Genomic DNA, 72,089 nt, shown 5'->3' with positions numbered 1-72,089 from the left:
TTTTGGGTAATTACGACCCACAAGGCACTACCTAGTGCGCACATGTATAAGTTATTCCAGGTAATTACGACCAACACTTATAACATAGGGAAACTCTTATCTCCTATACTAGAGCCAAACCCTAGCCATCACATATTTTATGTCCTCACAAACTTTCCAAAATCAACAAGTTCAAAAATCGTACACAAATAAATAATGCAAGAAACCACGTTCCATACACAAGTAAGGTTGAAGCCACACAAACCATGTCCTAAAGTTCCAAATCTAAATGGCATACGAAATGTCACAACTTCAATAAGCGATTTATACATAAAACAAGAATATCGTATAGCAACCAAATGAAGTTACCATCATAAGCCACATGTACTAAATGTACTACAATTTAGTAACAAGTTTTCAAGGTAAACATTAGTGATATTCTAAATAAACAATATACTTATACAAGATATATTTAAACAAGATATACAAGACTATGATATCATATATTATGCTAAGTTAAATTACCATTATAGGATGACACAAGTACTAATTCCACAATAAGTTAGTAACATCCTCACAAGGTAATTAAATGTATTATTTTACAAGAGATTGTCATTCCAACATGCAAAGTCTCTAAAATTAAGCAACCTAGTAAATGAAAGAATTTACTTACGATAAGATATACATGCTTGCCTTCAATTATTAAACAAGCTATATAATGCATATAAGCTACAATTCCATAAGCCACTAATTATCATGATATATCTACACAATATATATATATATATATATATATATATATATATATATATATATAATCTAGGCATGCTTTAAATCATGAAATAAGCTATACAATATACATATAAGTTACAATTTAACAAGCTATGCACATATATACACCAAACATGCTTTTAAATCATTAAACCCTAAATCATTTCAAATGTTTTCTATCTATAGACAAGACTATGATTTAACAAGCATGTAAACAATATATATTAAGCCCCAAAAACACTAAAACACTTAGAATATAAATATAAACAACCCCCTACCTTAATTTGAGATGAAATCTCAAAAGCCACCAAAACGGAACCTTTCCGAATGTGACGCCTCTTTAGGGTTTTGAGGGGGACAACGAGAAGAATAACAAACCCTTTTATGGCAACACCAAAATCTAAACTTGAATCAAATCCCGAACTCAAAAATTGGCCAAAACGGGATTCTAATCGGTTGGAATTAAAGGCCTCGTCAAGGCCAACATTTATGCCTTCATCGGTTAAGGAAGAATCCAAACCTAAAGGCTCAAAAAGAGAAAAGAAGAGAGGAGGAAGAAGAGGGCAACAAAGGCGGCAGCCATGGGAGGGGGAGAAAATTCTAATTTTTCTCTCTCCTACCCCTTATTTATAGAAATCTCAAAAAGTAACCCGAACGGGTCCCGTGCAGCCTCGAAAAGTAAAAATTGTCCAAACGCACTCAAATGGCAAAATTCTATGAATGAAAAAAGCACTGTCATGACAAAAAATGAATAACGGAAGAAACGGTGTCAAAAACTGAGTCCCGTACAAAAAGATATGCCCCAAGCAAGTTTAGTGGCAACTGGAGTCAAAAACCCGAAAACTGGTGAAAATGTAATATCCCTAATTTTAAAAGGATAGTCTCGGTATTTTTTAATTAATTATTTTATTGCATTTTTTTATTTGATTATTTGATTTTTGCTTCATTGTGTAATTATTTTTTTAATTGAATTATTTGTTGTGATTGCTTTTATTTAATTGAATTATTTGTTTCATTAATGTATGCTTATGTGGAAATTAAACTAATTGTTTTGTTTGACTAAATTGTTTAATTAATTATTATTTATTATTGATGATTATGTTAGCGTCAGTATTTAATATATATGTATTATATGGTTTAGGGTTTGATATATATATATATATATAATGAAGTCGCCGACTTATATACATATATCTATTTTGTTATATTTTCTTTTTCTTTTTCGACTTCTTATGTGAATACAATCAGGTTAGAATTAAGTTGGCCTATAAATATGCAATTATATGTTTGCATAGGGTTAAAACCTATTCACGAACAGAGAGGTCCGAGAGAAAACAGAGAGAGAGAAAAATTAAGGTTTGGCTAAGACGAAGGCTGAGCCAAGGACAAAATGAAGGGGTGTTACCCGTGGGTTGAATGAAGGGGTAACAGAGGAGTTAGAACAGTGAAGGATTGTAGGAAAAGCTAGGAAGACGACGCTGAGATTTCAAAACTGAAATCAAAGGCAAGTTCTATATCTTGCTCTTTCCCTTTGACCTGTGCTTTGTGCATGCCTAGGTAGTCTTCGGGAACTAAACGGACATTAAAATTGATTAAGTATGCATGTCTGAATTAAACTATATTATGTGTTGATTAATTGAAATTGATTTTTTGTATATATTGTTTCATATTATGCTTTAATTGTTGTTCATTATACATACTATATTTTAAAAAGTTTCTAGGATAGTTATGGAACATGGACAGACCTCTGGGAACCTAAACAAAACATTACAGAGAGGTTTAATCATTACCAGAGGCAAAGAAGATGATGGGAAGCAGGGACAGAGCTGGCACCCAAAGGGATGGAGTTGGCTCCCTTTAAATTTTAGCCCACGGCTCTTTGTGAGAGAGAGAGCCAGCTCCCTAAAGGAGGGAACCATCTCCCTAAGTGAGAGAGTTGGCTCTCCATAAGGGAGAACAAGCTCTATAAATGGGAAAGCTGGCTCCTATTAGGGAGGAGCTGGCTCCCTTGTTTAAACACACCTACGAGTGTGATTTTGGAAATTTTTAAGCTCCAGGGGCTGAAACGTGATTCTAGATTTTGATGGGGGGTTTTAAATAATTTAAACAAACATGTTAAAATCCTAGAATTTGATAGTCTATGCTATTATACATCATGAAGTTATATACTGATTTGCATGGTGTCAATGTTTATGGAGGATTTAATTGCTTATCGTTTCTACTAGCAAGTTAAGTTTAATAACATGGATATATTCTTGAATAATTTAATATAATGTGCTCAGTTTATATTTCTGATTATCATTATATCATGCTTTGGATTTTAATTGATGTCTAAATTTATCATTTATTGCATCAATTATTAGATTTGTGGATTATATGCACCGGTATGGGACGGTGGCATATTAAGTATGGATTAGATCAAAACGTTAATTCCTACCTATTCTGGATTTCAAATTGTTAAACTGTTTTATCTGTTTTATCAATTATTGAATTGTTTTATGGATTATATGTACCGGTATGGGACGGTGGCATATTAGGTACGGATTAGATCAAAGTGCTAACTCCTACCTATTCTAGAATAAAGGAATGGATTAATTATAACATTTAAATCCTACTTATATTTTGTGTCATGGCAATGAATAGTTGAGCGGCACCATTTTGGTTTTAGATGGATTTTAGATATATAATTATAGTACCGTGATATGAGCTTAAGTCTCAGAGTCAATGGTTAGGGAGCATATATGCAGTGGGATGCATAACTGGCTGTGATAGGTTAAGGTATACCCTGTTAGACTTAGGTACTTATGCCCACTTCAGGTGCGTTTTGCATGTTGCCTTATATTCAGGTTGAGACCCCCTTTGTAGTCCAGTGAGAGTCCTTTAGTGTGTATATATTTATATACTTATGGACTAGATAATTATTATTGAGTTATCTAGGATGTATCTGTATATCGGATCTCTATTTGGATTGTACTTAGAGTAGAACTTGTTCGTGGGCCTGACTCACTATTATTTTTCAGGTATCGAACGGTTCCAGTCTTGGAGCTTGTTCGTGCTGAGTAGAGACAGTCACTCACTCTTCCGACTACATAGGATTTCCCTTCATGGTTTAGCTTTGGATTTCATTTTAGTTATTTACTTTTAGTTGGGTTTTTAATAGGGGTCCACTTGATGGATTCCAGAGTTGTACTTATATTGGAAGATTATATTATTAGTATTTTGAGATTTTATTAATTAGAATTCTTTTCAGCTTAATTATTTATTCTTTATTTCATGTGTACTCATACTTGTTTAAATATTAATTGTTTGGTATCCCTCGGATCTGTGCTCGGACTTGATCACCCGTGGCTCTAGAATCGAAGGGTATCACAAAAAATGACCGGAAGACAATTCTAAGAGTACACGACTAGACGAAATGTAAAAATAAATCTCGTACAAAGATCCAAGACCAAAAGAGACACTTTACAATTAACTTTCATTAATTGCACAAAGGCCCCTACACAAATGGATAACTACACAAGTGACCCCAAATGAAAATATCTTTCAAAAGTTACTTTCTTAAAAACCTCCACAAAATATCTTCAAAGGATATTTATAAAAAATACCCCAAGAAACGAAAATGTTTCTAAAGAAACTTTTCATCCACGCCCCCATGGGAAAAAGAAACAACCAGCGAGCTTTTCTTCAAAAGTAAAGTTACGTATTTGGAGGAAACCAAGTGGAATGAAAGCACGTGAGGCCAAAAATTAACTCCGAACACGAAAAGTGAGGTTACGCGAAAGAAAATGTAATACCCCTAATTTTAAAAGGATAGTCTCGGTATTATTTTAAATATTTTAGTTGTATTTTATTTATTTATTTATTATGTGGTTATTTGATTGCATGTTTAATTGAATTATTTAACTAATATTTTATTTACTTAAATGTTTTAATTGACTTAACTAATTAATTGAAAGTATGTGCTTGAATGTTATTTGAATTAGTTGGTTTAATTGATGTGTTGTTTATTTGTAATTAATTGTAGATTAAGTAATTAAATGTTTCTTTTGTTTTATTTTATTTTTATGGTTAGTTGTAATGGACCAACCAATTAGGTTCTATGAACTACTTGGATAAGGGGTTTGATGGGTACAGATAATTACCCATGGATAGTTGTATATGTATATGTATGTATATATATATATATAAAAAGAAAGTAATTTTTTAATTAATGTTATGGTAATATTAGTATTAATAAATAATTTGATGTATGTATATTTATATATTTATATAATAAGAATATACATAGATTATACATAACATATTTTAGTTACTTTTTTAATATTTTAATTTTATTATTTTCTTTATTAAGTTGACTTGGATTGGGAAATGGAGTAGGGTTATTATTTAGCTTATAAATATATAATTGTAGGGTTGAAAAAGGGGACTAGAAATATATCACGCAATGATTTGATAAACACCCTAGCCTCCTTCTTCCTGTTTCTCTTCCTTCTTCTTCTTTCTTTCTCTCTCTCTCTCTCTTTAAAATATATTACGTAATATATTTTAAAGAGAGAGAGAGAGAAAGAAAGAAGAAGAACGAAGAGAAAGAGGAAGAAGGAGGCTGGAGTTTTTATCAAATCCCTAAAGGCAAGTTCTTGTTCTACACTTCTCCTTTGATCTGTGAATTATATATCTCTAGCATAATCGTAGGGTTGTTTAAAGAATAATTAAAACTAAAATTTATAATTTAATTGATCTAGAACATAAGTTTTATAAATTATATTCATGGTTGTTTTTGTTGTGTGAATTGATAAATTCATAAGTTAGATTTAATTTCGTTGCGGATTTCTACATGTTATAAAGATCTAATTTCATGCTTGTGTGTTGATGGGACTTAGAAACATGCCTTAGAACCCTTAAACAGTAAAGAATGGATTTACAGTAGGATTTCTGGGTTGAATCGTGTAAACAGTGTTCGATCCGCTGGTACATTACTTGAGCCTTAGAAGTAAAGCTCGAGCCATAGATGAAAAGCTCGAGCCTTGAAAGAAAAGTTCGAGCCTTAGATGCAAAGCTCGAGCTATTGATATAAAGCTCGAGCCATGGACAAGAAGCTCGAGCCATGGATAGAAAGCTCGAGCCTTACCTGGGAGTTTTCGTAAATATCGTGTAAATTGTTTTTAATTGGTTTTGAGTTGTCCTAAACATTAAGTAAGGACTAGGTATGAGTTTAAATAAATTCTAAACAGACTTAATTGTAACAATGCATACTATTTTAATTCTTTAAGGAATGAATGGATTTAATCTTTTTAATTTGTTCTAGCAATTGAGATTAAATGTGTAGAATGAATTGTATTTGGAGAATGCTTACTTGACTGTATAATAAAATATTAGCATGTTTAAGATTCAGTTTATGTAGGATATATGATGTAGGAAGCTTAAATAAATTATAAGTCATTCATATTTTGTGATAGCATGATATTCTGTTATTATGTTTATTTCTGAATTATTTGATGTACTTCTTTAATTGTTACATCAACTATTGGATTGTGTGGGTGTAATGCACCAGTATAGGATGATGGCATTCTAGGGACGGATTAACTTATCAGTTAAGTCCTACTTATTTTTGTATAAATGAACGGATTAACGAAAATATTAAGTCCTACTTATATTCGTGTCAGGTCAACTGAAAAAGTTGGATGACACATCGTGGTTTATTTTATATTGGATAGGATATATGTTATATATATATATGTGTGTGTGTGTGTGTGTGTGTGCTATGATATGAGTTTGAGCCTTAGGAACAGTGGTTAGGATGCGTATATTGCCAGGGATGTGTAGTTATATATAGTGTAGTTATGTGCCCTGGTAGGTCTAGGTACTCATGCCCACTATATGTGCATTTTGCATGTTACCTACTATTCAGGTTGAGGCAACCCTATAATCTAGTGAGGTTCCTTTAGTATGTATATGTATTTATGGACTATATATTTGTTGCATGGGTTAGCTATAGATATGTAGTTTCTCCAGTCTCTATTTGGGTTGTTATAGAAAGAACTTGTTCGTGAGCCCGACCCATTATTATTTTTCAGGTGTTTGTCAGTTTCTGACATAGAGTTTGTTTATGCTGAGCAGAGACAATCCACATCATTCTTTCGATTTTATGTAGGATTCTCTTTATGTTTTAGTTTCGGTTTATATTTCTTTTCAGTTATTTCTATTGGATTTTATTAGGGGTCCACTAGATGGATTCCTGAGTTGCAATGTTATCGGAGGTTTTGGTTATTTCATTTGGAGGATTAATTATTATTATTATTTTTTTAAGGATTTATTACTTAGTTTCTTTCCACTTATTTATTTATTCTTAATTCGTTTGGTATTCTATGTTCGATTAAATACTTTAATTTTTGGTATTCTATATTCGATTAAATACTTTAATTGTTTGATATCCCTCGGATCTGTGCTCGGACTTGATCATCCGTGGCTCTAGAATTGAGGGGTATCACAGAAAATATCAATGGAAAAAAAAAATCTGTAAAAATGAAAAAAAAGAAAAGAAAAGAAAAGGATGAAAAATGATCGGGTCATTACATTAGGATTGAGCTTAATTGTAAAATTTGATTAATTTTTTATTAAACGGAATTTTTGGATATGGCCTTGTGTTTGGTTTAATTTTATTTCGGGCTAGAATTGCTTTAGTGGGCTTCACAAATTGGGCCTTGGTTTTTTGGGTTGGAATTAATCTAGTGGGCTTAATGAATGGTTATGTCTATTCCGAACCAGTGCATCCAAGGGTTACAACTGGTGTGAACCATTGCACATGTTGCGAACCAGTGCCACTGAAGCATCACGTCCATTGCGAAAGGCACTTAGTAGCCTATAAAAACCCTGTATATCATTTGGCAAATCACACTAATTCAGAATCATCTTACAGATTTCTGAATTCTTCTTCTTCTCTCTCTCTTTAGCTGTATACATATATGTAGTGTTAGTGTGTCAATTCGAGTCTAGTTCAGAAAGTACTCAATCGAGCCGGTTCGCCCATTTCTCTGGTTTGCAGTTCTACTACCAAAGAAAAGAAATGTCATTGTATCTTGGGAAATAGACGCCACTGAGTCCGTCAGCACCATAGCGGAGCGAATCTATCTTAAAGAGATAGAATCCAATTATAGACTCGACTAATTAACAGGTTCTTTTATATAGTTTTATTTTATTTTATTATATATATATATATATATATATATATATATATAACTATATTTTATTTGAAAATTCTATATATATTATTGTTTTATAATAATAATTATATATATATATATCTACACACACATTATATTTTACATAATATTTGAATAGTAATACTATAATATATGGTACACTTAAATTATTTTTGGACAACAATCTTAAGACTGATTCTCCTTACTATAATATTGTTTTTTAATTATTATTGTTGGTATATCATATTTTGGTGAATTGAATTGTGGTTTGTATATATTTCATATATAACAAACGAATGGCAAGTATGAGTATAACTGTGCCTAATGTTCCCGTCTATCATTGGGAGAAGCTCGAAAAATTTAATGGAGTGGAGTTTAAAAAGTGGCAACAGAAAATGATGTTCTACCTTATAACTCTGAATTTGAGCAAGTTCCTAACTAAGATTGCCCCAGTGTTACAAGAGGGTGAGACTGACATTACAAAAGTAGGAGCTGTTGATGCAAGGAAGTAAGGATTTCCTATACAAGAACTACATCTTCAATGAATTGGACAACACGTTATATAACGTGTATAGTCTGATCAATACTGCTAAAGAGTTATAGGAGTCACTAGACAAGAAGTATATGACAGAGGACGCTGGTTTGAAAAAATTTGTGATCAAATGATTTATGGACTTCAAAATGGTGGACTTCAAGATTGTTATGAGCTAAGTGCAGGAGCTTTAACTGATCCTATATGAGATACATGCTGAAAATATGGCTTTAAGTGAATCTTTTCAAGTGGCTTCAATCCTTGAAAAATTGCCACCTACTTGGGAAGATTTCAAAAATTACTTGAAGCATAAGCGCAAGGAAATGGGGCTCGAAGACCTGATTGTCAGGCTAAGGATTGAAGAAGATAACCGCATATCTAAAAAGAAATTCAAGAATTCTTCAATGGAGATAGAATCCAATTCTAGACTCAACCGATTAACTCGTTCTTTTATATAGTTTTATTTTATTATATATATAGGGAGACGTATTTTATTTTATTCAACGTTTGCACTTGTGACGGCCTTGGTTTTACAAACCCAATGCGTCCTGCGATGACCCGTGAGATGACCCAAAATGGATTCGGAATGCAGAAACGAAAACAAAGTCAAGGTCTATAGAGATGTATTACATCTCTAAGACGCCAAAGCGACCTTTCACTAGGTCATGGAACTCAACGAGAACGAAAACGGAAGCAAAAGACTGAAAATAGACCAAGTGTGCCCCCAAGGGAAAAATGGTCTTTTCACACGAAAACGAAGTCTTGAGAGATGTACGACATCCCTAAGACACAAGCATGGCTTCCCATGAAGCCACAAAACTTAAAAGAAAATAAATGTGGAAGCGAAAGAGTGAAAATAGATCAAGTATACCTCCAAGGGTAAAATGGTCTTTTCATGCCAAAATAAGGTCTCAGGAGATGTACGTCATTCCCAAGATATAAGCGTGACTCCCCATGAAGTCACAGGACTCAAAGAAACAAAGTGCAGAAGCGACGTTTCAAAAAAAAAAAAATGGACAACTTTAGCCCTAGGGGAAAAATAGTAATTTTTGAAAAGATCCAAGAGCAATCGAGCACACTGTTGGATAGATGGCAAAAAAATTAACGAAGTTAGACTCAAGAATCACTTGATTCAGAGTCTTGACGGAAGAGAATGGTTGAAAACGAAATCGGGCGTCGTCAAGGCCAAAAGGGGCCAGCCAAGGCAGCCCCCATGCACGCGCGGGCGCGCCATGTGAAAACAAAATTGGGCATTGTCGTGGCCAAGAGGGGGCAGCCCCCAGGCATGCGCTGCACGTGCGGGTGTGCGGCATGCACAGGGGGTGCCTTGGTGCACGCTTGGCCGTGATGAAGCCTCATTTTGTTTTCGTTCTTTCTCCTCTATCCAGACTCCGAATCAAGTGATTATTGAGTCTAACTTCATTAATTTTTTGTTATCTATCCAATGGTGTACTTGATAGCACCCATAACTTTTTTTAAATTACAATTTTACCCCTGAGGCTAAACTTGTCCATTTTTAAAAAGCCGCTTTAACATTTTGTTGTCTTTTAAGTTCTATGACTTCATGGGAAGTAATGTTTGTATCTTAGGGATACCGATTATCCCCATAGACTTTGTGTTTTGTTTTCGCTTCCGCATTCTGGATCCGTTATCGGGTCACATTGACATATTCGGGTTTGTGAAAATTCAGAACGTCACAGCATTACAATCTTAAATGAAATGACAATTCTAACTCTAACTTTACAAGTAAATAATTATTACCTTTTAAATGACAAAACTATCATTTTAGATTTCTTCTCCTTATATCTAATCTTTATTATTTTAGGTTTCTTTTGACAAGACAAAAAAGAAATTGAATAAATTTTTTTTTTTAATAGGACCAAGAAATAAATATTTATGTTGAATAAATTGACTCTTTTGACCGGACAAAGAAAATAAAAAGTAACCATTAAAAAAATTATGTCTTTTGACATGAAAGAAAAAACCCCGAAAAAAAAATATTTATTATCAACATCCCAAAAAAAAAAATAAAAAAGTATGTAAAGAGGATTATATATTTATTTATTTATCTAAATTGAATAAATTATCTCTTTTGCTAAGACCCAAAAAAGAAAAAAGAAATTATTTCTTTTGATAGGACCCATAAAAAATTATTAAAAAAAAAAGTTACCTCTTTTGACTGGAAAAAAATTAACTTTGTTGAATAATATCCCTTTTGTACCCAAAAAAAAAAAAAAAAAAAAAAGTATGGAATAAATTATTTTCTTTGAGAGGAACTTTGGAAAAAAATAAATAGAAAGGAAAAAAAATAGTAAAGAAGGTAAAAAAATATTAAAGTTGTATAAAGGGTAATTATGACATTATAAATTAAGGGATAGTGTATTAATGAATTGAGGGCCTTCTTATCATTTCCTATATATATATATATATATATATATATATATATATATATATATAACTATATTTTATTACATAATATTTAAATAATAATACTATAGTATATGATACACTTAGATCATTTTTTAGCAACAAATCATAACAAGGAGTATACTTTAATCAATTTGTGTTAAAACTTTAAGTATTATATATATAGTATATAATATTTGTATATATATTGTATAAGTATCAAAAGTTGAAGATAATTATGAAAATATAACATTTGCTTTGTTGGACTTTTCAAATAAAACACTAATTTGAGTATTTCAAAATGAAAAAAAAAAAAAAAAAAAATAGACTACTGACACGTGAGAAGGTGAGGTGAAGTACTGCAAGACAAGAGTCAAATGAGTGTGGGACCACCAATTGAAAGGCCAAATATGAAATGGTTATGGATCAGTAAAGCTTGGTCGTCCAGTCTAATTCCCATTAAGAAAAGTGAACCCACACATATATTACAAAAAAATATATAAACATTATTTTGATTGGTTTGAACCACCTGTGCCAATAATTCATGATCTAATTATTTCTCCAATTATTATTAGTCACACAGCTAGTGAAATGAATAAATAACTAATTTCTCCAATAATTTTTGTAGTATTCTAAAAAAACAAGCGGCCTAGGCCGGGCTGGCCGGCTGGATTTGACCCTGATTATTATGGAACTAATCAAATTTACTAGACTAAATTAATTGCACGTTTCACATGCTGACGCACCACCACCTGCTCTGGGGATGTATAATTAAGTAGGTAAAAAAGTGAGAAAGGATCAGACTTTGACAAGTTTCTGATTTCGCTTTTCTATGGGTTTCTCAATTAATATTGAATGAAAAACACACACCCCATCGTGTGAAACATTGATTAAACCATCAAATAATTAGCCATAGAGTATGTCTATGGATGCTCAATTTGTGGCTTACGCCATCTGAATAGGATCTTTAATGCTCGTAATTTTTGAAACTCCAAATGAATCAAATTTACGTATTGAACTACACACACTTTTCACCATAAGAGATGGGGAGATGTTAATAACCAATAACTCTCGGTCTCAAACTCTCATTTATATATTTATATATATATAACTAGTGAAATTTTCATGAATAAAATTAACCACGAGAAGTTATATAATCGTATCAACTTGTTATAAGAGGAGACTTGTCCCACATTAAATTCGAATAGGAAAACAATTGGATATAAATAAGTATTTATGCAGCACTACCCAACAGGTTAAACTTTTAAATAAATAAACAAGTACCTATTTATTACAGTCGGTATCATAATTAGACCTAATTCTTAATTCTGTATTACGTCAAGTACCATCTAATAATTTAAATTCCGGAGCAAATGTACAACTGTTGTGCCTTAGACTACTCTACCATTCAAATGGAAAGCGGCTACTCTACCATTCAAATGGAAGGCGGCTAGAGTCAAATGGATGTGGTGTGGGACCCCTGATTCAAATGTCAATTATGATGAGGCACAACTAGCTTTAATTACGGAGCATTACAAGGAGGCGGCCTGGGTGGCTGGTTTTGACCCTGAACTAGACTAAATTAATTGCACATTTATACAGTACTTTGCAGATTCCCATGGGGAAGAGACTGACTTAATTATTTATTTCGCTTTCATCTTGAACGCCGTGGGCCAACCAAAAAACTTTCCTATGGTTTTCTGAAATAATATTGTGAAGCATGAATAATACCATAATTCTTTTCTTGTATTCTATTTTTTCCATGCTAACAATAATCTGTGATGCAGTAGAATTAGACACCATAACTGCAACTCAATCTCTTACTGATGGGCAAACCATGGTCTCTTCAGACACAACATTTGAACTGGGATTTTTCAGCCCCTCTGGTAGTACTTCCAGGAATCGATATTTGGGAATATGGTACAAAAGATCTGTTGGGACTGTGGTATGGGTTGCCAACAGAGATACTCCAATTACTGATACATCAGGAGGAGGTGTCTTAAAGCTCACTCATGGAGGAGTTCTCATGCTTGTCAATACTACAAACAGCATCTTCTGGTCTTCGTCAAATTCATCATCATCCAGTAACAACACGGTGAACCCAGTTGCACAGCTTTTGGATTCGGGTAATCTTGTTGTCAAAGATGCAAATGCTGTGAATTTCCTATGGCAGAGTTTTGATTATCCGTGTGACACTTTGTTGCCGGGCATGAAGCTTGGAAAGAACCTAGAAACCGGAATTGATCGGCGTCTATGGTCATGGAAGTCCAGTGATGACCCTTCTAAAGGTGACTTTTCTTTTGGACTTGATCTTCGTGGATTCCCAGAATTTGTCCTCATGAAAGGTCCGGTTGAGCAATACCGTTCTGGACCATGGAATGGTCTCCGCTGTAGTGGCACGATGGGTTTAACACCAAACAGCATTTACACATACCAATTTGTTTTTGATCAAAAGGAGGTATATTATGAATTTGAGCTTATTAATAGCTCAGTTTTCTCACGGTCTGTTTTGAACCAGAATGGAATTGTACAGCGCTTGACATGGAATTATAAAACACAGGATTGGACAGTTTACACGAGTATACCAGCAGATAATTGTGATTCTTATGGGCTATGTCAGGCCTATGGTAGCTGCAACATTGGTAACTCCCCGGTGTGTAGGTGTCTTGATAAATTTATGCCAAGATACCCAAAAGATTGGGAAGCAGCAGATTGGTCAGGTGGGTGTGTTCGAAGAAAGCCCTTGGATTGCCAAAATGGATCAGCAAATGGATTTCTCAAGTATTCCGGTGTTAAATTGCCTGACACGCGGAATGCCTGGTTTGATAGGAGCATGACCCTCAAGGAATGCGAGATGGTATGCTCAAAAAACTGTTCTTGTATGGCTTATGCAAATATAGATGTAACAGCAGGAGGAAGTGGTTGCTTGCTCTGGTTTGTTGACTGGATTAATATTAGGGACCTCACAGAAATTGGACAAGATATTTACATAAGAATGGCCTCCTCTGAGGTAGGTATGATATATATTCAAAAGCACGTAGATGAGTAGCTTTTACATTCTGTTTTCAACAGAAAGTAGGCATTTAGAAGCTCTCACTGAAAAGTGTCCTCTTTTACTGCTGCTTTATTTCTCAGTTTTCCTGCCTTCAAATATAGTTGCTTTACATTGTGGTAAATTTTGACCGTGCAGAAGCACAGCAGCTCCCATGTAAAGGGACGATTGAAGATTATTATCATTCCTATATTACTTGCAGCAGTGGTACTCCTAGGCCTGTTCTTTCTGTTGTATTTCTTAAGGAGGAAGCTGAAGAGAGTAGGTAAGATATCTAGAACACTGAAATTACTTCCCTTTCCTATTTAGCAAAGAAAACTACAAATTCTTACCCCATTTTTAGTTAGATTCCAAGTTCCCATTTTATGTCTTTCTCATGTCTTGTCGGCATCAAATGTCAAGATTTTCAAATTTATTTCCCTTGCCACTTTATCTTGGTTGTGTGTGTGTGTGTGTGGCTTAATCATAATACTTTCCCTTGGGCTTACCTGAATGTGTGTGTGCGGGGCTTAATCATAATACTTTCCCTTGGGCTTACCTGAATTTTTTAGGATGACTATAGAGAAATAGAGAAGTTGTTTGTCATGAAGGTGTGTAGTTGTCTGTTTTGAAAACATTTGTTGAACACCACCTAACCTTCACCTAATTTAAAAGTTTGAGCTGCTAGAAAGGGTAAAAGTTGAATATTTAGATGTTGGTTTTTGCTCTGATACAACTTTCTGACTTTGCTGTGATACCACTTTGTTGAAAATAGTGGGCTATACAAACAAATACAACTATATAATTTGAGAGAGAAATGGAGGAAGAAATATATTATCACTTATTCCTTAATAAAATTGCTAGAGTACATGATTATAGACCTTGAGAACACATATCTATGAATTACGTATAAATTAATGCCCATAACTCTCATTTCTCCCACTAACATAATCTTCAATAGGCATAACTCTCACTAATATAGTATTTATTAGGCTCAACTCTCATGACTTTTGATTTTACATAACCTTAACTCCCACTAAGACAATTTACTACCCACTAACATATATGCTAAATTCACACATACATCATAAAGATATAAAAATACTTGAAAATACTAAATACTAAAATACTAAAATCAAATACTTAACAACATTAAAATGATTTATTAAAATAAAAAAACATGGATGTACTTGGCAACATCAAAATCTACAAAGATCATAAAGCATGGATATACTTAACAACATCAAAATCGCCGATAACCAAAACCACAAGTCACAATATAAACATGATTGCTAACTTGGAATTGAATGCGAAAATAAATAATAGAAAACTTGGACATCTAGACTCGGAATTCTGCCGAGATCAATGGTTGTTCCGGGCACTAACCCGCCGGGAAAACCACCCTAAGTGCGTACTATCTCAATTGGAGAGAACTCATACTTCCCGCACTAAAGTCGAACTTTAGCCATATCATACTAACCATGTCCCAAGTGACTCCAAAATAAATAAATTAACAACTAATATATATATGAAACCCCATCCCATGCACAAGTAGTTTGTAACCACACAATACATGCTCCAAATCCACAACTACTATAGGATGACAAATGTCGAATCTTCAGAGCACAATGCGTTACGCACTATAATAACATCACATGTCGAATCTTCAGTGTGCGATTCGTTACACGCTATAACAAGATAATCCAATATTGGAACGTAATCTCATAAATTCATTTCAAGTCTAAAATCATGCTTTAGATATACAATCAACATCAAACACATGATTTAAATCCATAATGCAATAGAAACGGAATTTAATCAAGTAAACTAATTAATTCCTCTAAGTTGCAATTCTCAACCAAATGGCCTCAAATTACACATGTTAGCAACATAGCATGGTCATTGCATATACAAATTCCAAAACTTGATTAGGCCAACTGAATAACAAAATGGAATTTAATTAAATCATGATAATCAAATGCCTAAATTCTAAAACAACATAAAATGGTCCCATATTAACATATACTAGTATACAAGTCCTACTCATCTCAAATATCAAGTCAAAACTTAATTAAGCTAAAGGAACATTAAATAGATTTTAATTAATCATTTTAATTAAAGTCTCTAGATTTTCAAATTTATCCAAATGCTCTCAAATTTAAGTATGTTAAACAACATGCCTAGACTTAATTTAAAAGCATGCTACAAGTCAATTTCATGCAAGGTACATCCATGTAAATTTAATCTTGTACAAAGAATTAAATATTATTAATTTTCTAGATTTGATACAAGTCATGCAATCAAGTTGTATAATCATGGAAAACACCCCATACAACACATACAAAATCCTAAAACATCCCATACCTCAATTGGAATGAAAATCCCAATTACCACCGAAGTGAAATCGCCCCAAATTTTTGGTCCGCAAGACAGATATTTCAGCTTGTTACCTTCAACTTGGGAAAATTCATAAAAAATTCAATTATAATACAAATTGAATAAATCCAAAGCCCAATGAAAGCTTAAACACTGTAATTTGATAATATCAATTTATTTTAACAAAATATTTTCCCAATTAAAATAGTTTTGACCCACAACTTTGAAACAAATTCTGCAAAGAAAACACATTTTCAGCCTGTAGCTTCCAACTTTGAAAATTCATGAAAAATTAATTTGACATCCAAATTGGGTAAACCTAATTTATTTTAAAAGTAAACATATGAGAGTGTAAAAATAAAAATTTAAGCCATGATACAATGTGAAAAGGTTAGTGAAATAAATCATCTAAAAATATGTTTTCCAGCTACAACAAAAACATGGATAGCAGATAGTCTCGGATTTTTTTAAAAAATTTAGAAATGCTCTAAAATCGTGAAATTTTTTTGAGTAATGTAAAATCCATGGAGAAAATTCCAGTAAAAATTTCAAGGTAATTGAAACACCAGAGCTCCATATAAAAATTCGTTTCCAGACCGGATAAGAAAAGATTTAAATTTCCAGCAACTAGCTTGCAACTTCAAAATTTCATAACTAATTCATTTTAAATCCAAATTACATGAAACCAAAACTAAATGGAAGCTAATTGATTATATTTTCATGTTCTATATTTAATTTGACAAGATTTATTTCAAGTTAAAACAGTTTAAGGGCATAATACAAGTCCTTCTCTTCTATGCATGTAAAACACTCAATAATGACATAAAAATACTTCAAAATAATAGATCAATACCTCACTAGAGAATTGAATCTCTAGATACCAAAGCAAAACTAGGAGTTAGACTAGATCCTTCAAGGGTTTTGAAGAGGAGGATGAAGGGAATAAAACTATTCCAAGCTTTATGGTCTAAAGTAAGTGGAAGGGCCTCAAAGATTAAGGTCAATGCCTAAAGCTTCAAGCTTCATCTATGGAGGTTAGGGTTTTGTGGTGAGAAAGAAAGAGATGAAATGTGAAAATGTGTGAGTGGAGGAAATAGAAATCCTCCACTCACTATGTGATCCTACACCATGGTCAACACACACATCTATGGTCAATTGCACAAAAACCCTCCTTTAAAACCATAATCCCAAAGTGGCCCAAAGATATTTGCAAGACTAAATTGTGAACCTACACTTGTCACCAATCCATGGCTCCTTTCTAGGTTTAATCCCACACCTACACTTGTCAACCATCCTTGCCAACAAGTGCACCAATCCTAGGCCAACAAGTGGGTAAATTCTCACCCCTCCAAATGTCATCATCCAATGCATTAAAGTATTTCCACACAAATGTCAACAAGTGGACCAATGAGAGTGACACTTGTCATACTTTTCAAAAATTACAAAATGGTCCTTTTTGAAAATATCTTCCAAATTTAATTACAAAATAGTCCCCAAGATGAAAAATAATTATTTTATTTAATTACACTAAAACCCCACAAGTTAAGAAGAATTACACTAAAGTATGCATTAATGCCCATTTATAAAGGAAGTAAGCAATCAACATTCTTTTCTAGAAAGATAAAAATACCACTATCATGGAAATCAAATATCATGAATGCATGCAAGACCGGAATCAAATCCGAGCACAAAAAGTGAGGTTGTGAAAGGAAAAAGGATAAACGAGAAAAAGACAAAATGTGAATAGTGTTCGGAAAAATAAAATATGGAAATGACACAATCCCCAAAGGAAGTTGTCAATCCAAGGAAAAGAGTCTCGGAAATCATTCCAGAGCACTCGAGACAACATCAAGTGATAAAAAACCGAGCCCAAAAAGGAAAAGACAACGGGAAAAAAAAGATATCCGTTAAAATCTAAGAAAAAGAAAAGGAAGAAAAATGATCGGGTCATTACAACCTTCCTACCTTAAAGGGATTTCGTCCCCGAAATCCAGCCCCACCAAAAGAAAAAGACGAAACCAGGATAACTACGGAGTACATCTCTGAGTATCCCTCACAACATGCTACGAAAGTAATCACAAAACTGAAGACAACATACAACCCCATGTCATTCGCATCCACGTGCTCACGACAGGACAACCCCTTAGAAGAAAAGTGATCGCATGGCCACACCACAAGTCGAAACTCACACACAGAACTTAAAGCCAGACGAGGGAACGGAAGACAACAATCAAAAGCACCCCTCCTGACGAACCATCATAAGGAACCAAAAACAACCACCAACAGAACTCCAAGATATCCATGAATCAAATCAAAGTGCTAAACAAAGATGACATGGCAGTACGAATAGTGACCAGAACCTGCCCACGATGTACTCAAATGTGTGGTAGCAAAGACAATTCCTAGTGCCCGCCCACACTTACTCATCAGTAAGGTAGCATCGATGGCAACTAGCACCTGCCCATAGCACACAACTTATACGGTAGCATGACAGTATAAGGCACCAATTCATAACCTGCCCCCACTAGGTCTACCCATGAAACCTCTCGATACAAATGACGTCAATGTCAAAAATGATCATTACCAAAAGCACTACGGAAACCAACATTTTGTGAGAGTTGAGATATAGTCCAAAGATGTCCGGCCGGACCATCTTGGCCAATCCCAAAACTCTGACAATAATACCATAGGTACCGCTACGCTTAAGGCCTTAAATCCTCAATACAATAAGACCAACAATTTTAACATCTTAAAACACTACTATCAACAACATCAATTACGAATCCAAAGTCTGACAAGCAAAACAGCATCTCCAAAATCCCAGATATCATCCTAAAATAGATCAACTATAAGACTACTCACCGTACTCAAACATCGGATCAAAATCCCTATAACGGATAACTAGATCCTCGAAATACAAGTCCACGAAATGGCACACACACCCAAATCTTGACAACCAAGGTTATCAGCTAACAGTGGACATCAGACAGGCCAAGGGTGAGAAGCGGGGTGATAAAGACTCTGCTAATCAGTCAGTTGAAAAGGGAAATGGAAATGATCATCGACAGAATGACAAGGGCAAGTTCCAGGGACAGCAGCCTTAGAAGAAACACAAGAGTGGTTCAGATGATAACAGGGATGTGTCACCTATTCATGGGCAGCAGAATGGGGGACCACAGACTGGACAAGGTCAGCCACAGGCTAACAGACAGAGGAGGCCATTTGGTACTTTCCAGGGTAGTTGCTACACTTGTGGAGAGTATGGTCATACCTCCAGGTAGTGTCCTAAAACAGGACCGGGACAGGGGCAGCATGTGCAGCAGGGGCAGAGGGCGCCAGTACCTTTACCCGCTCCACAGGTACCCTGGATTCAGGGACAGACTTATCCGGTTTTACCGGCACCGCCGCAGCCTCAGGGACAGGCACCGTAGCAGTTGCACTATGGCAGGGTGTACAACCCCATGCCACAGGATAGGCAGGCACCTCAGGCTAGTGAGGGTAAGTTTCCTATTCATGATTACTAGGACGTGTTTTGTGGAGTGCCACACACTCGTTATATTTCAGTCTTTATATTTTTTTTTATCTAGGATAAGGACGAGGGTATTAGTATATCAAAGTTGGGGAATTTAAGTTGCAGCCGGATGCGACTTATTTTGAAGTCACCGAATAGTAATTAAATCCTTCGTAATAAGGTTTTTCTTTGATGCGTGTTGAGTAAAGTCATTACAATGAGGCTGAGTCCACTGGAGAATAGGAGGTTGGAATCGCTCGTAGTTTCCTAAATTATAGAAGAATGTAAGAGCGAATTCCGAGGACGGAATTCCTTTTTTTAGGGGGGGAGAATGTAATACCCCTAATTTTAAAAAGGCTATTTATGGTATTTAATTTATGATTTTTATTACATTTTTTATATTTAATGGGTTACTTGAATTAATTGACTTATTTGCTTTAATTAATTATTTGCATTATTTGCATTAATTGTGATTAATTGTGATTAATTGTTTTAATTATTTATTTGGCTTTAATTTTCATTAAATTGTATTATTTGATTTAATTACCTCATAAAATTGTTATTAATTAATTGTTTTTTTTTTTTTTTTTTTTTTTTTTTTGAATTTACTTACTTATCGTAAGTTAGGTTTACAAGTTTAGGTTTAGATTTACATGGGTAGCCGACGTTGATTATAACCTAGGTTTATCTATGGGCCGAGTTATATCTTTATGGACTTAGGGTTTCTGTAGTGTTTATATATATGTGTGTATACGTTGGTTTAGGGTTACAAATAAAACCATATTCACCATAGTCACGTATACAGTGAGATAGGGGGAAAACAGAGCGAAAGATTGAAGGGAAACACAGAGTGAACTTGGGTGGTTAGCAAAGCATCTCAAGGAGGAAGGAGCGGGGTAGCGTGGAACTACAGGGTAGGACACGAACATATCACACAGAGACGGTGAATTAGAATTTCAAATCTGAAATTCAAAGGCAAGTTCTGTTCTTCTCTCTCCCATTAATTCGTGTTCTGTGCATGACTAGTTGGACTCCAGGGGTTAAATAAAGGTTAAAACAGATTTAAACCAACATAGTAACATGTTTTATGCATACATGAATTTAGTTTAATCTTTGAATTAACATCGTGAATTATCTGCTTTGAATAATTTTTGATGTTCTGCTATTTGTATCATGTATGGTGGATGTTTCAGTTTTGTTACGGTTGGGATTAGTGATGTGATTAGATGTCTTGTAATCACTCTAAGACTGAGTTTGAACTCTAGAACAAGTGCTTAGAATAATATTCAATTGCACTAAATTAAACTGAAGTAAATTCAGTTGGAACTTGCTTAAAATTGGACAACAGAGGTTCTGTAATCATAGCTTTTAAGCTTGTGTTCCATGCATGTTTTAGTTGAATATCAGTGGTTTAATACATGCCTAGGACTGAGTTTGAACTTGAACAAAGATTTAAAAACATCTCAGAGACTCTGTAATCACCGGAGTTAGAGCAGACGAAGCTGGATCAAGCAACGGTTGCAAAGGGGAAAGGAGCAGGCTCTAAATTACCAATAGAGCCGGCTCAAAGTAGATGGAGCCCGCTCTATAAAGGACTTGGAGCCGGCTCAATGTTGAAGGAGCCGGCTCTAAGTGAATTTTAGAGCAGTCTCAATGTTTTTGTTGAGCCTGCTCTATTCTTGCCTCGCACAGTAGTGTTTTAAGGGGCTGTTTGGGTTTTCTGGGTTCTGCACTTCATTTAAATTATTTTAAGTGATGTATGGGACTGTATAAAACTGGTATTACGATGGAAAAATATAAATTCATAATTGGATTGAAGGATAGAATAAGGAGAACCTAAGAGGAAACTAGTAGCTTGCACACTGTCTAGTTGGTTTTAATTACTGTAACTTGGCAAAGATATTTTATATAATTTAATTATATATAATCATATATTTTTACAGTGTTATGAGTATGGTAAATTAATTACATTTAACTATACTTAGCTTGGATTTAAATTGGTATTTAATTTGTATCAATTTATTGGCTATTTTGGAGGATTTAAATGCTATGTCTTATTCTAGTTATTTAAATGATTGGAGCATGATATTTAGGTTCTGTAATGAATACCTAATGTTGGTATATGTATGAATTTATACAAATGCATATACTGGAGGATGGTTGTTGATTATATAGTGTTATTTTAATAACTATGTTATAATGGAGGATTGTGTGTACCGGTATGGGACGGTGACATACTAGGTTTGGATTAGTTAAACACTAAATCCTACCTAATTTGGATTAAGGTATGGATTAACCCTATGAGTTAAGTCCATCACCTACTTGTGTCATATCAATCAAATAATTGAATGACTTAATATGGTTTCAAGATGGATTTGCTTTACATTTATCAAACCACTTTTCAGATGGTTGATATTTTGTAATAGGAGGACACGGACTTTATATATTTATTATATGTGCCATGGTATGAGCTTGAGTCTCAAGACCATGGTTAGGGTGCATATACTGCCTAGGATGGATAGCTCGACAAAGGTATTGTTCCCTGGTAGGTCTAGATACACATGACCACAGTATGTGCGATTTGGATGGTATCTCTATTCAGGTTGAGACAGACCTTTTTGGACTAGTGAGTGTCCTATAGTATGTACTTATACATATATGGACTACTCTAGGTATTGTTGAGTCTTTCTAGTATGTATCTGCGTATCAGATTCCTGTTTGGATTGTAGTAGATCAGGACTTGCATGTGGGCCTGACCCACCCTTATATTTTTTAGGTACTCGTCAGTTCCAGGGTTAGAGTTTGATCGTGCAGAGCAGATACGGACTTCTATTCTACCGACAACGTAGGACTTCTTTCCAGATATTAGATTTGGATTTTATCTTCAGTTTTCTTCCATGCAGTTTGGGATTTTATTAGGGGTCCACTAGAGATGGATTCCCGAGTTGTTAAACTTATAGAGTTTGGATTGTCAAGATTTAAATATTTATATTTGAGGATTTATTTTAGTTTCTTTCCTCTCATTATATTATTTCTTTAATCACTTTGTATTCCGTGTTCGTTTTTAAAATATTAATTGTCTGATATCCCTCGGATTTGGGCTTGGGCCTGATCAACCTGTGTCTTGGATCCGAGGGGTATCACAGTTGGTATCAGAGCACTCCAGGTTCAAATGTCTCTAGGATTTTATCGTATAAGACTTCCGCGTAGCGTTATCTCTTTATTAGAGCTTAAATTTAGGATTCGTTGTATTCTTTATGGTCCTAGTATATCGTACTGATGTCTGATTTTATATGTTAATAGCATGGTTAAAGCAAGAACCAGACGTAACAATCATCGTCAAAGGGAGGAGGCACGTAGGCAGCAAGATTTCTTACGACGTCAGCAAATGGAGGAAGAGCAGCGAATGCCTGGGTTTCAGGATGTTGAAGGTCAGTTTCGTAATGAGCAGGAGGAAGTTCAGCAGACTCTGGGTCAGGTCAGAGATCCAGAGATTCCTCCTCACCTCAATGACCTTGTTGCTCGGGCTATAGAGGCTGGGGTAACAGCTGCACTTCGGAATCAACCAACGGTTCAGCAGGCACCTATACCAGCACCGGTTGTTTAGACTAATACTTGGGAGACGGTTAAGAGTTCTTTCACAAAGGGGAGTCCACCTGTGTTCTCAGGCTCCACCGATGCGAAAGCAGCTTACCAGTGGAAACGGGACATTGAGCGTCATCTTCGCTTGGTTCAGTGCACGGAGGTTCAGAAGCAGATGCTTGCTACCTTCAAGCTGGTTGGGGATGCACTATAGTGGTGGGAGTCCGTTACCACTATAAAGGAGAGGATGACATTGAGTTATGATCAATTCAGTACTCGCTTTGATGAGAAATATTTTCCCTATGCAGTCAGGGCAGCTATGAAGACTGAGTTTCTAAATCTGCAGCAGGGGAACATGACGGTGGCAGAGTATGAGCAGCAGTTCACACGCTTATCTCTGTTTGCTCCGGAGGAGCTGGATACGGAAGAAAAAAAGCGTAATAGTTTTGTGAAGGGACTGATGTGGTCGATTAAGCAAGCTATTATAGGCAGTCCAGCTTACATTACCTATGCTCAGGTGGTAGACGCCGCTTTGCATTAGTATCAGCTGACAGTAGACATCAGACAAGCCAAGGATGAGAAGCGGGGTGATAAAGACGCTGCTAATCAGTCAGTTGAGAAGGGAAATGGAAATGATCATCGACAGAATGACAAGGGCAAGTTCCAGGAACAGCAGCCTTGGAAGAAACACAAGAGTGGTTCAGATGATAACAGGGATGTGTCACCTATTCATGGGCAGCAGAATGGGGGACCACAGACTGGACAAGGTCAGCCACAGGCTAACAGATAGAGGAGGCCATTTGGTACTTTCCAGGGTAGTTGCTACACTTGTAGAGAGTATGGTCATACCTCCAGGCAGTGTCCTAAAGCAGGACAGGGATAGGGGCAGCATGTGCAGCAGGGGCAGAGGGCGCCAGTACCTTTACCCGCTCCACAGGTACCCCGGATTCAGGGACAGACTTATCCGGCTTTACCGGCACCGCCGCAGCCTCAGGGACAGGCACCGCAGCAGTTGCACTATGGCAGGGTGTACAACCCCATGCCACAGGATAGGCAGGCACCTCAGGCTAGTGAGGGTAAGTTTCCTATTCATGATTACTAGGACGTGTTTTGTGGAGTGCCACACACTCGTTATATTTCAGTCTTTATATTTTTTTTTTATCTGGGATGAGGACGAGGGTATTAGTATATCGAAGTTGGGGAATTTAAGTTGCAGCCGGATGCGACTTATTTTGAAGTCACCGAATAGTAATTAAATCCTTCGTAAAAAGGTTTTTCTTTGATGCGTGTTGAGTAAAGTCATTACAATGAGGCTGAGTCCACTGGAGAATAGGAGGTTGGAGTCGCTCGTAGTTTCCTAAATTATAGAAGAAGGTAAGAGCGAATTTCGAGGACGGAATTCCTTTTGTTAGGGGGGGAGAATGTAATACCCCTAATTTTAAAAAAGCTATTTTTGGTATTTAATTTATGATTTTTATTACATTTTTTATTTATTTAATGGATTACTTGAATTAATTGACTTATTTGCTTTAATTAATTATTTGCATTATTTGCATTAATTGTGATTAATTGAGTTAATTGTTTTAATTATTTATTTGGCTTTAATTTTCATTAAATTGTATTATTTGATTTAATTACCTGATAAAATTGTTATTAATTAATTGTTTTTTTTTTTTTTTTGAATTTACTTACTTATCGTAAGTTAGGTTTACAAGTTTAGGTTTAAATTTACATGGGTAGCCGACGTTGATTATAACCTAGGTTTATCTATGGGCCGAGTTATATCTTTATGGACTTAGGGTTTCTGTAGTGTTTATATATATGTGTGTATACGTTGGTTTAGGGTTACAAATAAAACCCTATTCACCATAGTCACGTATACAGTGAGATAGGGGGAAAACAGAGCGAAAGATTGAAGGGAAACACAAAGTGAACTTGGGTGGTTAGCAAAGCATCTCAAGGAGGAAGGAGCGGGGTAGGGTGGAACTACAGGGTAGGACATGAACATATCACATAGAGACGGTGAATTAGAATTTCAAATATGAAATTCAAAGGCAAGTTCTGTTCTTCTCTTTCCCGTTAATTCGTGTTCTGTGCATGACTAGTTGGACTCCAGGGGTTAAATAAAGGTTAAAACAGATTTAAACCAACATAGTAACATGTTTTATACATACATGAATTTAGTTTAATCTTTGAATTAACATCGTGAATTATCTGCTTTGAATAATTTTTGATGTTCTGCTATTTGTATCATGTATGGTGGATGTTTCAGTTTTGTTGCGGTTGGGATTAGTGATGTGATTAAATGTCTTGTAATCACTCTAAGACTGAGTTTGAACTCTAGAACAAGTGCTTAGAACAATATTCAATTGCACTAAATTAAACTGAAGTAAATTCTGTTGGAACTTGCTTAAAATTGGACAACAGAGGTTCTGTAATCATAGCTTTTAAGCTTGTGTTCCATGCATGTTTTAGTTGAATATCAGTGGTTTAATATATGCCTAGGACTGAGTTTGAAGTTGAACAAAGATTTTAAAACATCTCAGAGACTCTGTAATCACCGGAGTTGGAGCAGACGAAGCTGGATCAGGCAACGGTTGCAAAGGGGAAAGGAGCAGGCTCTAAATTACCAATAGAGCCGGCTCAAAGTGGATGGAGCCGGCTCTATAAAGGACTTGGAGCCGGCTCAATGTTGAAGGAGCCGGCTTTAAGTGAATTTTAGAGCAGGCTCAATGTTTTTGTTGAGCCTGCTCTATTCTTGCCTCGCACAGTAGTATTTTAAGGGGCTGTTTGGGTTTTCTGGGTTCTGCACTTCATTTAAATTGTTTTAAGTGATGTATGGGACTGTATAAGGCTGGTATTACAATGAAAAAATATAAATTCATAATTGGATTGAAGGATAAAGCAAGGAGAACCTAAAAGGAAACGGGTAGCTTGCACACTGTCTAGTTGGTTTTAATTACTGTAACTTGGCAAAGATATTTTATATAATTTAATTATATATAATCATATATTTTTACAGTGTTATGAGTACGGTACATTAATTACATTTAACTATACTTAGCTTGGATTTAAATTGATATTTAATTTGTATCAATTTATTGGCTGTTTTGGAAGATTTAAATGCTATGTCTTATTCTAGCTATTTAAATGATTGGAGCATGATATTTAGGTTCTGTAGTGAATACCTAATGTTGGTATATGTATGAGTTTATACAAATGCATATACTGGAGGATGGTTGTTGATTATATAGTGTTATTTTAATAACTATGTTATAATGAAGGATTGTGTGTACCGGTATGGGACGGTGACAACTAAGTATGGATTAGTCAAACACTAAATCCTACCTAATTTGGATTAAGGTATGGATTAACCCTATGAGTTAAGTCCATCACCTACTTGTGTCATATCAATCAAATAATTGAATGACTTAATATGGTTTCAGGATGGATTTGCTTTACATTTATCAAACCACTTTTCAGATGGTTGATATTTTGTAATAGGAGGACACGGACTTTATATATTTATTATATGTGCCATGGTATGAGCTTGAGTCTCAGGACCATGGTTAGGGTGCGTATACTGCCTAGGATGGATAGCTGGACAGAGGTGTTGTTCCCTGGTAGGTCTAGATACACATGACCACAGTATGTGCGATTTGCATGGTATCTCTATTCAGGCTGAGACAGACCTTTTTGGACTAGTGAGCGTCCTATAGTGTGTACTTATACATATATGGACTACTCTAGATATTGTTGAGTCTTTCTAGTATGTATCTGCGTATCGGATTCCTGTTTGGATTGTAGTAGATCAGGACTTGCATGTGGGCCTGACCCACCTTTATATTTTTCAGGTACTCGTCAGTTCCAGGGTTAGAGTTTGATCGTGCAGAGCAGATACAGACTTCTATTCTACCAACAACATAGGACTTCTTTCCAGATATTAGATTTGGATTTTATCTTCAGTTTTCTTTCATGCAGTTTGGGATTTTATTAGGGGTTCACTAGAGATGGATTCCCGAGTTGTTAAACTTATGGAGTTTGGATTGTCAAGATTTAAATATTTATATTTGAGGATTTATTTTAGTTTCTTTCCGCTCATTATATTATTTCTTTAATCACTTTGTATTCCGTGTTCGTTTTTAAAATATTAATTGTCTAATATCCCTCGGATTTGGCCTTGGGCCTGATCAACCCGTGTCTCGGATCCGAGGGGTATCACACTGACTCCAAAAATCAATGCAATAACAACATGTCTCAAAACAAACGTGAGCCCTTACCACAATGGTAAGACTCTTACAATCCATCTCTGAAACTAAGGATGACACTACAAGTGACACTAACAATGCAATGCTCTTTCTACCTGAAGCATCTATTAATCGACTTGATCCCAAAAGCGTCATCGCGCAAGGAGAACTCAAAGAAAATGGCAATTATAGCCATACCAACAACAACCAAATCAATCACCACGAATGATCTCCAAAACAACCATCATCATCACCAATCAAAGGACAACGCCTATCAAAACAAAACTAACACTGATTCCATCAGAACTGCGCTTGTTGCTAGCCAGCACGGTAGCATGACAGTGCTATGCACCTGCCCACAAACGTATCCGCCCATGAAAAATGCAAGTTCTACAGGAATATTCCTGGACAATCAAGGATCCTAAGAGGTTTATAACCTCATAATGGCCCAAAACCAACAAATCCACCACTACGGTAACGCCAAATGACTCATTTCACAAGAGCCTAAACAAAAGGTGACCATCCACCTACCTTAAAACCAATACTAGGTCGATAACAACCTATACTACCACGAAACTGTGACTACAATCACTATCAACCTCAACTCGTGCCTCAATGACCAATCCCATGTCATGCCAAATATGCAACACAATTATGCATATACAATTCTAATCTAGCATACGTCACATGTCATGCTATTTACATTAGAATAAAACAATGCTAAACAAACAACATACAACATGTAGCACGTAAGCACATAGACATGTTATCAACCAAAACATGTATCATAAAGCATATAAACACATAGAGCATGGCAACAAAAACATGATATGCACCCAAAACCCGTCGTCCTAAGGTTTTCGAACCTAAGAGCTCTGATACCACCTGTGACGACCCTAGATTTTTTAACCCAGTGTCCTGTGATGAACCAAAAGAATGACCTAATAACGGATCCGAAATGTGGAAACGAAGGAAACTAAGTGGCCACTAGAGATGTACGTCATCCCTAAGGCATCAAAATGACTCCCCATGGCATGATCAAATTGCATTATATGCTATTGTGTGATGATGTGAACATACACGCAAGTGTAAAATGGTATTTTAAACATGCTACAATGGCCCATGGCCTTATTACAACTCATTTACAACATTTGACATGTTAGACCTCCAAGTTAGAAAAATCACATTTCATAGACAAATCATAAACATGCTAACACTTGCATGTGAACAAGAATGCTTCTAAAGAAGCTCAACTCAGCAAATCACCCAAGCAATTGCAATCTCCAATCTTGTATCCTGTACCTGAAATATGCCCTAGTATCGTAGGGGTGAGTAACATAAAGCTACTCGTAGAAAATAAGCATGCATCGACCTACGTTTTACAAGTGTACATGATTTAATCATTGTGGTTCATTCCACCTAACGTCTATGTCAATGGTGAGACTCAGGGAGCATCCTAGCTACCTAAGATCATTTCTAGCATAAAACACATCATTTATGCAATTTCAACAACACAAGAGCATGCGACACATAGCAACAAGATATAACATGCTTACACAAAGCAACTAGTTAGAAACATGCTTACCCAAAGCAACCAGATAGAAACATGCTTACACAAAACAACTAGATATAGATTCTCAAACTCATCAATTTGAAATCTAAAGAACGAAAATGACATAAGTGATCATGCTATCTAACGTCTATGTTCCAAATGAATTTATAGGATCATTCCTATTTTACATTTGAACAACACAACATGAATGTACTTAACAACATCAAAAACTTATAATGATTTATTAAAAACTATGAACATGAATGTACTTAACAATATTAAAATGATTTATTAAAATCATAAAATATGGATGTACTTGGCAACATCAAAATCTACAAAGATCATAAAGCATGGATGTACTTAACAACATCAAAATCGCCGATAACCAAAACCACAAGTCACAATATAAACATGATTGCTAACTTGGAATTGAATGGGAAAATAAATAATAGAAGACTTGGACATCTAGACTCGGAATTCTGCTGAGATCAATGGTTGTTCCGGGCACTAACTCGCAGGGAAAACCACCCTAAGTGCGCACTATCTCAATTGGAGAGAACTCATACCTCCCGCACTAAAGCCGAACTTTAGCCATATTATAGTAACCATGTCCCAAGTGACTCCAAAATAAATAAGTTAACAACTTATGTATATACGAAACAACATCCCATGCACAAGTAGTTTGTAACCACACAATACATGCTCCAAATCCACAACTACTATAGGATGACAAATGTCGAATCTTCAGAGCGCGATTCGTTACGCGCTATAATAACATCACATGTCGAATCTTTAGTGTGCGATACGTTACACGCTATAACAAGATAATCCAATATTGGAACATAATCTCATAAATTCATTTCAAGTCTAAAATCATGCTTTAGATATACAATCAACGTCAGACACATGATTTAAATCCATAATGCAATAGAAATGGAATTTAATCAAGTAAACTAATTAATTCCTCTAAGTTGCAATTCTCAACCAAATGGCCTCAAATTACACATGTTAGCAACATAGCATAGTCATTGCATATACCAATTCCAAAACTTGATTAGGCCAATTGAATAACAAAATGGAATTTAATTAAATCATGATAATCAAATCCCTAAATTCTAAAATAACATAAAATGGTCCCATATTAACATATACTAGTATACAAGTCCTAGTCATCTCAAATATCAAGTCAAAACTTAATTAAGCTAAAGGAACCATTAAATAGATTTTAATTAAAGTTTCTAGATTTTCTTACTTATGTAAATGCTCTTAAATTTAAGTATGTTAAATAACATGCCTAGACTTGATTTAAAAGCATGCTACAAGTCAATTTCATGCAAGGTACATCCATGTAAATTTAATCTTGTACAAAGAATTAAATATTACTAATTTTCTAGATTTGATACAAGTCATGCAATCAAGTTGTATAATCATGGAAAATACCCCATACCCCATATACAAAATCCTAAAACATCCCCTACCTCAATTGGAATGAAAATCCCAATTACCACCGAAGTGAAATCGCCCCAAATTTTTGGTCCGCAAGACAGATATTTCAGCTTGTTACCTTTAACTTAGGAAAATTCATAAAAAATTCAATTCTAATCCAAATTGAATGAATCCAAAGCCCAATGAAAGCTTAAACACTGTAATTTGATAATATCAATTTAGTTTAACAAAATATTTTCCCAATTGAAACCGTTTTGACCCATAACTTTGAAACAAATTCTGCCCAGAAAACACATTTTCAGCCAGTAGCTTCCAACTTTGAAAATTCATGAAAAATTAATTTAACATCCAAATTGGGCAAACCTAATTTATTTTAGAAATAAACATATGAGAGTATAAAGCTGGAAATTTAAGCCATGATCCAATGTCAAAAGGTTAGTGAAATAAATCATCTAAAAATATGTTTTCCAGCTGCAACAAAAACATGGACAGCAGATAGTCTCGGACTTTTTAAAAAAATTTAGAAATGCTCTAAAATCGTAAAAAAATTCTGAGTAGTGTAAAATCCATGGGGAAAGTTCCAGTAAAAATTTCAAGGTAATTGAAGCACCACAACTCCATATAAAAATTCGTTTCCGGACAGGATAAGAAAATATTTAAATTTCCAACAACTAGCTTGCAATTTCAAAAATTCATAACTAATTCATTTTAAATCCAAATTACATGAAACCAAAAACTAAATGGAAGCTAATTTATTATATTTTTATGTTATATATTTAATTTGACAAGATTTATTTCAAGTTAAAACAATTTAAGGGCATAATACAAGTCCTTCTCTTCATGCATGTAAAACACTCAATAATGATATAAAAATACTTCAAAATAATAGATCAATACCTCACTAGAGAATTGAATCTCTAGATACCAAAGCAAAACTAGGAGTTAGGCTAGATCCTTCAAGGGTTTTGAAGGGGAGGATGAGGGGAACAAAAGTATCCAAGCTTTATGGTCTAAAGTAAGTGGAAGGGCCTCAAAGATCAAGGTCAATGCCTAAAGCTTCAAGCTTCAAGCTTTATCTATGGAGGCTAGGGTTTTGTGGTGAGGAAAAAAGAGATGAAATGTGAAAATGTGTGAGTGAAGGAAATAGAAATCCTCCACTCACTATGTGATCCTACAACATGGTCAACACACATATCTATGGTCAATTGCACAAAAACCTCCTTTAAAACCATAATCCCAAAGTGGCCCAAAGATATTTGCAAGACTAAATTGTGAACCTACACTTGTCACCAATCCATGGCTCCTTCCTAGGCTTAATCTCACACCTACACTTGTCAACCATCCAAGCTAACAAGTGCACCAATCCTAGGCCAACAAGTGGGTGAATCCTCACCCTCTAAATGTCATCATCCAATGCATCAATGTGTTTCCACACAAATGTCAACAAGTGGACCAATGAGAGTGTGACACTTGTCACACTTTTTTAAAATTGCAAAAAGGTCATTTTTGAAAATATCTTCCAAATTTAATTGCAAAATGGTCCCCAAGATGAAAAATATTTACTTTATTTAATTACACTAAAACCCCACAAGTTAAGAAGAATTACACTAAAGTATGCATTAATGCCCCTTTATGAAGGAAGTATGCAATCAACATGCTTTTCTAGAAAGGTAAAAATACCACTATCATGGAAATCAAATATCATAAATGCATGTAAAACCGGAATCAAATCCGAGCACAAAAAATGAGGTTGTGAAAGGAAAAAGACAAAATGTGAATAGTGTTCGGAAAAATAAAATATGGAAATGACACAATCCCCAAAGGAAGTTGTCAATCAAAGGAAAAGAGTCTCGAAAATCATTCTAGAGCACTCGAGACGACATCAAGTGATGAAAAACTGAACCCAAAAAGGAAAAGACAACGGGAAAAAAAAATATCCGTTAAAATCTAAGAAAAAGAAAAGGAAGAAAAATGACTGGATCATTATAATATTAAATACTAAAATACTAAAATCAAGTTTATTTTTGAACATTAGATTCTTCAACACGCCCACACAGGTGACCTTCTTTTGGTCCAATTGATGTTTTAATTTTAATTATTAGGGATGTAACGACCCTAAATTGATACCAATTAAAAAAAAAAAAAAAAAAAATTCAGGATGACCTCTGCTAAAAAGGGGCCTTTCAAGACTTATCCAACTTGTCCCAACACACAATACAAAAAAAAAAAAAAAAAAAAAAAAAAAAAAAAAAAAAAAAAAAAAAAAAAAAGAAGAAGAAGAAGAAGAAGAAGAAGATAACATAATACATTTCCCAAAACAATAAAATCAATAACCTCCTCAAGTTGGCCTTTCATCATCATCCCATTCAAAACAATTTATTTACATAGTCTCGCTTCCCTTTAAAATACCAACAAGAGTTATATTTTACAATACATGACCATGGCTTGCAAAATGTTTACACTTCACTATGGTTTTTGAGACTTTACAAAAGTGTAACAAATATACAAAAGAGAGCAAAAAAAATATTCCTAGTCCTCCTTAAGTTTGTGAAGGGTCTGCGTCTCCTACTTCCTTCCTGAATCTTGAAAAAAATGTTAAATGAAATGGGGTGAACAATTTGCTCAGTAGGTGGTGCCTAAGACACACCTCTTGTAACCCTATGAATCCAAATAATGAATAGAAATAGAGAATAGGGGTCATGCTATGCCAGGAGAGAAGACAACTTCACTTCCAATTTCAAAATAAACAATGCCATGCCATGATATGCGATGCCATATATGTCACTCCCCATTTTTAAAATTCTAAATCCATCACTTTTCAAATTGTTAATATTACCCGCCCTTTGGTGACTCCGCAGCAACATGAGAGAATGATTAGCTACTATCCCTAACCCTTGGTACGCCTGCGACGTCATTTGGGGCCCAGCTTACTCAACCACGCTAGGGCGATCTCCCTAGTTCCCTTTAGGTTATATTAACCGGGTTTTCTCAAAAAAGCATTTTATCCAAATTCTTCCCAAAAAAAAAAAAAAAAAAAAAAACCCTTTCTATTTCATTTTAAATAATTTGCCCTTTTTCATGCCCAAGGTTATGAATGTATGTCACATGCTTTGCCATTTGCAAGGAAATAAAAATTTCTACAACATAATTTAGCAAGCATTCTCATAATCATTTCTATCAAAATAATAAACAATAGGCATGAAAATTAACACTTAGGCATGCTTTTTTTTTTTCATATAATTCCATCAACACATATAAGCATAAATTTCAATTACAAACAATTATATTATTTTTAAGGCAATCAAATTCAAAAAGAGCATGTTTTCCATGTAAATCAACAAATACACATAATTAAATGCTTCATAAACACAATTAAATCATTTAAGAAATAATCAATTCAAATTAATCATGCTTAACAACAATTAAAGTTGAAAAACTCACAAAGGAACAAGAAAGTGAGGATTAGAGACCCTTACCTCAAGATTATGCAAAACCCCCAAATTTATGCCCTAGATTTCGAATTTCCTATAGTGCACCAACCAAGGAATTGCTCCTATCAACTTGTAGGTCTCGCCGTGAGCTTCAATTTGCCACAAACGGCATTCAAAAATACCAAGTATTGAAGGAGAAATAAAAAAAATTGAAGCCTTGAAGTGAAAAAAAAAAAAAAAAAAAAACTGAGAGGAAGACAGAGACCAGCGGGAGAGAGGATGAGAGAACAGAGAGCAAAATGTTCGCAAAACGGTAAAAGATGAAAATGCCTTTGCAACGACAAAATTTCAGAAAAATAAAAAATGGAGAAAATTGGAAACATCACAAGGGTAGAAGAGCTCTCTGATTAGAAAAGGAGATTAAAACTCCTAAAAATCTGTTAGAGTATAATAGACAGATACCGTATGTTCTATAATTAGAAAAGGAAAAAAACTTCTAAGTGAAGATTCTTTTGTAAGACCTGGAGAAGGGTGCTAATAACATCAATGATTATCAGGAGACTAGCAAGGCCTTAGTATGCCAATAGTTATTTGAATGATGACAGTTTTCTAGTTGTATCTATAATGTCTTTGATCTTGCAGGTATGGAAACTAAGAATGAAGACATTGAGTTACCATTTTTTGATCTGGACACTATTGCAATTGCCACTAAGAACTTCTCTTCCAAAAATATGATCGGAGAGGGAGGTTTTGGTCCTGTTTGTAAGGTTAAATAAGTAATATTTGGTTTGATATGTAATTAAAAAAGGTGAACCCCTATTTTAACATTTCTATTCAAAAACTTGTAGGGTAAGGTAGCAACGGGACAAAAAATAGTAGTCAAGAGGCTTTCGAATAATTCTGGACAAGGCCTACAAGAGTTCACAAATGAAGTTATTTTGATTTCCAAACTTCAACACCGGAATCTTGTTAAGCTATTGGGCTGTTGCATTGAAGGAGAAGAGAGGATGCTAATATATGAGTACATGCCGAACAAAAGCTTGGACTATTTCATTTTTGGTCTAGTTCTCTTCACCCTTTATCTTATTAGATCAATTTCATGGTGCAGTTTATACATTTATGCAGTACAGTCCTCTGCCCTATTTAAAATAAATAAATAAATAACAAACTGATGTAGACCTTATATGGATGGAAATGTCATGCAAATCAGAATAGAAGACTAGAACTTCCATGGCAAAAGCGATTTGAAATTGCCATGGGCATTGTTAGGATATGTTTGCCCTAGCATAGCAAATTCTAATTTTGGATTGTAAAAGTCATGGTTTCTTGTTTGGATATTATTATTAAAGCATTATACAATTGGTGAATGGAATGTATTATTTTTCGATTCTTTATGGAATTGATGGTGTCCGCTTGATTACAAAATATATTTATATATGTATGTAATGGCAATTAATACTGTGATATAAATTAGTAATCATAAATGGTTTAAAGTCGGTAATTATGGATGGACATTTAATTAGTTAAGACTTAAACCGAGTCCACGATAGATTGAAATATATTGCGAGAGTTGTCGTATGCAATTGCTCTCTATCACAGTCATGGCTTTTGACTCTCAAGTATGAGAGAAGTATAGACTCTTTTATTAATTAATAATTACTTTGATTTGTTCGGCAGATACCTCGGGATCCTTAGATCGACACTTTGGGTAGTTATGTAATTAATAATTAGAGGTCTATATTCTCAATATTTGCATCAGTGCTATTTGTATTTATTTTGTTTTGATTATGGTTGATCACAAATTAAATTCGAAGGCATTCGTATGTTTTAGACAAATGTTATATATATATATATATTTATTTAATAAATTATTATTATTTTTTGTCAAATAAATATTTTATTGTGATCGAGCCGGAAATAATCAAAGGTAACAAAATAATTATATTAATTATGTTGTCGGATTGATGACTTTAATTATCCGATAAATAATTAAGCATAGAGGGGTCAAAGTGCAACATTGACTTAGAGGTTATTTACTATTTAATTGGAGTGCAATTAATTTCTTTTAGTGGAGTAGAAATTAATTTATGAATTAATTGAATTGGGTCCATGGTTTAATGAACCGGACCAATTATTAATTTATAGGAGCTAAGAAAATAGTAAGCCCAAAAGGATTCTCACCAATAGCCCAAGTTGATATTGGAGTCATGTTAGGATTGAGAAAGTTGAATTAGAGATGGAGAATGATTTATTGTTTCCTTATTCTTATTTTTATTTTGCCTATATATACATGAGTTCATGTATATTTTAGGGGTGACTTGGAGAACAAGAAAAAGGAATACACTTTCTCTCTCTATATTTTAGGGTTTTGTTTTCTCTTCTAAAGGAGGCTACCACCAACTTAGATTCCAAGGTCATTCATCAAGGCATATTGGTGATTCCTAAAGGGAAGATAATAATCTAACGGAAGGAGAAAGGATCTTGCTAAAGGGATCTACAATAAGTGAGAACATTCACTTTAGAGGAAAGTTCAAAAGGTTTACTCAGACCTTTCATGTAAATATTCAATCTGTTTATTGAATTATGCATCATCTTTTATTTATCTTTGCATAAAACTTGTCTCTGTGTGATGAATCAAGATCCGTGATTGCAAATCCCTCAAAAGTTTTAAAAACTTGCACGTTTCCCAACAGGCATATTAAGGGGAATTCTCTACCTTCATCAGGACTCAAGATTAAGAATTATTCATAGGGATCTCAAAGCAAGCAACATTTTACTAGATGAAGAACTAAGTCCGAAAATTTCAGACTTTGGGATAGCAAGAAGTTTTGGGAGAGATCAAATTAAAGCCAAAACAAAGCGAGTAATCGGAACATAGTAAGTTTTGTTTACCAAAACAAAGCAAGTTTTGTGAACAAATTTTAGATAGTACTTGTTCATCAGTTTCATATGCTTAAATTTGATACTTTATGCAGTAGTTATATGTCGCCAGAGTATGCCATTGATGGAAAATTTTCAGTAAAATCTGACGTCTTTAGTTTAGGTGTGCTTTTACTTAAGATCGTGAGTGGCAAGAAGAACACGAAATTTCACCATCCTGATCACTATCATTCTCTTTTGGACCATGTATGGTGAAATGCATTACCTGTTTTATTTTATTTTTCTTTCTAACTTCCTATGTGAAATACTAAATTTGAGGATTGTGATTGTTACAGACTTGGTTGCTGTGGAATGATCACAGAGTCCTGGAACTAGTGGATTCATGTTTGAAAAGTACATACATTGAATCTCAAGTACTAAAATGTATTCAAGTGGGTCTACTATGTGTTCAGAAACTGCCAAACGACAGACCAACCATGTCATCAGTAGTTTTTATGTTGGGTAATGAGGGGGTAGCATTGCCTGAACCCAAACAGCCTGGTTTCTTTGTGGAAAGAAGTTTTATTGATTCAGATTCATCAACGGGTGAGAGAAGTCATACTGAAAATGCATTGACAATGACAATAATGGAACCCAGATAGAAGTAGCGCCTATTGCATAATGTTGTTGTAGTGATGGAGTTGATTCATATCAAGGAGAGAAAAAAAAAAAAAAAAAAAAAAAAAATATTGTAATGTATATACGTGGATTGTTTTATTTGTTAAATCAAATTTTCTGAAAATTTAGCTTTGACTGCTATTCACCTATTGTAAAGAATTGGACAATGAGAAGTGGATGGGGCTGAGATATACTCCCATTTTACTAACTATTCAACTGTATTAATTTTTTTTAATTTATTTTAAAGTTAAAAATTAAAGCCGACTTTGTGTCTGGATGATGAAACTACCTTTCTGATGGAACTAACCCTAGGCAGGAATTTGTTGACAAATTTAATAGCGACAATTAAATCACTCGCTCTAATGAATGTCCTTGAATCTTCCTGGAGTATGTATAGAAGAATGTGAAAATCATATCACTCCTCATCCCAAAATACTATCTAATTACACAATGCCAGTGAAGGCATACATACGCTAAAAATTTCTTTAAACTATTTTGGCATAAGTATCTTCATAAGCAGTACTAATTAAAAATTAAAAAAAATTCGTGCTAGATTTTTGGAGCGCCCCAAATTCAAAAAACCCAACTGATGCGAGAAAGATGAAAAGAAAGTGAAAAAAAATGAAACGAGTGCTGAACTCGGAACCAAAGCCTCAATGCGGGAGCAAAATCCATGTTAACCCCATGCAACGGAGAGAAAAGGATTTAGGAAAGTTGTAATTCAATTTTTAGGTTTCATCTTAATATAGTATTTTTATTGGAGATTAAAGTTTCAATCACCGTGTATATTAAATTATATATGTGTTATATATATACATCACATTGCATTTCTCTAAAAAGATACTTAAGATTGCATCTCCTTTATATAATTAGAGTTAGATTGTGTATTGCTAGTTATATATAAAAGATTTTGTTTTTGATTATTAATATCCATCTATTACTTTGATAGGCATTTGTTCATTGCTATAATGATCAAAACTAAAGATCTGTGCGACTCCTAGAAACAAAAGTAAAGAGAGGAATTTTACAAAAATTTGCAAAGCATTAAAAAATTGTAAAACATTATAGTTTTTGTTCTAGATTTTGTATAAATAAAATTCATATGAGTATTTGAGTACCATGAAAGTTGTTATGAAAACGAAAAAGAACGGTTATGAAAAACTGAAAAGATAAGAAAAGAGGAGCTGACGTATTTTATTGAAACAAATAAGAGTAGTAATGATGCCTATTTAAGTTGGAATTTTAGAATATCACATCATATTTTTATCTCTTTGTCGATTTTAAGTCGGGATATTAAAGTCGTCAATAACTTGAAAATAAAATTAAAATTTGGAATTCTATGTTTATTATTCTTGTGGTCTTGTACTTTTCAAGTAATGAGATTCAGTTTGATTTACTAATAAATTATTTAACAAATTAAACTTTGGCTTGGATTTTTATTTTTTCTTCTTTCTGCTCAGCGTAATTTTAGGTCTAAATTGCCCTTATTAATTTGTTCACAATTTTCTCAACTTTCAATCCGATCATCATCAATAGTTATATATATAATGTGCTATGTGAGTGATAGATTTTATTGATTTGGTCGACTGAAAATTTTTCAATGTTATTTGAAGTATTTTTATTGACATCATAAAAACTTGCAAGTAATTTTTTTCTAACTCTAATTCCAATTAAAGTCACCAAATACATGTTATCAAATCAACCAAGTGTTAAGGAGTTTCTTTTGGTCGGGTGTGGAGCTCAAGAAGACAAGTGCTAAGGTAGCAAGGACAGCAATCTGTAGATCTAAAAATCTTGGAGGACTTGGTTTTCCCTATCTAGATCTCACAAATAGGGTTTCTAGCCTTAAACACGTGTGGAGACTTTGTTCAAGGAAAGAAAGCCTTTGGGTTAATTGGACATACAAGTATTTAATCAAGAGGAAATCTTTCTGGACAGTAAAAGCAACAAGCACAAGTTCAGGATTTTGGAGGAGACTACTCAAGCTGAGGGACGTGGCTAGGGGACTTGTCAAGCACAGTGTAGGGAAGGGGAGCAGCATTAGCATGTGGTTGGATTTTTGGTTACCAAATGGCCCTATTATACAGCAGCTCAACCTAACTGAATTGGAAAATCTTCAACTGGACCCTCAGGTCAGAGTTGATAGCCTAATTTCCAATGATCAGTGGGTGATTCCGCCTTCTCTCCTGTAGACCCCTTTATTTCAATCACAGGATTTCAACTCTCAGCTGCAATCTATCCCTGCACCAACAAGTGATAATGACCAAATCCATTGGCTCCCAAGTATGGCAAAGGAGTATTCCCACATGCACACTATGGACTACTTCTCTCCTCCCTCTTTTGTATTTGCTTGGACTCACCTAATATGGTTCAAACACTATATTCCCAAAGATGGTTTTATTGCATGGTTAGCACTGAAGGAAAGGCTAGCAACACTGGACACAAAACCAATGATGAAGAAACACTATACAAATGCATGCTACTTATGCCTTGCTGATTGTGAAGCCGTGGATCATTTATTCTTCAAGTGTAAGTTCAGTAGTACCATTTGGGATTATGTACTGCATGCTGTAGGTTTCTATATCAAACCAGATTCATGGAGGGACCTGATTGCTTGGTGTTCATCAACTTAGACACAATATTACTTCATCACTCACAAGCTTCTCCTTTCTTGTGCCATATACTTCATTTGGCAAGAGAGAAATTCAAGAGCCTTCAGGAACAAGTCTACAACAGCTAACCAAATCATTAATCTCATCAAAGGATGCATCAGAGCTAGATTTGCTTCTCTCAAAGTAAGAAATGCTGCTAAATTGAGTAAGATTGACAATGTAGAAGCTATACAACAACTCTTTTTACAAGGATGTGCATATGCAAGAGGTCAATCATGGTTTCTGCTGCACCAATGATTACTTTTGCCTGTTACAACTATTGATAGGCTAGATTTGTAATAGCTCTATTGACTGTACAAGATGTTAATGTCTGTTTTGTTTTAAGCCATGGAAGTTTTCTTCCATTGGTTGCTTTTTTGTACATATTTTATATTTATAAAGCTTACCCTTTTAACCAAAAAAAAAAAAACAAAAAAAAAATCAACCATTACTTGGGAATTAAAAATATATGTAAAATGAGAAGCCTAATCTAGATGTGAATTTGTGTTTAGTTCTAAATTTTACCTAGCAATGATTTAGGATTATTATTATTATTATTATTATGAAATGACAAATAAGTGTGTGTGTTTACAAGGACAATTAAAAATGTTAACGAAAATAATTTCTTACATTCTTTTTTTCCTCGATAAAAATTTCTTATATTTTGTTTTTATAAAATATTCTCAAAAAATAAATGATAATATACTGAAATGATATTGGCAATAGAGGTGAATGTCACCACCAGCTTATCATATGGGCCTTCTAGATGCATCTTTCCTAATATTTCAAATAATTAATTTCAGATGGCCAAGATATACCTACCATAATTAAAGTCAAGGGTAGTTGATAGATAGTTTATGTTTGGACATCCTTACTGTAGGTGCAAAATTTCTCTCTATTATAATAAATAAAAAGAAAAATACAACTCACTCAAAAACAAGCAAAAATAAAACTCAGAATAAGTATATAATGCTTGATGATTTTATTGGAGGTCTAGGCCTCTATTTATAAGAAATACAGTGGTGGAATTTTGGTAGGATTCGCATGGCTTGTCCTCCAATTCATTCCATATATGATTTTCTTTACATCTACAATCCTTTCATTTCTACAATTCTTTTTATGTTGAATTTTCCTTGTATAGAACTTGCTCTCTTTTGTGATTCCTTGGCCTAGCAGGACATGACTTCCCTTTATCAAGATTGGGCTGAACGTGGGCTGGCCCTGATGATTCGGCTAATGGGCTTGGATCTCGCCATTGGTATGACGGGTTATCGTTGTCTGGGCTTAGAAGTTGGGCCATGTGGCTCGGGTTTGCGATCAATATGGGAGCCAAGGCCTTATCTGGGCTTGCTCTGGACTGGGCTGATCTGATTTGGGCTTAGTATCGATTGGCTAATGTGGTATCTGAATTCATTTTGTAGTGTGACGATGTGGATGATTATTACTGGAAGGGGGATTTTTTCCCTTCACACTTTGCCCCCATTTCCCTTTTTAATTGGGCCACGGCTCCTAATAAAATGGGAATTGAAGTTACACGGTTGCTAACTCTTCACAAGACGGTTCGAGGTGTGTCTGTTGCCATTCTAACGAAAAAGGGCCTCTTCATAGTTCGTTTCGTACCTCGCGACATTCATTTTGCTCTTTGCTTCTACGCGATCTCAGGTTAGTCCCTCATTCATTTATCTAATTTCTTTCACATCATGAGCTCCTCATCCACTCATGATAGTATAGACATGGTAGATTCGGATTCTACCTCTTCTTCTTCCCCTAATCTCATCAAGATTCCTCCCCTTAGGGTTTCTGACCTTGTTGAAACCACGAACGATTCAGTTGTTCAGATGGATATCTCCCCTTCACTAGCTGAAGCATCCACTTCAGGGTCCGATTGCGTGTTTACTAAGGGAGAGAGAGAGAGTTGATTTTGTCTGTTCATCGTATCAAGCTCTTTATCGAGTTTGTAATAAATGATTATGAAATTCCTGTCGTGTACCCAAAAAGGCTGACTTTAGTTCCGGTGAAGGTGCAGTAGATAATGAATTGCTTCTATCAGTTGGGCAACTCAACGCTCTTCGTTTCCCTCTTCATCCCTTCTATCACCTAGTTTTTAACAAATTAGGGATTGCCCCTTTCCAAGTGAACCCTAACTTCCTTCGAGTGGTTTCGGCTCTTCTAGTTCGCCGAAGGTTGGAAAGTCTCGACTTGACTTTTGCCAATCTACTTACAACCTATACCATTGCTAGGCATGGGACTGAGCCTGGCTGCTTCTACCTCACTTCTCCCCTTCATCAGAGAATATGCACGGACCTCCCTTCCCCCGAGAAGAAGTAGAAGGAGAGGATGATAATTGTGAAAGGGAACTGGTTTATGGACAAATCGAATTCCCTTCCCATTCCTCGCAAATTTGGGAAGTTAGGTATAGAGTACCTTCCCTCATTTTATGAAAAATGCTCTGGTTATTTCCCATGTCATGTTTTATTATTTCGCTATACTTATGAATTTCTTGGTCGTTCTTTCAGCAACCTTTCCTCCTTCCGTAGCTAAGAAGTGGCTTGCCTTTTCTCGAAACACAGGTTTGGAGCGAGCCCCCTTCGGTCAAGGAGCTACTCACCTTATCCAACCTTCAGGAAATTGCTGCTAGTGCTTCCGCTGCAGATCTCATGGATTTGGCGCTCCCCTTTTTCGATAGCTTTCCCTTGACTGAGGAGGAAAAGCTGAGGGCTGAAGCTCTGAAGAAGAAGGCTGTTGAGGAGCAACCTCTGTTGGTTATTAGATCAACTGAATACGAACAGGAGGGGGATTAACCCCTTCTCAAAAAGACTAGATCCAATCCTCCCTCCAGCAGCAAGAACAAGACCATCCCCAAAAGCAAGGGGAAGAAAGCTAGAGAGACTGACCTAGAGGAGAAAGTCCGTGCTTATGTTCAGGTTGAGTTTGGAGAACCTTGGAGGCCTGTCTTTTCAAGGGCAGATAAGTTAGTTCTTCATTCCGGGGATTCCATAGTTTTTGAGCCCTCTGCTGCCTTGGCAGTTGCTCAAGGTATGTAGCTTCCCAAGGATGAAGAGATTATTAGGAATCTAGGGCTGGACCAGTTGCTTCCATCTGCCCCAGTGGATGCCGTGAAGGTTTATTCTTTTTCATCTATTTGTTTAATTCCTCAAATTTGTCTTTACTATGAATCTACTAACATTGTTATTGTTGATCATGTAGAGTCTGTACCAAACTATGGCACTATGTGCCACTGCTGAAGCTCAGTCTTTTTCCATTAAGAAATTGGAAAGGGACTTAGGCAATGCTGAGAAGAAGTCTTCGCACTGGGCTATGAATGCGAAGATTGCTTCTGATGCGAGGGATGTCTACAAGAATCGCCTGACAGTTTGAGGCAAAGGTACAGGCTCTGGAAGCTGAAGTCCAGCGTTTAAACGATGCCATTGGTACCTGCATTGCTGTTGGGAGGCAAATGCAAGGACGCTACTCCACCATCGTGCGTTTATACAGCGCAAAAGCGTTTAGGTTCGGCTTCAACCAGGGCTCTGGTGACGAGTCGAAGGACCCAGAAGCCTTTGATGCTAACATGGGGGTGTCATTTCCTTATGCTGAGGAACTCAAGGCTCAGGAAGCTGAGGTACTTTTTGCTAAGATGGTGAAAGCTCATCCAGAAGTTCCTCTAGCCTCAAGCTTGCCAGCTCCTCCATCCTCTGACCTGCTGACCCCTCTTCCCACCAATCCAAATGTGGTGGACACCTTTAACTCTACTCCCTTTGATCCAAAAAGGAAGTAGAGTTGTGTAATTGCCTCACTTTTTTTTCTTCTTCCTTTTTTTTTTTTTTTTTTTGTTTCTTTCCTTGTTTTGAAAGAACAAATGTAGAAACTATAACTTTTGCAATGTAATGATTATATTTATTCTAAAGTCTTCTTCATGTTTATGAATACCTCTGGTTTCTGTACAATTATATTACAAAAATATGCTCCTCGCCAGGAGGAAGGCTTATTGCCTGAGAGCTTTGGATCTTTTGCGATCCGAAGTAAAAATAGTTCAGATGATGAGAAGGGAATCCCTTAGACCGTTTAGTTATTACTTGAGGAAGGTTTTTTCATCTAACATTCCAACTATCAAGGGAACCCTTCTTGCCACTGATTTACAAGGAATGTACATATCAATGCTTGTTTTTCCTTATATTATTTTGATGTGGGATAAAATTTCCCATGTGTTACGCAACATTCAACCAATCAAGTATGGATATACGGGTGTGTCGCCATAGAGAACTTTCCCTGTTTAGACTTACACCTTGCTAGCGTAGATTCAGACTTCCATCGTTTGAAATAGCACCCTTTGGCTGAATATTGAACTTGAATCATCCGAGGTGATTTATTAGTTAGCTAAGAGGCTGAAAAGAGTTGTATTGTGCTGGACTCCTAATGAATGACGTAATAAACTCCTCGGTCATGAACCCGGGAGGAGCTGTACTGCTCCGGAGCCCCGAGGTCCGAGAATTGTGTCAGACACTTGGAGTCCGAGGAGTTATGTTCCTTGGCTATGAACTAGAGAAGGACCATGCTGAGCTGGACTCTTGGGGTCCAAAGCGAAGTGTCCTCGGCTGTAAGCCGGAGAGGAACGTTTCTGAGTTGGACTCTTGGGGTCCGAAGTGAAGTGTCTTAGGCTGTGAGCTGGAGAGGAACTTTTTTGAGCTGGACTCTTGGGGTTCGAAACGAAGTGTCCTCGGCTGTGAGCCGGAGAGGAACTTTTCTGAGCTGGACTCTTGGGGTCCGAAGCGAAGTGTCCTCGGTTGTGCACCGGAGAGGAACTTTTCTGAGCTGGACTCTTGGGGTCTGAAGCGAAGTGTCCTCGGTTATGTGCCGAAGAGGAACTTTTTTGAGCTAGACTCTTGGGGTTCGAAGCAAAGTGTCCTCGGCTATGTGCCGGAGAGGAACTTTTGTGACTGGGAAATCCTATATACATTTGTTTTGGAAGGCTCTCCTTCATAAGGACTCTCTTCGTGGTAATCAAACGCTGTTTGTCAACTCTATATTTACTATATACCTTTCATATTCCTTTTCAATGCGGGACAAATGATATATGAGCCACTAAGACTGGTTTGTTTGGAAAGAGCAAAAAATATTGTAAAGAATGCCCGTTGGTACTGGGGCTTTGAACTTAACTTGGGCTGGGCCGGTACTATTACCAACAGGCCCTTTTTGCAATGTATCTAAATACTTTAATACTTCCTTATATAAAGGTAGCACATAAATAGTGTTTTTTCGATGTGGGACCATGGTAGATAAGTGCTCTGAACTGCACACATTTGTGGTTTGTGTCCAAAAATGAAAAAACTGTAAAGCAACCTTGGGCTCATGATTTAGATAGAGCCTAAATGTCCATTACCAAAGGACTTCTGATATCAATAATTGGGTACATACTTGCACTTTGATGTACTTGTATAAAAAAGGACTTGTAAGTATCAGCAAAAAGTCAAAATTTATTCATTTTATTTGTGCCTTGTATAAAAAAAGGACTTGTAAGTATGAGCAAAAAGTCAAAATTTATTCATTTTGTTTGCCTTGTGTTGCTTCTTTTTGTCGTATATCCTTCTTTTTGTCGTAATATCAACAGTAGGGTGTATTGCCCCTATTACGACAAGAGAAGTAAAGCCCCACTCTACTAAAGGAGTAAAGATATGCAAAGATGTGCATAACTTCAAGAAACTTTTATTAAATAGGCCTATAAGCAGCCATACTTAGATAAAAAATAGACGTATGTTGTCTGTGAATAGAAAGTAAACAAACTATATCATCTAATGATAGTACCTTTTTAAGTGTATTGCATTCCATGAACGCGCAATTGGACGCCCATCAGCTTCTGCCAATTGGTAAGCTCATTTTCCTACTACTTCAGTGACTCTGTAAGGTCCGATCCAATTGGGTTGTAACTTTTTTATATGGGTCGTTTCCTGTTTCAGCACCCAATCCCCTTCCACAAAATGTCTGAACTTAACACGCTTGTTGTAACTGTTACGCAACTGTTGCTGGTACGAAGCGAGCTTAATTATCGCGGTATTCCTCTTTTCTTCCAACTATGCTCGAGCTGCTGATCATTGTTACCTTCGAGTACCAAGTGAGTCCAAAGAGTCAGGACTGCTGATTCCGTAAGTATGACAGCCTCTGACCCATAAGCCATGGCAAAAGGGCTTTCTCCTGTTGGCCAGCGAGGAGTGGTTCGATATGCCCAAAGTACCTGAGGTAGATTCTCGTACCATTTGGATTTGAGCTTTTCTAACCTTCTTCTTCAAATGGCTGAAGATGGTCCGATTAGTTATTTATGCCTGTCCATTCCCTTGAGGATGGCTAACCACGGCCAACTTCTACCTAATTCCATGCTCGGCAAAAAACTTTCTTGTGCTTCGATTATCTAAATTTGGGCCATTATCCATCATGATCACACGTGGCACCCTGAATCGGCAGATTATATTATTCTATAGAAAACTCTTTACTTGCTCATGGGTCACGCTTGAGTAGGCTTCGGCTTCTACCCATTTAGTGAAATAATCGATGGCTAACAACACATATTCCTTCTTCTCCACCGTTTTAGGCAAAAGGACCAACCATATCAATTGAGCGAATGGCCATGGATTCACCATTGTGTGCAGATCTTCGGCGGGTTGATGCTTCATTGGACCATGTCGCTGGCACTTATCATACCTTCTAGCATACTCCTCAGCATTCTGAGCCAAGTAAGGCCAAAAATAACCTTGAGTCAGAACTTTATGCGCCAAAGATCTACCTCCTGAGTGATTGCCACAATCCCTATCATTAATTTGCTGTAGTATCGTGAGAGCCTCTGTGGGGCTTAAACATTTCAGGTAAGGACCTGAGAATGATTTTCGATATAGTTGGTTATTGATGAGAGCATATTTGGCCGCGGTGAGCCTGAGTTTACATGCCTCGGCCTTCTGGTTCGGGAGAGTCCCCTCCTTAAGGTAAGTTTCCAATGGATCCATCCAGCATGGTTCGCGTGGGACATCTGGGATCACCATTTTCTCCTATCGAGGGCTTATACTTGGTTTGTCCAGGATGTTAATTGGTACAATTCGGACCAAATCTTCATCCGAAGAAATACTGTTGCGGCCAACTGATCCGCTTCTGAATTCTCCTCACGAGGTATTTGATGAAACTCGATTTGGTCGAACCCTGGTGAGGCAATCTCTATAGCTTTTCTGTAGGCCTTCATTCTATCCTCTTTAGGCTGGTACTGGCCTGTTACTTGATTCACAATAAGCTGAGAATCACTAAAAACTTTTAGGCACCTTACCTGAAGCTGGTTTGCTAACTGGAGTCCTGCAAGCAGGGCTTCATATTGCGCCTCATTATTAGTGGCGGAAAAAGTCAACCGAATTGACTGCTGTAGTTTGGTGCCTTCAGGAGTTGTGATAACGACTCCTTCTCCAGCACTAATCAAGTTCGAGGAACCATCTACCCGAAGCTCCCATTGTGATTCGAAAGGGCCTAGCTCCTCGGACTTATCTTCATACTCCAAGAGGAAATCAGCTAGCGCTTGCCCTTTATGCGACACCTTCAGTTCATAGGATATGTCAAAGGAACTAAGCTCGATCGCCAACTTAGTTATTCTTCCAGACAAATCCAGTTTAGAAAGAATGACTCGCATGGGGTAGTTGGTAAGAACTTTGATGTTGTGTGACTCAAAGTAGTGTCAAAGTTTCCTTTTTGCGTATACTAATGCTAGTATGATCTTCTCGGCTTTGTTGTATCGTGTTTCTGCATCTGTCATTGTCTTGCTGGTGTAAAAGATTGGATACTGACTCTTACATTCTTCTCTGATCAATACTGCACTTGTGGTTATGCTAGAGATGGCTAAATACATGATAAGAGTCTCACCAGGCTTCGGAGCTGATAGAATTGGGGGTTTTGCCATGTAACATTTTAGTTGATTGAGAGCATCTTGCTGTTATGGTCCCCATATGTCTTTGTTTTTGGACCTTATTGCATCAAAGAATGGTTTGCACTTATCGGACAATCGAGAAATAAATCGACTGAGAGTTGCGATTCGGCCGGTTAGAACTTGTACATCCCTGCGGGTCTTTAGTTCTTAATTTTGTATGAGGACTTGAGCCTAAGCCGGACTTACCTCAATTCCCCTTTTGTTCACAATATGGCCGAGGAACTGTCCTGAAGAAACTGCGAAGGAACACTTCGAAGGATTTAACTTCATGCTATATTTTCTTAAAGTATCAAAGACCTCTTGGAGGTGTCTATGATGCTCCTCCTTCTTTACACTCTTAACCACCATATCATCAATATAGGCCTCGACCACCTTTCCCAACATTTTATTAAAGATCTTGTTAACAAGGCGCTGGTAAGTTGCTCCAGCATTTTTGAGCTCGAATGGCATAACTCTGTAACAGTAGGTGCCCTTTTCCATTATGAAAGCAGTCTTTTCTTCATCCTCCAGATTCATAGGAATTTGGTTGTAGCCAGAGTATGCATCAAGAAATGTGAGCCTCTCAAAACCAGTAGTGGCATCAACCATTTGATCAATCTTGGGTAACAGAAAGCTGTCTTTAGGGCAGGCTTTGTTGAGATTGGTAAAATCTTTGCAAACCCTCCATTTGCCATTCTTCTTCTGAACTACCACCATGTTAGAGAGCCATTGTGGGTAGTACACCTCTCGGATGAAACGTGCCTGAAGTAATTTGTTTACCTCTTCAGCTATAATTTGGTTGCGCTCTGGAATAAACCTTCTGTGCTTCTACTTGACTGGTTTGTATGCCGGATCCACCTTTAGGCTATGGCATAAGACTGAAGGATCGATCCCCACCATGTCTGAATGCTCCCAAGCAAATGCATATGCATTTCGTCGAATGACTTTGATTAATGCTTCTTTTTCTTCGGCTGTGGGGGAAGAACCCATGTAAGTGATTTTTTATGGATCGTCGAGGATTGCCTCGACAGCCTCCAGAGACTCCTCGGTAGGCTTTTCCGTTTCGGCCTTATCTTCTGCCCTCAGATACCTGGGCAGAGGATTCTATAATTGCTATTTAGATTTGCTTCCCGGAGGTGTGATCAGTTGGGACTATTTCACTACCTTCTTAGTCTCATTTTGTGTTAACATATAGCACTCTTTGGCAGCTACTTGATCTCCCCTTAGGTCTATAACCTCTTTTCCGTCTGGAGACAAACATCGCATCACCTGGTGAAGGGTATACGGAACTCTGTTCATTCGGTGGATCCAACCTTTTCCCATAATAAGATTATAGGAAGGGTGGATCTCTGTTAAGACAGTTTTCCTTCAGAGTCCTCTTTGCCGCAATTACGGATAAGTCCATCACCCCAAGGGGATCCACTTTTGTACCATCGAACCCCATCAATGGGCTAGAAGTAGGCCGAATTGATGATGATGAGATCTCTAGCTGCTCAAAGACCGCCTTTATAATGATGTTGGCACTACTCCCTAGGTCTATCAAAACCCTCTTCATCATACAATTCGCCACCAGGAGACTGATGACCAATGGATCTTCGTGGGGAAGTTGAACTCTAGATAGATCTCCATCGCCGAACCCAATGTTGATGCTTCCCGAAGCAATTGTGTTTACCAAGGATAGCCTCCTCAGCTTATGGGCTGTTCTCAGTTGGGATCTATAAACCTCCTCTGACTCCTGATCATCTTCCGATCTTCCATGTATTGCATGGATGACCTTCACTTGATTACCTTCGACTCTCCGAGGGTTGACCTCCCGAGGCTTCACATACTCCTTTGTCGTAAGGTAACCTGCCAATTCACCCCTTAGTATCATGTTTTCCACCTATCGCCTAAGGGATCTGCAATCATTAGTTGTATGCCCATAATCTCTGTGGTAAGCGCAGTGCTTGGTCTTGTCGCTCTATTCCAATGGTTGTCTTATTGGCTGAGGGGCTGCAAACTTTATTTTATTCTCCTGGAATAACCGAGCCAAGGTTGTGCGAAGGGGCATAATTCTTTCTTCTGTCCTTTGCCATTTTTCGGGTATTTGAATGGCTGGTGCCGAAGCGTGCTGGCTTATTCGACCTTTTGAGCTTGAAACCTTTCATGAGGCTTGTTCTCCACTGCGACGAGGGTGGCATGTTGAGCTCGGTGGACCACATTCTCCTCCAGTCGGATGTAGATCTGTGCTCTAGCATTGAGAGTCTGCATGTCCGGAGGAGAATACTTAACCAAGGACGTATGAAACTTGGTTCACTGAATCATTACAAGTTTGAATGTTTCTATTGCGGTAGCAGGGTGGCAATCTGCTATTTCTAAAGCTTCCATATTGAATCTAGACAAGAAGTCTTGTAGCATTTCGCCCTTCTTTTAGCTTATAGTAAAAAGGCTAGCAATACTCTTCTTTTACTTCTTATTACTGCAATACTGCGCCAGGAACATAGCGCATAGAGTTTCGTAATCTGGAATAGACTTGTGCGGCCTATTCCTGAACCACCCAGCGTAGCCCCAGTTAGACTGGTCGGGAAGACTTTGCACATCCATGGTCATTGTGATCATCTAGAGCCATCTTTTGCGAGAGTGATCTAAGTGCCGGGAAGGATCTTTTGTAGCATCAAACTGGGTAAAAGAATGTGTAGTGAATTTCTTGGGTCTCTCAATGAGGTACACATCGTCAGTGAATACAGTCTTCACAAGAGAGTTCTTATGTTCCCTGGCCATCTCTGTAGGCGTTTGAACTCTCAAGAGTCTCTTCTCATCAAAGGCCTCATTTACTCCTGCACCATCTGGAACACCATTAAACCATACCGTGAGTTTACGGCTGGATTCGGCTTGTTCATCCTGTATGCGACAAGGAAGATTGTTCGAAGCTACCGCCTCGGATCTGGCCCTCTGATCTTGCTGAACTTCCGTGGGCCAAACTACACCAATCCGAGCCCCATTGACCTGGGGCTCGTTTTGATTGGGAGGGGGTGCAGCTCTGTCAACTGGTGGTGGCTGAACTTTATTAGGCCGAACCCCATTGACCTGAGGTTCGTTTTGGTTGGGAAGAGGCGCAGCCCTGTCAACTGGTGGTGGCTGAGATGTCAACTGTGCCATAGCCATTTGAAGAGTGTCGTTTTGCTGTTGAAGCAATGCAATTTGGGCTACGCTGGCTTCATTCGCCTGACGCAGTGCTTCAAACTGGTTCAAGAACTCTTCTCGCATCTTTTACATCAACTCCATCTGTTGATCTGCCGCCATTGATTCTCTGTTCGACATTCCAGTTCATGGAAACAAAAACAACTTGAAACAAAAAGTAGGAATATCTTTCTATGCGTTTCCCAAAGACGGTGCCAAAGTGTAGGGGCAAAATTTCTCTCTATTATAATAAATAAAAAGAAAAATACAACTCACTCAAAAACAAGCAAAAATAAAACTCAGAATAAGTATATAATGCTTGATGATTTTATTGGAGGTCTAGGCCTCTATTTATAAGAAATACAGTGGTGGAATTTTGGTAGGATTCGTATGGCTTGTCCTCCAATTCATTCCATATACGATTTTCTTTACATCTATAATCCTTTCCTTTTTACAATTTTTTCTATGTTGTATTTTCCTTGTATAGAACTTGCTCTCTTTTGTGATTCCTTGGCCTAGCAAGACATGACTTCCCTTTATCAAGATTGGGCTGAACGTGGGCTGGCCCCGATGATTCGGATAATGGGCTTGGATCTCACCATTGGTATGACGGGCTATTGCTGTCTGGGCTTAGAAGTTGGACCAAGTGGCTCGGGTCTGCGATCGATGTAGGAGCCGAGGCCTTGTCTGGGCTTGCTCTGGACTGGGTTGATCTGATTTGGGCTTGGTACCGATTGGGCTATTGTGGTATCTGAATTCATTTTGTAGTGTGACGACGTGGATGATTATTACTGGAAGGGGGATTTTTTCCCTCCACACTTACCCTTGGATTCGTTACACCAAAGTTTGAACCCTATATGAAGCACTTCATTTCCATATTAATGAATGATTAAAGGATTGGTGAGAAAAAAAAAAAAAAAATGTTTAAAGGATTAGCTAGCCATAGGTGTTGCCCAAGTATAGACTTTAAAGGGGGGGTGAATAGAGTCTTTGGCAAACAATGGCCAATTTTCCGCTTTGCAAATTATACTAAACCCTTCTAATAATTAAGCTATAATCAAGATATAAACATAAACAATTAATAGCATAAATGTAAAGGAGATAAGGGAAGAGAGATTGCAAACATTCACACGGCGATTTTAGCGAGGTTCGGAAACTCCTACTCCTCGGCTCAAGACCCCTTTTGAGACTTCCCAATCCACTATGCCACCTCCTTACGGATGGAGATCAAACCTTTACATGAAGTAACTCCTTGCTTCACTTTGCTAAGAGACAACCTCTCTTAGTCTTCCTTTGGGTCACACCAACCCTTACAAATATAAAGCTAGCTTGCTTCTTTTTCCTTGGGCCATACCAGCCCTTACAAATTAAAGATCAAATTTGTTGCATACAAATATATCTCTCAAAGATTGATATGCAAATCAAAGGTTACAACTTTCAGCTCACTCTAGAGTATATATATGAATAGATTGAAGCTCAATACTCTATGAATGATATGGGATGAGAGAGTATGATATGAATGAAGAACAAAAGCTTTTATGATGCTAGAAGATGTCTCTCAAGTGTAGTAACAACAAATCCCGAAGTCCCTAACTCTATTTATAGAGTTCTGATGCAGCTATTCAAAAATATAGCTGTTGTGCACGGAGTTCAAGGTAAAATAGCCGTTTAGATTCAGATCTGGGCAAGGTTTGGTCGACCAAAATGAAACACCCTTGTGTTTCGGTCGTCCGAAATGACTTAAGGTTGGTCATCATCCTCAGTATCTCTGTTTCGGTAGACCGAAGTGAATTGATGTTCTATTTCGGTACCGAAATAGCTTGAGGCTTGGTTCCAAGCTCCTTGTTTACATCGGTCAACTGATTCAATATTGCCTATGCATTTCGGTCTGCCGAAATGAAACTGCAGCTCCAAGAATTTTGTTCTAAGTTAACAGATGAAAAAGTCTGTGCACAGGACATCTGCATATACCTTATTTCCATTGAAAACATTTAAGTAAATGTCTTTAATATATATATCCATTTACTTTAAGTTTACAATGTAAAGAAGGAAGTACCCCCATTTAGATTCAATAAAAAATACTAGAAAATTGAAATCCAACTAAATCAAAATGTAGAAATTCAGTTTTAGTACAAATTTGGATTTACGATAGTTTTGGTAAAATTGAATCCTTATGTAGACCAATGTAGACTTGGTCAAAAATTCTGATAAAATCAGTTTAGGTTAGTTTAAGTATAAAGAGTTATTACTGGGAAAAATTATTTTGAAATAATCATTATTTCAAAAATCCATATATCACATTTAGCCAAAAACACAGTTTTTCATGTTACGTTTTCTGGGGTCCTAATGTCCGTTACCAACTTATGGTAATGAAGGCTTCTCATGCCTTAATTGTTGACTAATATGAATTATATGAATGATGTGCATGGTCTTAGCATTTCTAGCACAAGTGATGAATTCTTTCAAAGCTTATGCAAGCTTGAACTCACTCACTCTTTAGCAAAGACTCCATATGTCAATTTTATATGAATGAAGTGCATAGTCTATTGCTAATGGATATAGGAGCATATGAATGATGATATGATATGCTTGGTCCTATAGAGATGAGCTTCAAATGGATTCATAAATATTTTGACATTGAATCATAAACACTGACCATCCTATCTACCCCTTTTCTTCAAGCTTTGTCCATGATCGTGTAGGCTTTTAGGTAGACTTGCTTTCTTCCTTTCTTTGAGTTGCTTTCTTGTTCATTGTAGTCCAAGCTATCTTTGGATGGACTTTGCATTTCCTTCTTTGCAACTTAATGTCTTCTTTGTATCCATTGTTTTTCTTGATGTGATCTTGAATAATGGAATACTTGGAATGACTTTATGATCTTCATTGAGGTCATCCTTTGAATGTGAATAATCTATAACACTCAATGTAAACATTAATCCTTAAACACCATTAATGGTTTCTTATCATCAAAACCTTTAGATTGTCCTTGGATGAAATCATTAAGGTCAACAATAAGGTGTGTGTGTGTGTGTGTGTGTGTATATATATATAACTCAATTAGCGACTGATGTCATCTCACTAGGATCTTTTACCCTCATAATTTTTTTAAAAATCTTCCAAATTGACAAATTTGGTGCCATGCTTATGATGCCATTAAGACCTGAAAAGATATTGGGTGCATTCGGCATATCGTGGACCAGGCTCATTTGAGCATGTGTGAATACGTGTTATGCACATATGACTTGAATGAGGCGGTGCACCGTGCACCCGGCACAACTAATATCTATTATCTAAACCTTTATGTAAATATAAAATCAAATCTTTGTTTTGTTTGACTTTTCCAATTTGGTTATTTCAAAATGAAATAAAATAGACTACTAAAATGTGAGAATGTGAGGTTAAGTACTGCAAGACAAGAGCCAAATGAGTGTGGGACCACCGATTGAAAGGCCAAATATGAAAGAACGATACTTGCCTCAGACCGCATAAATAGGAATATTCTTCTAATGCTGACATAGATCAATAAAAATATGACACGTGTCAAAAACTTTTTAAAATAATTAATAAAAATTGTTTGGATCTTTTTGCTGATTATTCAAAAGGAAAGATTTTTTTTTTTTTTTTTTCCTTCGTTTTGATGTTTTCTATTCCAAACCCTTCATATTGCAATCCGTTATAGAAAAAAATAAACAATTAACCCAAACATGGTAAATTAACCACAATTGTAAGACTCCAATTATCAATACAGTTTAAAAAAATCAATTTGGCTTCAAATTGCAACTGGTGGTGATAAATCTTAAAATTTTGGATGCCACTACAATTATGCGTATTTATTAATTGGCGGCTTAAATCATCTCTAAAGATTGGATGTAAAAGATTATGATTTAGGAATGGAGGAGGTGGTGGAAGTCGGTTGGCGGAAGAGAGGATTAATATTAGGGTTTTAGATTGGGGAGATGGTGGGCATCAATGGGGATTTGGTGGGAAGAGATCAATGATTCGTGAGTTAAAGAGAATGAGAGCCTGTTACCAGGTCTCACACATGCGTGAGAGAAAATTCTCTTCTTTTTTGAATGACCTGGGAAAAGATCTGAATGATTCAGATTTAATTTTTTATTTTTATTTTTGACACGTCATGTTGTTATTGAGAGCCCTATTTATGCGGCCTAAAGCAAGCTTTTTTCAATATGAAATAATTACGGATCAATAAGGCTTGACGGTCCAGTCTAATTACAATTAAGAAAAGTGAACCCACACATATATTACAAAAATATATAATATTAGTTTTGATTGGTTTGAACCACCGGTGCCAATAATTCATTATCTAATAATTTCTACAATTAATAGTCACGGCTAGTTGTTGATGGATATTCCATTGGATATCCTGCATCAAGCATAGCTTGACTTTAGGGTGTGTTTGGATAATATTAGTTATGAGAGAAAAGAAAAGAAAAGAAAGGATAGTTTAGTGAGAAAAGAAAAGAAAAGAAAAGAAATGATATTAATAATTTCTATTTGTGTTTGGATAGACCGGGGAGAAAAGAAAAGAAAGGATAGTTATTCTTGTTTGGATAAGATAGATGAGAGAAAAGAAAAGAAAGGATAATAGACAAATTACTTTTTTATCCTTTCATAACCATGGGACTTGAATGGAATAATAAATCTGTGTATTGATTTGTGAAGGCTAATTTTGGTATTATCAAAATACCACTAAAATCACTATCCTTTCTCTCCCTATCTCTCCTTATCTTCTCAAAATTGAGGAGAAAGCAAATGAAAGATAAGGAGGGATAGCTATCCCTTCCTATCTCTCCTTATCCCTCCCTATCCCTCCACTTAACTTACCCAAACACACACTACACTATCCTCTCTTTTCTTTTCTCTCCCTATCCCTCCAAATCAACCCTACCAAACACACCCTTAGTGATTTTGGAGGCTTTAGTTGTTGTCGTTGTTTGCCAGGAAAAATAAAAAATAAAAAATAAATAAATAAATAGTCACGGCTAGTGAAATGACTAATTTCTCCAATAATTTTAGTACAAGTCTAAATAAGACAAGGCGGCCTAGGCCTGGCTGGCTGGCTGGCTGGCTTTGACCCTGATTATTATTGATAGTAAAATGATTAACTGAGTATTAGAAGTTGAACTAAGCAAATTTACTAGACTAAATTAATTGCACGTTTCACATGCTGACGCACCACCACCTGCTCTGGGATGTATAATTAAGTGGGTAAAAAAGTGAGAAAGGAGCAAACTTTGACAGCTTTATGATTTCGCTTTTCTATGGGTTTCTGAATTAATATTGAATGAAAAACACACACCCCATCGTGTGAAACATGATTAAACCGCCATAATTCTTTTCTTGTATTCTATTTTTTTCCATGTTAACAATAATCTTTGTAGTGGAATAATCTTTACACACCATAACTACAACTCAGTCTCTTACTGATGGGCAAACCATGGTCTCTTCCGAAAGAACATTCGAACTGGCCGGTATGAGTTGCCAACAAAGATATTCCACTTACTGATACCCCAGGAGGAGGTGTCTTAAAGCTCACTGATGGAGGAATTCCCGTCCTTGTCATCAGTACAAACACCATCTTCTGGTCTTCTTCAAATTCGTCATCATCATGATTTTAACATTGCTGCTAGTCAAAAACTTGTAGGGTGGACAAGAAATAGCAGTTAAGAGGCTTTCGAGTAAATCTGGACATGGTCTACAAGGGTTCAAAAATGAAGTTATGTCGATTTCCAAACTTCAACACTGGAATCTTGTTAGGCTGTTGCGTTGAAGGAGAAGAGAGGATGCTAATATACAAGCAGGGCGGCCCTGAGAGTCCCAAATTTTTTAGAGGCACTAGGTGAATTTTCAAATGTGAGGCCTGTTATACAAAATGTTTCACAAGCACAAATTTTTTATAATATTGCAAATTTTTCATTAAAATGAAACGATTGTGTTTTGTTTATGAGACTACCTAGAAAATTATAGCAACAGTGGTATAAAAAAATAAAAAATAAATAAATAAATTATACCATCATAATGAGCAAAAAAACTTTAATTTTCCATATACTTGACGACTTTTCAAATTTTAAAAATGTGACTTTGTGCAGTATGCATAAGACACCTAATTAAAAACTATAAATTATATCGACAAATAATTGTGTTTTTGTTCGGCTCGCGAGGAACGCCGGTTCTACCTTCCGAATGCGTGGAATGCGGATGGCGGAATGGAATAGTGTGGTGTGCGGGCGTGCCAGGAACTGCAATAGTTCCAAAGTAGAAATCCAAATAGTAATCTAGTTGGAAAGTTGTAAAGATCAAGCGATTGTACGAAGGTCTGGAATGACTACCTTCGAAGGGTTTTTTTTGCCTTTGAACAAGTACTTCAAACTATTCTATGGCTAATGGAAATGAAGACGGTATTGAAGTGCAAAGTTGGAAATTAAAGTAATTTAAAGTGCAAGACTGAAAATTAGGAAAATTGAAGTGCATGACTGGAAATTTAGAGAATTGAAGTGCATGATTGGAAATTTAGAGACATGGAAATGCAGTGCTCAGTTGGAAGAAACGGAAAGAGTACTGGACTTAACTCAAGCATTATGAGAATTCATTGCATGGAATGAATGCTATATAGAATAGCAAAGTGCTGAACTCAACTTAAAAGAAATATAAATTCATTGCTGGAATGGAAAGTACATGGACTAGCAAAGTGCTAGGTTTAGACGAAATGTAAATTTATTGTTGAAATGAGAGATACATGAATAGTAAAGATTCTGAATTGATGTGTTGTGTGCTTGGCCAGCAGGCTTTGCAAACTAGCCTTAAGTGCTCTATTAATAGAGCTCTTCCATGCATGCAGCAGCTGAGATGTGGCGACTTCAGCAACTTCCACGTGGACAGATTTCGGACTGCCAAATGCCCCTTGTTCTCTTGGCAGTTGTAACTTCTTCCTTCCATCTTATCCTCTTTTGTCGTAAATTTCTTCCATCTATATATCTTCTAAGCATGATTCCAGAACACGTTCTCCAAAATTCCGATATTTATGTATACTCCTAGAGTTAAATTTCCACTTGTCCTTTTAATAAGTCAACATTTATCCCACGATTTCTCATTCTCTTCTTTCAAACACGATTTAGTTGAACTCGTCACCCATGTTCTTTGACAACTGCTTTAGTTAGTGATAACAATTGCATGCAATACCATCACTTTCAACTAATATACCTTTGTTTAGCCAAGTGTCCCACGATCCTTGTAATCCCTTCCTTCTTTAGAGTCCTTCTTTCCCCCTAATTCCATATACCATGCACATATATGGAAGTTATTCCAAGACCCACGTTTCCCTCATTTGACTGAACTTTCCTACTTGAGTCTTCCATAAACATCGTGGCCTCCTGAATTTTAGCGTCTTCCTCACGTCGTGGGTTGGCATCTTCAATTCCTGTAACTTCCCTTCTTCTAATACAATTCCATATATATCATATATAAGGATGTTACTTGTAGACTCACATTCCCTTATTCTTTGGATAACTTCCTTCCAGTTGGACTTTCTTGTTTGGTTTCATGATGTCATGCTCTCTGAATATTAGCGACTTCTTTACATTATAGGTTTAATCTGATATAAATATATATATATATATGTGTGTGTGTGTGTTTATATATATTTATAAAATAAACTAAACCCCTGATAAGCGCCGAATAATGTATATTCAAGCGCCCTAAATTACATTAACAAAGTCCAGTTATTGATTATTTTATGTAGATTAACTCCAATATTATGTTTTTATGCATTTTCAGGTTCATTGGCCAAAATGGAACAAGAATAAGGCCTTGTGGAATCTTGAGCAACAAAAGGTGCCAATGCTGAATTCTGGCAGCAGTAGAGCCTGGACTTTGCTTGCCATTTTGACCTTCCAAACTCGAGAACTGGACTTCCCTCATAACATGAAAGATTTAGAGCTCTGAATCAGCTTTCCAAATCTTCAAGTGGTTCATCATTCGGAGTTCGGAGCAGAGAGTTATGATCTTCACAACAGAGGTGCGCATAACTGCCTAGCAGCACTGATGTACTGCCTTTCTCCCCATTTTCGACCAACCAGACTTGAGAATTGGGTCTTCATCAAAACATGAAGTTTTTAAAGCACTGAATCAGCTCTCCAAAGCTTCAAACAGATCGTCATTCGGAGTTCGGGGCACAAAGTTATAGCAGTTTTCCCAAAATAGGTCAGCATTGAGCAAGAGGAGCATGTTGCACATTGCACTAAGTTAGAGTGCTCGAAGTCACCAAGCGTGTGCTCGAAAATCAGGCAGAATGCCCTTCGGAAATGGCTCATTTCAGCCCACTTGCACATTGGTTTCCTCAATGCCATCTTCCTTCTTTATGAAGTGGTTGGAGGTGTTCCTTGGAGGAGAGAGAGGGTATTGTTGGAGCATAAAAGGCTACCCAAAGGCCACATATATCATTAAGCTTTATCTTGGGCAAGAGAAAGGAGAGAGAAGAGAGCAAGGAGAAGGGTGTTCTTGAGTGCTACAGTAGGAGCTCGAAAATGGAGATGAGGATGATGCTTCTTCCTTCTTCTAGTTCACCAATGGGTAACTAAACCTCATCTAGGGAGGTGATGAAACCCCTCCCTTGTAAGCATGTGTTAGTATAGTTTATTTTTGGGGATTACAATGTATTTTTGATAGTCTTTCCATGGTCAAGAGCCTAATTTTTGTTGTAATGAATGTTGAATGTTTTAAATGATTATTGTGAGTTATTCATCTTGTCTTGGATGGTTGCTTTTCTTAATCATATTGCTTGCACTTCCATGGTGACAATGGAAGTTAGATCATGGAATGGTTTTAATGGCATGGAGTTGGAGAACCTAGATAGTTCATGGCTTAGGGTTTCCCTTTGATGGGCTATACTTGATTCTTAGCTTTATGTGCATTCACCATTTAAATTAGGGCTTGATAATCCTTGGCTTAGTAAGCATGTTCTAAGCTACATTTTAGTTTAGGTAGTTGATCATGTGAACCTTTGATGGTTTATTCTTGCCTTTCTAATTAAATGAACTTCTTAAGGATACTATAGCAACCTAGTATTGTTATGTATCATGACTATCATATATGTTGTTTTCCCCTTAAATTAATCTTAACCTAGCATGTGTATAGGGATGGAGGTGGATTCATTTCCCTAGCCTTCTTTACTTGTACTTCACTCCCTTGAATTCTTGCAATTTATTGTTTTATGCACTTTTAATTTCCTAGCTTAAGTGACATCCAACAAAACCTCTATACACCCTTCATCATTCTAAGAATGATTCTAGACATTTAGGTTGTATTAGACTAGCGTAGTCCCTGTGGTTCGACTTACCCGACCAATAGCCCTATTTTACAATGATTCGTGCTATTGCGAAGGTTGATGTATAGTTGATCAACCGATCAATTTTTGGCGCCGTTGCCGGGGACTGCAAACGGTTTAGCAACCGAAGTTTCTAGGGTTAAATTTAGTTTGATTGTGAATATTGTGTCATGTGAATATTCCTTGTGTGTTTTGACCACCTTTGTGTTTTAAGTGTTGTAAGATTCTAGGGACTCGAAGCTCGCCGTGGGAATGCTAGCAAATTGTAAGTCTAGAGGACCCCAGGTAAGTCTCGTGACTTCTAGTTTCGAGTTGTGAATATTGTGCATGTGTTAAATTTAGTTTTAGTTTAGTTGTGAAGCCCTTGTTGAGGCTCTTATCCTGTTTAAATTTTGTGTTAAAGCATCGGTCCTTGTCGTGGCCATTTACATTTTCCGTCTTGATAATTGAGGAGAAAGGGAACATCGTATGTGGAGTTGTGGTTGATGAATTGCTTTGTTGAGTATATGCTTTATTGTTGATGTTCGGTCGTAGGTCACTTTCCTTACCCACAATCGATTCTCCCATTGATATCAATTCTCTTGAAAGAACTCTTAGACGGAACCTTAGGGAACCCACTCTTACAAGGGACCTTGAAACTGAATTCAATGTAATGGGGGATAACGTAGGAAATCCGGGGAATGAAAGGGCTGAAATTCCTAATATCGAGCCAATGACTCTTAGAGATCATTTCATCCCTACCACCTATGCTTCTCCATCTTGCATAGTGATGCCAAACATCGATGCAGCTCAATATGAGATCAAGTCTAGTACCATTCAAATGCTTCCATCATTTCATGGCTTTGATAATGAAGATCCATATAAGCATCTTGATGAGTTCCTTGAAATCTGTTCAACCATCCGGTTGAGAGGTTTTCCGGACAATGCACTTCATCTCCATCTCTTCCCATTCTCCCTAAAGGATAGGGCAAAATATTGGTTGAACTCCCTCGCTCCCAACTCTATTACTTCTTGGGCTCAATTGCAACAAGAATTTCTTAAGAAGTATTATCCGGTGAGTAAAACCAACCAAATGAGGCGTTCCATTCTAAGCTTTTCTCAAGTTGATGGAGAACAACTCCACGAGACTTGGGAAAGGTTACAAGATCTTCTTCGGAAGTGTCCTCATCATTTGATCCCAAAATGGCAATTAGTGCAAGCTTTCTATGCCGGCTTGACCGAAACCCATAGATTCATGGTTGATTCTTCTTGTGGTGGGATGTTCATGTCCAAGAATGCGGATGAGGCTTGGACCTTACTTGAGAATTTGAGTGAAAATTCACTTCAACACAATTCTCGTAGGGCTCCGACCACAACCACTCCAAACAACACCAACCCCTGTCAACCAAAGTCAATAAGGGAGGAATCATCTCAAGTGGATGCCATCGCTCATAAATTCTATCAATTGATGGCACCACATCTTCCTCCTTCATTGTCTCAAAATTCGGCAAGTTCAGTTTGTGCTTCATGTACTAGTCCATTCCATCTCTCGGAAGATTGACCCACAACGGAGCAATTTCCTAGTCCCAACCAAGAGCAAGCTAATGCCATGTTCTCGCGGCCCGGGAACAATCCATATTCCAACACCTACAACCCGGGTTGGCGAGATCATCCGAATTTCTCGTGGCGGCAACAAGCCCCACAGAATTCCCAATTCCAAAACCAAGGGCGGCAAAATCAGCCCTCTTCTCAATATCAAGGTAGACCTTTCCAAGCCTCTTCAAGCTACCGTCCTCCTTACAATCCAAATGTCTCCAATCAACCTCCTGTGTGTCCAACTGACGAGATAGTAGCTGCAAACAAGCAAATGATGGAATCATTAAATAAGCAAATAATGGATGCCAACAAGCAACTCTTGACATCCTTGCAGCCTACTCTCCAAATGGTTCACTCTCATACTCAATCCATAGCTAATCTCGAAAATCAAGTGGGCCAAATAGCTAACTCGGTGAATCAATTGCTTCAAAAGGACAAGGGCAAGCTTCCCTCTCAACCTTTTGAAAATCCTAGAGGAATACATGTGATTGACGAAACCCCTCCTCCGAGTGGGCCGACTCATGAACAAGTTCAAGCTATCACCACCCTTCGGAGTGGTAGAGTGGTGGACAACAAGGTCGATGGAGACAAAAGTGAAGAAGTTTCGCCGTTGAAAAATCCAAATTCAAGCTCTTCTAATCCAAATTCTTATCCCAATACCATTCATGGATATCCCACATATGTCTCCCCAAATATGGAAACTACTTATGAGCCAAAAGCTCCGTTTCCTCAACGTCTTCAAGAGTCGACACACTTTGGGAACAAGAATTGTAAAATTCAAGACATGTGGGAAGTCTTCAAGCAAGTGAAGATTAACTTGCCCCTGTTGGATGCTATCAAGCAAATCTCTCCCTATGCAAAATTTCTCAAAGATTTGTGCACTCAAAAGCGCACTTCTAAAAATCATTTGCCAAAAAAAGTGAGGTTGACTGAAAATGTTAGTGCTATTATTCAGCACAGCACTCCCCCGAAGTATAAGGATCCGGGTGCCCCCACAATCTCGTGCGTCATTGGTGACAACAAAATCGAGAGGGCCCTCCTTGACTTAGGAGCTAGTGTGAATTTAATTCCATACTCGGTCTACCTACAACTTGGTTTGGGCGATCTTAAGCCGACTTCCGTGGTTTTGCAACTTGCCGATAGATCGGTCAAGCATCCACGAGGTATTCTTGAGGACGTCATCATCAAAGTGGACAAATTCTACTTCCCAGTAGATTTTGTGGTTCTTGATACGGAACCAGTCCATGACCCAAAAAAGCACATTCCCGTGATCCTTGGTAGACCATTTTTAGCTACGGCTAATGCATCAATTAATTGCCGAACCGGGGTGATGGACATTGCTTTTGGAAACATGCAAGTCAAACTCCACATCTTTCATGCAACTCAACATCCCTCCAATGAGGATGATTGTTTTCTTGTGGATGTCATTGATGAAGTGGTCGAAGAATCTCTCCCCTTCATCCTAAGCAAAGATCCCCTTGAAACTTGCATGTCTCATTTTGACTTCTCAAACTTTGATGTTGATCAAGCCATTCAAGAAGTCAATTCCTTGCTTGATATTAATGCTATCATGGATGTACCTCATTGGAAAATTCCAAAAGAACCACTTCCCCAACTTTCCACCACTCCTCCGGTCCCATCATTGTTATCTCCGCCACAACTTGAGCTTAAGCCGCTCCTGGCCCATCTCAAGTATGTGTTCCTTGGTCCAAAGCAAACCCTTCCGGTCATTATTGCCTCGGACCTTCAAAAAGACCAAGAGACCAACCTTTTAGCGGTGTTCCAAGAGCATAAAGAAGCTATTGGTTGGACAGTGGCAGATTTGAAAGGAATTGACCCCTCCATTTGTATGCACCGCATTCATATGGAAGATGACGCAAAGCCTACTAGAGAGGTCCAGCGCCGGTTAAATCCAAACATGAAGGAAGTGGTCATGAAAGAGGTGATCAAATTGCTAGATGCGGGAATCATCTATCCTATCTCTGATAGCAAGTGGGTGAGCCCCACACAAGTTGTCCCCAAGAAATCCGGGCTCACCGTTGTTGAAAATTCAGCGGGCGAGCTCGTGCCACAACGAACCACCACCGGGTGGCGTGTGTGCATTGACTATCGTAAACTCAACTCATCAACTAGGAAGGATCATTTCCCACTCCCATTTATTGATCAAATCCTAGAAAGGTTAGCCGGACAAAGCTTCTACTGTTTTCTTGATGGTTATTCCGGCTATAACCAAGTGGCCATCGCCCCCCAAGATCAAGAGAAAACAACATTCACATGTCCCTTTGGTACTTTTGCCTATCGACGCATGCCTTTTGGTCTATGCAATGCACCGGCAACGTTCCAAAGGTGCATGATGTCCATATTCTCCGATATGGTTGAAAGGTTCTTGGAAGTTTTCATGGATGACTTTTCCGTATTTGGCTCCTCCTTTGACTCGTGTCTCAAAAATTTATCTCTTGTGCTCCAAAGATGTAAAGAGACGAATCTCATTCTAAGTTGGGAGAAAAGCCACTTTATGGTCCAAGAAGGCATTGTTTTAGGACATGTCATTTCTAAGCGGGGAATCGAGGTAGACAAGGCAAAAGTTGAGTTAATCTCTAATCTTCCTCCTCCGAATTCCGTCCGTCAAATCCGTTCTTTTCTTGGCCATGCCGGATTCTATCGTCGCTTCATCAAAGATTTTAGCAAAATCTCACGGCCCTTGTGTAATCTCTTAGCCAAGGATGTTCCGTTCAATTTTGATGACGCTTGCATGGAAGCTTTCATCAAACTTCGCATTCTCCTCTCCTCTGCCCCGATCATGAAACCCCCTAATTGGTCTCTTCCCTTTGAGATCATGTGTGATGCATCCGATTATGCATTAGGGGCGGTTTTGGGCCAACGTGTGGATAAACTTCCGCATGTCATTTATTATGCTAGCAAAACTCTCTGCGATGCCCAATTGAACTACACCACCACTGAAAAAGAATTGCTAGCTGTGGTGTACGCCTTGGATAAATTTCGCTCCTATCTTCTTGGCTCCAAGGTCATCGTCTTTTCAGATCATGACGCTCTTAGGCATTTGTTAGCGAAAAAAGAGACAAAACCCCGCTTAATTCGATGGATCCTCTTACTTCAAGAGTTTGACATTGACATCCGGGACAAAAAAGGGATCGACAATGTTGTCGCCGATCATCTCTCGCGCTTACTTATTGAGAAATCTTCAGAATTTGCAGCCATCCGTGATTCCTTTCCAGATGAGCAACTTCTTCAAGTTTCACATTCTACTCTTCCGTGGTTTGCGGATATTGTCAATTATCTTGCGGTTGGCAAAATTCCAGCTCATTGGTCCAAACAAGAGAGGGACCGGTTTTTCTCCCAAGTCAAGCATTTCTTTTGGGAAGATCCGGAATTATTCAAGTATTGCCCGGACCAAATCATCCGACGATGTATTCCTGAAACCGAGGCCACAAGCATTTTAAATTTTTGCCATACTCTTGCTTGTGGAGGCCATTTCAGTGCCAAAAAGACCGCTAACAAAATCCTTCAAAGCGGATTCTTTTGGCCTACCTTGTTCCGGGATGCATACAATTTTTGCAAATCGTGTGAACGATGTCAAAAACTTGGATCCATGTCCCGAAGAGACATGATGCCCCTCACCAACATTTTAATTGTTGAAATTTTTGATGTGTGGGGGATTGACTTCATGGGACCATTTTCATCTTCTTATGGCTATGAGTACATCCTTGTAGCGGTGGATTATGTGTCTAAATGGGTTGAAGCCGCGGCTACCAAAACCGATGATCATAAAGTCGTGATCCATTTCATTCAATCTCACATCTTTAGTCGTTTTGGTACACCCCGAGCAATCATTAGTGATGGCGGATCTCATTTCCGAAATCGTTATCTCAAATCCGTCCTTGCTAAGTATTCAGTCATTCATAAGGTTGCTACACCTTACCACCCTCAAACGAGTGGTCAAGTAGAGATTTCTAACCAGGAGATTAAGCACATTTTAGAAAAAACGGTTAGACCGGACCGCAAAGATTGGTCATTACGGCTAAACGATGCACTTTGGGCTTACCGGACAGCTTATAAGACACCCATTGGCATGTCACCATATCGACTTGTCTTTGGCAAAGCATGTCATCTCCCGGTAGAATTAGAGCACCGTGCTTATTGGGCCGTAAAAAGGTTCAATTTTGATCTCAAACAAGCCGGCTCTAATCGTGCGTTGCAATTAAATGAACTTGAGGAATTGCGTAATGACGCGTATGAAAATGCAAAAATTTACAAGGCAAAGACTAAAGCTTTTCATGACAAACACATCGTCAAAAAGTCTTTTGCCCCGGGACAAAAGGTCTGGCTTTTCAATTCCCGCTTGAAGCTCTTTCCCGGTAAACTCCGGTCAAGATGGGATGGTCCATACATTGTCACTACCGTCTTTCCTCATGGAGCAATCGAACTTCATGATCCTGCAAGTGGATCACTCTTCAAGGTAAATGGCCAAAGGCTTAAGCCTTGCATTGACAGCACAATTCTAACCCGAAAAGTTGAGGAAGTCCCCTTGACGGATCCCATTTATGAGGAATAGTGCCTGCTCTAGCTTGGTCTAGCTATCGACATTAAATTTAGCAAAGCAAGGGAAGAAATTCTTTCGATGTTCCAAGCTGCCCTACCTTCTCAAATTGCTCGTGCCTTGAAATTTTCTGGGAAATGGTTTCGAAAAGCCAAAAATTTGATTTTTCTGAAATGGTCTTCAGTTGTGTTCCGCAATTTTAGACCGGCTTCTTAGACCTTCTCAACTCTTGTTTTCATTCCCGAAAGTTTCCGGCTCTATCAGGCAATTTTCTCGGACTTTCAACATGGCACTCACATGCATAACCTCTCATCTTCAATGCATTGTTGAAATGTTCTTAATCTCATCCATGCATTGAAGAGATGTTCCAAAGTTTGAAAATTTTCTCAAAATCATCCACGCATTGTGTGAGGTTGCAAAAGTTAGGAAATCTTCTTGAAATCATCCATGCACTCATTGAAAAAAAAAAAAAAAAAAAAAAAAAAAATTTTGCACAATTTCAAAATTTTTCTAAATTTTCCATGCATTGCAATGAAGTGTAGAGTTTGACAATTTTCCCTCCTTGCATTAGAATGGATTGAAGTTCAAAAGTTTGAAAATTGTCCATGCATTAGAACGAAGTTGAAAAGTTTTCAAAATTTTCCACCCATGCGTTGGAATGGATTGAATTTGAAATTTTTAAAAATTTTCCATGCTGTAAAAAAAATTTGCACAGTTTGAAGCATTTTCCAAATTTTCCTTGCATTGCATGAAGTTGCCAAGTTCTTGATTTCCATCCATGCATTGGTTTGGAAAAATGCATGCAAGGTCTGAAAATCCATCTATGTATTACTTGGCCTCAGGTGCAGCAGTTGCAAAAAAAAAATTTTTCCATCTAGTTTGCATAATGTTGCTCACATTGCCAATTCCATCTCCATGTTGCCTAATGAGCTCACTGCCTCATTTTCGAGCCCTCTCAAGTTCCTTTGGAGTGCTCGCAGCCACCTCCCAGCAAACCCGAACTCTCTGGCTTCATTTCGAGCAATCTAAACTCCAATTTGGAGTGCTCGACCTTGTTTGATTTTTAAACCCCAAAGCTGCTGAGGCTACTGGTCCCAATTTGAGCACTCTACTTCCATGCTTAGAGTGCTCGACCACTTCTCTCAACCAAGAAACCCACCCCCAACAACCAATATCCCAGCAATCACCTTCCATCTGCCACCCTCCCCAAATGCATGAACCACCATGCAGGAAACAACTCACCCTTCTTACCAACCTACACCAGCTTCTCTCACACCACCTCTCGGCCATGCATGCATGCATGCCCATGCATGCATGCCACCCCTCACACCCTCACCATACCAACCCCCACATCCAAACCCACCTCCAACAACCAATATCCCAGCAATCACCTTCCATCTGCCACCCTCCCCAAATGCATGAACCACCATGCAGGAAACAACTCACCCTTCTTACCAACCTACACCAGCTTCTCTCACACCACCTCTCGGCCATGCATGCATGCACGCCCATGCATGCATGCCACCCCTCACACCCTCACCATACCAACCCCCACATCCAAACCCACCATCTCTCTCTCTCTCTCTAAACGACCATCACCACCCTGCATGCATGCATGCACGTCCATGCATGCATGCCACCCCTCCACCTTCCATCAACCCTCACCATGCCATTCACCTCAACCAACTCAAACCCTCACACTGCTCAACTTTCGAGCACTCGAAGACCAAGCTTCGAGTGCTCGAACTCCTCCTTCCCACACCCTATGCCAAACCCAACTCTCTGCCCCTATTTCGAGCACTCGAAGTGGGCCTTCGAGTGCTCGAACCAAGCTCTCTTTTCTCTCTTTTAAAACCCATTCTCTCCCTCGCAGCTCCATCTCCCTCTCAACCCACAAAACCACCACCAACCCCTCTTCCACCTCACAACCAACCTTCCTATCTCTCGGCTCCTCCCTTTCCCCACACCAACCAACCAACCTCCCCACTCCACCTCCCTCTCAACCCATCAAACTCTCACACCCTCACCCCCTCACACCACCTTTCTCTCGGCACACCACCCACCAACCCCTCCATGCACCAAATGCATGCCACCACCTCCTCTCTCTACCCACAACACCCAATCCATCTCTCATCCACCACCAGCCCACCCACATTGCCACCACCCCTATATCTCTGCAGTTCCCCTTTCATATTCTGTCCCAAGGTATGTGAGCTTCCTTTTTTTTTTCTCTCCTTTCCTTGTCTTTATTTCATCATAAGGAGGATGGGATTGCATGTCGGTGATTTTGTTGATGCTTGGGTTGCTTGTTGTTGATGTTGCTCTATGCTAGAGCTTGTTATCTTGCAAAATTTTTTGGGTTTGCTCCTCCATCCCACTCACTTCCATCTTCTCCTTTTTGTGGTGCACGCCAGGTGTTCGCTGAAATTCCTCAACCAAGTCCACCTCTCTAAATGTCTCGTGCCGGTCCTTCTCGCCCTCCTCGACCCTCTTCAGGTGCCCGTGCTGTCACTCGTGAGCGACCACGTGATCCTTGGGATCGCAAACAACTCAACTACGAACTCTCATTTCCGCTCACGGATGCCTTTGACATTCTACCCATAACTTCGTGGGCTGTCGCTGAATTGACTAACCGGCGTCTGCAACACATTTGCGCACCCCTTGCCAGGGTTGCCTACCCCCGTGTAGTGCACCTCTTCTACCAGAATCTCCAGTGCCCTGAAGAGCCACCCATTTCTCTCACTACATCCATTGATGGCACCGCCTATACTTTCACTATGACCGACATCATTCAGGTTTCTGGTTGCCCCATTGAGTGCCCCGATGACATTGTCAATCGTGAGAATCTCCCTTTATATGAGGAGCCGGATACATTAACTGTGGCGCAGATTGCCGCTGCCATTTGCCCTATTGACGATCCTACTCGGCCCCGGTCTTTTATCCGCAAGACCAATCTTCCGGAACGCCTATGGTTCATTGACACTGTCTTCAAGCACAATGTTTGCCCTTTGGTGCACAGCACCGAGCGTCGGGGCCTCTTTCTGCAAGCCTTATATGCCATGGACCAAGGCCAATGGTTCTCCATCCCAGAGCTCATTTGGTCCACCTTTATGAAGTTCTGGCATGATGCTCATAATGCACGGGCTCCGCGAGTTGAAAATCGGAAATTGCCTTTGCCGTTTTTCATCACTCGACTCCTTCAGCACAAGGGTTTCGTTGTTCCTCCCCACGAACCAAAAGGCGACAAAATTAAAATTTTTACCCAGCGCCGGTGGATCAATGTTCTGAGCCATTCTAGTACCCCTCCGCCTCCGGCCCCCCTGTTCATCCACGCTCCACCTCCTCCTCCTTCTGAAGCAGTTTCCACCGCCGCAGCCACTGCGCGGGTAGAGCCTTCGGTCGACTCTCACCAGGACCAGGCTTTCATCCGGGCTTCCATTGCCGGTATTCATGCGCGACTCGATCGTTTTGAGCATTCTTTGTCCGCGTGCACTCAGGCTCTGTGTGAGTCTTCTTCCCGTGCTGAAGAAGATCGTCGTCTTGCTGCTGAAGATCGCCGTGTTGCTGGTGAGGACCGTCGTTTGGCTTCCGCTGAACGGCGTAAGACTCAATCTCTCCTCCATTCCATCCTCGCCCGTTTACCTTCTGGCCAGTAGCTTGTTGCGCGTGTGGACCTTCTCTTTTGTTTCCTCTGTAACTATTTCTCTTGTATATTTTGTTTTCCTTTTACACTGTAAGAATTTGCTATGTATAGGTTGCTCTGGTCGACATGATCCCTGTACAGCTCTTTTTGTCATCATGTAAACTCTTTTTGCAATGCAAATTCTTTATGTTCTGTTAACTTTCGATACATTCGTTTTCTGTCTTTATGCTTGTGCTATTAATGCTGTTTGTGGTTGTTTCTTTTGGTTCTTCATATTGCTTTCCAGGTTGCGCAGTCCAGTTCAAGTTTGGGGGTTTTTGTCTCAAAATGCCGTTCCCTCCCCCTGGGTATTGTTGTTCCTTTTATACTCGTTGTCATTTTTGTCTCTCACTTGCATCCATGTCCACATTGAGGACACTGTGTCGTTTAAGTTTGGGGGTGCATCAAGCATTCTTGGCATATTTTTTTTGGTTCCATAATTTTTGCTAAGCAATGATAGTATAACTTGACACTTGTCGGAGATGAAACATATGTTTAATACCTTGTGTATAGAAGCAATTGAAAAATTTTGAAAATAAAGAAAAATTTGAGTTGAAATGATCATGTAAATACAATGTAGTCTGTATAAATGCCTCAATTAGATTCTTGCTGGATTTACACTCTTATAAGCTTCACAATGCACAGATGCACATTGGAAACTTAACTGTGAGGCATGCAACTTGATTGACCTTGACCTTGGCCTAGTTAATCTGATTTGATGAACCTGATAGATGGATACCTTTGGCATGTATCTTTTATTCAAAAAAAATAAAAAATAATAAAAAAAAATAAAAAATAAAAAATAAAAAATAAAAATGACCAGTTGACGTTCGTAGCCTTTCCAACTCGAGCTATTAAGCCCTAGGAGTGTCTCTACACTTAGCACCCTAAAGCCATCTGGTTTGGGAGTTGTTGGCCTAACGCTTGCTACAAGGGTTGGTTAGAAAGCTTAAGGGACTTAAACATTGCACGGTCATTCAAAAAAAATTAAACTAGTAATAAACATGGTTCGTTGGAGTTCGTAGCCTTTCCAACTTGAGCTATTAAGCCCTATGGAGTGTCTCTACACTTAGCACCCTAAAGCCATCTGGTTTGGGAGTTGTTGGCCTAACGCTTGCTACAAGGGTTGGTTAGAAAGCTTAAGGGACTTCAGCATTGCACAACCATTCTATGTTTCGCTTATGTGTTGAAATAAATTGTTAACAAGCAACAAAAGTTGTCTTGAAAATAAAATCATGCCTTAGGAACTTCATGTAAAAGGGAATTCATTGACTTGAAAACTTGTGCCTTGGAATTGGAAAAGAAAGTAAAAGCCGCATGTTGAGAATCCAATTCACTTTCACTGAAGCTAGAGTTGATTTCCATTCAAGAGATGATAATTGAGTTATTTATATAGACTTTGATGTTGATGCATGTATGTAGAAAAGTATTTAGCCAATTTTTGTATCAATGCTTCATATATGCAAGGTAGTTTTCCCAATGACCCCATCTCCAGTTTTTGTCTGTTTCAAGTTGTATTTGAGCTATGTTTCTATCTCATTTTACCATGGAGGATATTTTTGTAGTAGCATGCCCATGGTTGTCTTTTCTT

The 72,089-nt window shown here is 37.5% G+C and overlaps 3 protein-coding genes across 4 annotated transcripts; all 3 read left to right on the top strand.

Moving 5' to 3' along the window:
* Positions 1-12,477: 12,477 nt before the first annotated feature.
* LOC132307758 (G-type lectin S-receptor-like serine/threonine-protein kinase At4g27290) lies at positions 12,478-22,796 on the top strand. Of its 2 annotated transcripts, XM_059805607.1 has the most exons (3): positions 12,480-13,897; positions 14,078-14,204; positions 22,582-22,796. In XM_059805607.1, the coding sequence occupies exons 1-3, from the start codon at positions 12,608-12,610 to the stop codon at positions 22,602-22,604; spliced, it is 1,440 nt and encodes a 479-aa protein (XP_059661590.1). In that variant the 5' UTR covers positions 12,480-12,607; the 3' UTR covers positions 22,605-22,796. The 2 variants fall into 2 exon arrangements, with proteins under 2 accessions (XP_059661589.1, XP_059661590.1); XM_059805606.1 differs by lacking the exon at positions 22,582-22,796 and having other exon boundaries at positions 12,478-13,897; positions 14,078-14,349.
* Positions 22,797-23,109: 313 nt separating this feature from the next.
* Positions 23,110-37,778, top strand: LOC132309769 (G-type lectin S-receptor-like serine/threonine-protein kinase SD1-1). The gene is made up of 7 exons (XM_059808051.1): positions 23,110-23,236; positions 34,706-34,830; positions 34,912-35,127; positions 35,274-35,322; positions 36,757-36,940; positions 37,039-37,189; positions 37,279-37,778. Exons 1-7 carry the CDS (start codon positions 23,110-23,112, stop codon positions 37,582-37,584), a joined length of 1,158 nt encoding a protein of 385 aa, XP_059664034.1. The 3' UTR covers positions 37,585-37,778.
* Positions 37,779-39,645: 1,867 nt separating this feature from the next.
* Positions 39,646-40,233, top strand: LOC132309768 (uncharacterized). The gene is made up of 2 exons (XM_059808050.1): positions 39,646-39,732; positions 39,814-40,233. The coding sequence occupies exons 1-2, from the start codon at positions 39,646-39,648 to the stop codon at positions 40,231-40,233; spliced, it is 507 nt and encodes a 168-aa protein (XP_059664033.1).
* Positions 40,234-72,089: the final 31,856 nt, after the last annotated feature.

The sequence above is a fragment of the Cornus florida genome, unplaced genomic scaffold (genome assembly GCF_030987335.1).
Source record: "Cornus florida cultivar Cherokee Brave unplaced genomic scaffold, ASM3098733v1 CherokeeBrave_3.0.0_Hap2_Chr05, whole genome shotgun sequence".
In the NCBI taxonomy this organism is placed as follows: Eukaryota; Viridiplantae; Streptophyta; class Magnoliopsida; order Cornales; family Cornaceae; genus Cornus; species Cornus florida.
This window is presented reverse-complemented; position numbering and strand designations above follow the sequence as displayed.

What these genes read in the sequence shown, in the direction of transcription:
- LOC132307758 (XM_059805606.1), top strand. Translation starts at nt 12,608, where the DNA reads ATGAATAATACCATAATTCTTTTCTTGTATTCTATTTTTTCCATGCTA. An exon ending in TAAGAATGGCCTCCTCTGAG is followed by an intron (nt 13,898 to 14,077) that starts GTAGGTATGATA and finishes TTGACCGTGCAG; the next exon opens with AAGCACAGCAGCTCCCATGT.
- LOC132309769 (XM_059808051.1), top strand. Translation starts at nt 23,110, where the DNA reads ATGGTTAAAGCAAGAACCAGACGTAACAATCATCGTCAAAGGGAGGAG. An exon ending in GCGATTTGAAATTGCCATGG is followed by an intron (nt 35,323 to 36,756) that starts GCATTGTTAGGA and finishes GTTTCCCAACAG; the next exon opens with GCATATTAAGGGGAATTCTC. An exon ending in ATCATTCTCTTTTGGACCAT is followed by an intron (nt 37,190 to 37,278) that starts GTATGGTGAAAT and finishes TGATTGTTACAG; the next exon opens with ACTTGGTTGCTGTGGAATGA.
- LOC132309768 (XM_059808050.1), top strand. Translation starts at nt 39,646, where the DNA reads ATGTGGTTGGATTTTTGGTTACCAAATGGCCCTATTATACAGCAGCTC. An exon ending in ATCTTCAACTGGACCCTCAG is followed by an intron (nt 39,733 to 39,813) that starts GTCAGAGTTGAT and finishes TTTCAATCACAG; the next exon opens with GATTTCAACTCTCAGCTGCA.